Source organism: Silurus aristotelis, assembly GCF_946808225.1.
Source record: "Silurus aristotelis genome assembly, chromosome: 3".
In the NCBI taxonomy this organism is placed as follows: Eukaryota; Metazoa; Chordata; class Actinopteri; order Siluriformes; family Siluridae; genus Silurus; species Silurus aristotelis.
The window spans coordinates 5,701,202-5,773,290 of record NC_139576.1 but is presented as its reverse complement, the minus strand read 5'-3'; the positions used below and the strand labels follow the sequence as shown (position 1 = coordinate 5,773,290).

Here is a 72,089-nt window from a genome sequence, read left to right as displayed (position 1 = left end):
TAATTATAATATTAATAGAATTAAATTAGTTTTAGTATTTTTGTATATTGGTAGAATTTCTCTGTAATATCTATATTTATATAATCATTGTGGCTCATTTTTAGTCACAGCACAAATAAAATTACATTGCATTTGTCCACATATGCTTATAAAAGACACACATGAGAATTTTGCAGCATGTCAGAATTTTGGTGTATAATGAATCGTAGTCAAGCAGTGTCTGGGAGTTCATGTTAATCCAGTGAATTAACAGGACAATCAACTGATGCATTTTTTGTGCCAAATGAGCAGTCTATCACATTTCATTAGATGGAGTAAGAAAAACAGAGAGAGGGAAAGATTCCCCTGGTGCAGCAGTAAGTCACGGATGTGTTTAATACATCCAATGGATGAACGTTAGTGTGCTGAAGAGCTGGTTACGAATCCTTTAAGCACTGCTGTTATTCTTACACAATGCAATATAAAACTGTTCAAATATAAGAAAGAAATGCATGATTTAAGAAGATACATACTAAAAACCAATCAAATTATCTAAGATACGATAATTACACTTCTTAAAATTTCTTAAAATTTGAAAACATATCTAGGCTTTAGAAAAGAACATAAAGTCTTATAATAAGCATTAAAACACTTATTCCAAGCAGTCAGTTTAGTCTAATTATGTCAGGGATCCACCCGCCACACCCCCCTCGGAGGTTCTCACACGGTCTCTCGCTCTGCCACTCTCGGCATTAACCACCGGCACCTGTTCCTCGTTCCTGTTCCCCTTCATAAGCTTCCATTCTGACCCTACTCGCTGTCGGATCTACTCTATGGCTACAGTGATCTTCCTGACTCCTGATCACCAGCATGGATTATACTCACTTTACAGATTGCACCCACATCACGGTTTATACCTGCAGCCTGGATTCTACCCGCCTTACGTGCTGATGATACCCAGCTATTTATCTTATTAAAACCAGGCGATGCAGCTCAATTGGCTTGGATAACTGAGTGTATTAATGAATTAAAAGACTGGAACTTTCTACTATTAAATTCTGATAAAATGGAGATTTTGCTCATTGGCCTAAAAACCAGTACACAGAAGCTCCAGCATATCAACCTGCATTTAGACATATGTTCTGTAACTACTAGTTCAATGGTAAAAGACCTAGGAGTTATTTTAGACAGCAACTTGTCTTTAAAAAATCATATCAACCAAGTTACAAAAACTAAGCTAATAAACATGTTATCTATATCTGATGCAGAGAAGCTTGTCCATACATTCATGACCTCCAGACTATTGTAATGCATTACTAGGTGGGTGTCCTGCATCATTAATAAACAAACTTCAGTTAGTTCAGAATGCGGCCAGAGTTCTTACAAGTTCGAGGAAATATGATCATAAAACCCCAATCTTATCATTCCTACACTGGCTACCTGTTACGTTTCGAATCAACTACAAACTACTGCTTCTTACTTATAAAAAACTAAATGGTTTAGCTCCTATGTATCTATCCAGTCTTCTAACACGCTACAATACGTCACGCTCCCTGAGATCTCGAAACTCTGGATTTTTAGTAGTTCCTAGAATAGCAAAGTCCACTAAAGGCGGAAGAGCGTGCTCATATTTAGCCCCTAAACTTTGCAATAGTCCTCCTGACAGTGTTTGGGGCTCAGACACACTCTCCCAGTTTAAGTGCAGATAAAAAACTAATCTTTTTAGCAAAGCCTACTCATAACATACAGCATATATCATAAACTTGTGCTCCAGTATATCTGATCAAATGCACATTATCAACTTGTGCTGTTAATATCATGAACAGCAGCTATGCTAATTCCTCTCCACTGCCTCTATTTATCTCCCCATCCCGAGGCATCCTGAGTTTGGCCAGCTCCAGTCACGTCCCACTTCATGAAGATTATAGACCTTTAAAGAAATAGATGCCGAAATCACAAACTTCCTGTACCACCTAGAGACGTATCAGTCTTAATTGCACACCATTTACCTTGACTGTTGATTTCTGTAAAGCTGCTTTGAGACAATGTCTTTTGTGAAAAGCACTACAGAAATAAACTTGACTTTACTTGACTTACGGATTATCCCCACGTCACAGTTCGTAACTCTTCTGTTTGTGCTCTGAACTATAATTAAACATGATAGAGTTACTCCCGTTTCCTACATGTGGTTACTGTCCTAACAAATTAACTTTAAAATTTATTAACATTTATTATTATTGTGTGAAAAGATCTTCAAACCAGAGAAAATAAACAAGAGGATTCCTCTTAATTCAAGAATTTTCATCATTATATATTCTGTCTTAAAATGAAAGTATTTAAAATAAAAACAATATTACTATTAAAATCAAGTTCATGGAAGTGAATTGTGAACAATTGTTTAATCAAATAAAGACTTGTAACACACATTAGTTAACAGTGGTGGATGAAATACACAAACTATATAATTGAGTTAAAAATACAGTAGGTTTTTTGCTCCAGCAATAAAAGTGCTCCCTTTTTAATGTTTACTTGAGTAAAGGTACACAAGTATTTGCCTTCAAATGTGCTTCAGTATCCAAATTACTGTGATTTATTATGACTGTAATGTTCCTATTATAATTTTGTCACAAGACTTAATCGGCTTAATCAACTCAGTCTATGTAAAAAGACTCTAATGTTATTCTTAGCTCTTACCAATCTATTATAGATATGATAGAATGATATTAATGAGTGAAACACTAAATAATATCTTTTCAAATTATCATGAGCCAAAACCTTCTTTTAACTACTTCAAAGGAATTGTTTAAATAAGAACATGGGCTTCAGGAGGGACAGGGACATGGAGACAGCCTGTAGGTCCCTGACCCTCTTCAGGGAGGAGATAGCCAGAAAAAAGGCAGTCTTGACTGACAGAGACCTAAGGGCTACCTCAGCCAAAAGCTCAAAAGGAGGCTTTAAATGAGCCTCCAAAACAATGGCCAAGTCCTACACAGGCACTCTGGGTTGGCATCCTGGGCCTCAGCCTCCAGTTGGCATGCAGAAAACATGTCACCAAGGAGTGCTTGCCCAGCAACTGCTTAGCAAGCGGAGAACAGTAAGCTGCGATAGCGGACAAGTTACCCTACAGGTACAAGGAGACAACCCTGAGGCAAACAGTTCCTGAAGAAACTCCAGTATGGAACCAACCGGGCAGTTAACTAGGTCCAACTGGTGATGCTCATACAACACAGAAAACAGGCACCTGTTAGCGGCATAGAACCTCCTCATGGAGGGAGCTCTGTATTGGAGAATCGTCTCCACTACCTCGGTAGAGTGCCCATCAAGGGCCATAGCCTCCATAACTCTGGGTGGGGGTGAACCAGGGTGCCCCTGCCTGGGAGAGACAATTTCTCCTGGGAGGAATTTCCCAAAGAGGTTGTTCGAGAAGGGCCACTAGGTCCTCTAACCATGGTATAACCGGCCATCAAGGGGCCACCATAAGAAGATCGGACTCTCTTCAGAACTCCCAGAAGCAGCACAATTAAGGGGATAGGCATACAGGCACAGCTTCAGTCATGTCTGTACCTTGGCATCCAGTCCAAGAGGGGCTGGATGAGTAAGGGAAAACCAGAGGGGACAGCATGATGTCCCTTTAGTCGCAAACAGATCCACTTGGGCTCTGTAAAACTTCTTTCATATCTGCTTCACCTTCTCTGGGTAGACCCTTCACTCACAAGGCCTTGGCCAATGCCTTAAGAGGGCATCTGCTCCCTGGTTTAGGTACCCTGGGTTGTAAGCTGTCCCCACATCTGGCAGGCATTTTCAGGCTGTTGGATAGCCTCTTAAGGGAACCAGTCTCTTGAGACTGGTCACTGTTCTGTTCAGAGCGACTAGGGCAATGCCCTGCAGTCGTTGGGGCCTCCTGAGAGGTGGCGAGCCTCCCCCATCTGCTACGAAACTGGGCACAGGTTGTGAAAGACACTCACTGGAGATGCCCTTAAGCACGCATTGTGGCAGGGGTAACAGGCTGACCTCCTGAGGGCGCTGAGTAGAGACTGGCAGCGTATAGTGAGATGTACACTGCCCCCTCCTACCCCAGCCAAGACCCCACAACTGTCAGGGTCTCTGAGCCGAAGCCCTCATATTGGAGATGATGGCACCCAGGTCTGGGCTTTGTTTTTTTTTTTTCTTCAGCGACATTCTAGCATTTGAATGTCGCTGACTGCTTCTTAGCCTTTTGACACCTTAAGACGACCGCACTCACAGCGTCGCCGAACAGGCCAGTGGGGGCCATCAGGGCGTTCAGCAGGAGAAGCATTTCTGTGGGTATAGGGCTGACATGGACCGGCCAACAGCTAAAAGCTAGGTCAGCAGAGCAATGTAGCTCCTGAATATCGTCAGCCCCAGAGCCCACCCCCTCATCCAACTCCTGCAGCAGGTCAGCCTGGTACATCTGCAACACAGCCATTTGGTTTGCAGGCAGCCAGCAACCTGACCCGCTGCTGTGTAAGCCTTTCCCACCAACGCCAAATTGGTTCGCTAGCACTTGGTGGGCAAAACTGGGGCCTTAAGGGACGATGCAGCACCCGAGGAGAGATAGAATGCTAGCGTCTCTTTAACCTAAGGGTGCTGAGTAGCTGCTCTTTTTCTAGCCCATTATGTTTGCGTATTAGAAATAAAGAGGTGGGCCGAGTATGGGCTGCCCCAGGATCTGGACACCTCAATGTGCAGATCTGAAGTAGGGCAGACCCCAGCATGGATGTAGTGCGGTGGGGGGAAGAAATCATTCTTTCTGTTTACTAGCCGCCTAGTAAGCTGCTTCTGCTTCTTGCCAAGCCAAGCTAATTCCAGCTTTGACACAGCATCTCCAGGTGCTCCTTGTACAGGACTGGCTGGGGCATATCAGTGGGCTCACCAGTCTCCATGCCCTCCCCCTCCTCAGAGAAAGAGAGGTGGAGCACAGTGCTCCTTCTACTAGATGAAGAAAAAGCAGAACGGTGTGCTTCCAAAACCAGGGAGAAAGAGCGCTGGATCCGGCAGGAGAAAGGGACAAGCTTGTCGCCAAGCCCTCCACCAGATCCACCTACAAGCCCCATGATGTCCGATGGCGCTTTGCCTCAGCAACTTTGCCTTTTTAATTGCTGGTTTCTTTTTTTTTTTTTTTTTCACACAGAGCACTTTCTGAACAAACAGAAGCTAGATTCTGCTCCACCACAGCCACGTTTTATTGCTTCCTGGTCGTGAAGTCACCCTCCAGGTGACATCGTGTCCCTTCATTGGACAGATTACACACATGATTCAGAGCATGGACAAGACGGAAGGATTCCCAAAGTGTTGTTGATGCAGCTCAAGAAAAAGTTTAAATCACCTAACCAAGTCAAGTCAAGTCAAGTTTATTTATATAGCGCTTTTCACAACAGACATTGTCTTAAAGCAGCTTTACAGAAATCAACAGTCAAGGTGAATGGTGTGCATTTATCCCTGATGAGCAAGCCATGGTGACTGTGGCAAGGAAAAACTCCCTTAGATGCCATAGCAGTTACAGTATATGTGCTGCTTTCATAATGTGCTGTTGAAACATCTTCCACTCCTCTGGGAAGATGTTTAACTAGATTTTAGAGTGAGTTTGTGGAGATTTGTGCTCATTCATCCACAAGGGTGTTACTATAGTCAGGTACTGATGTACGTGAGGTGAGGAGGGCCCTCGTCTCTGGTTCCAATTAATTCCAAACGTGTTGAGGTCAAAGGTCTATAAAGGACCACTCAAGATCTTCCACTCCAACCTCTATAAACCATATTTTCATGGAGCTCGGTTTGTGCAGGTTTGGGTCTCCTAGTTGTTGTGAAAAGAAAATGTATTGCTACAATATCTGAAGACCTCCTATACTATTATATGCCTCCAAGTTTGTCAAAGAAACACATGACTGGAAAAGTCAGGCATATAGAATATTTTTGTCCATATAGTGTATTTGTCAGGAATCCCCCTGCCACGCCCCCTTTGGAGGCTGTCATACCCCGGGATTCCCCGACGCACCTCGCTCTTGCTTTCGGGCGTGCCCCGCCCGCACGAGGCTCATTGCAATCGGGCTCATCCCGATCACCTGGGACTAATTTCATGCACCCATCACACCACCTATAAAAGCCTCACACTCACATACACTTGCTGTCCGTTATTGTATGTTCGTGCGTGCATGTTCGTGTGTGTCTGTGCAGGTTCACGGTGATGCTTCTCTCCGCGTATGCTTCTCCCGCTACGCTCCGTCTCTTCCCGGACTCCGCGCTCTCTCCACGGTAGCGTGCATCATCCCCAGTGCACCTCGGACTACCGACGCTTCCCCGTCGCTGCCTCCGCGCCGCGCTTCCTTCCTCCTGCACCGTGGATATTATTTACGGACTGCCGTTTGCCGGTTTATCCCGCGCTGCGGGTGCTTTATGTTGGCTCTGCCTTTTTTGGTTTAATAAAACGCAATTTGCCTTCACTTTGGCTTCCGCCTTCGTTCACGCCTGACAGTATTCATATTCCGGGGGATATCCTGAGAGATATAGTTATTAATTATAGTTCATTTATAGTATAATTTATGTGGCGACCCCTAATGGGAGAAGACAAAAGAAAAATAAGTTTTATCATTTATGAGGTTATCAACTGTTTACTGATAGACATGAGTGCATAAGTGGTAGATGTAATCCAAGATATTGTACAAAAAACAATTTTAATAATCCAGAGTGATTCCACTCTTTTAACAAACTTTTTTAGGGATATATGACATGACCAGATTTCGGTGGAGCTAATGTCTTCATCACTGTTCATCACTTCAGAGTTTCAGAAAATACACACCGAACCAACGAAATAAACAATTACTTTTCTATTCTTAAAAAATATATATATTGTCACAAGGACTGTCACAAATGCAATTTATTCAGTAAAAGTGTCATTCAGTGTTTTACTATAATTCTAAGTATTTTATATAAAATGCAACAATTGTTGGCTTTTAAGTATTGTTTTATTATAGAAAAAAATTCAGATTAAACAGAAGCCATTTTCCCCCATATTATTGCTTTAACGTGACACTAACAAAAACTAAAGCGCTTTTGGTGCCTTATCACATGTTAGGGTCCTCCACACATAGAGTTATCACTATCTTACAGATGTTTGTGTTAGACTGTTTCCTGTCTTTATGTCCTAATTTGTGTACCTACTTTATCTAACCCAAACTGATTTTAAACATAGGCCAAGGAAAAATAAGATAACCCTTTGTTGAGGTTCTTCCTGATTTAGAATGTTTGGTTGAACCTTTAAGGTTATCAAGCTCCTCAGTATATTATTATGCAGTCCTTTAAGATAGTTACTGAATATAATGTTTGTTGATTAATAATTAGCAACAATTCCTATTTGGTATTATTATAAATCTGGGATATGTACAGCTAGTTTCTCTGGTGAAACAGAAACATGCTACAGGTGTGGCAAATTTGTTGGTGACCATTTATAGAAGTAAAAAAATTTATTACAGTGATTTTTAATAAAATATAGACAGGTGCAAAAGTCTTGTGAAACATAGATGCTCTAGAGTTCAGCTTGGATTATGTTATCTCAAACAAAATCATGCCATGCCATCCTCCAATGAATGTCTTCTGGAGAAATGCTGTCGTAAACTATCATCCTATATGATCAGATAAATTTAAAAAAGATCTCATAATCTATCACACTTAAAAAAAATTATTATGATGTGAGATGTTTGTCTGTGGAAGCAAAAACATTGTGGAAATATTCCAGTAAATAGAAAATTAGTTCCCAGGAACTAGACCCTCCTGGCATGAAGCCAGAAACTTGTTTAAAATGCAAGAAATAACCCTCAGGAAGTTCAATGTAAACATCGACCCTATATTACTAAAATAAGCTATGACTTTAAAGGGTGTTAAAATTGCCCAAATGAACGAATTGTCTGGAAGGTGGTTGAATTTTCAGTCTTGTAGAGAAACAGTTTGCTAACAGGTGTAGCAGTCGCAAATATAATGATACTAAAGATACCTTCATGAACACACACTGCAGATCATAAACACATTCTGCAGCCTTGGACTTGCAGCGTAGGCTCCCCTGACCCTGACCTATAGAACACTGTAAACTGATCCACCACTGAACTGTGTGCCAAGGGAGAACCGTTGGCATGGAAAAATAGGAAGTGTGCTGACACCTGAGACCTTGTATCCTGGTGCCCTCATTTACTGGAATAAAAAAAAAAAACTATGCGAGCCCTCACAATCCTGGTGTTGCTATTTAGAGGGGCTTTAAAGTCTGGAGTGTATTGTGGGAATGGTGTAGCTGAAAGGAGAAGTAGCCACACATAGCATAGATCTCAAATTCTCTCTCTCTCTCTCTCTCTCTCTCTCTCTCTCTTAGGAAATATCACTAATTTGTTGAATTGCAGCAGGTTTAAGACCAATACATTAAGATGAATTTAAACAAATGCAAAGTATGTAATGAAATGTTTTTGCAAGAAGGACCCAACAGTAGCAGCTCAGTGTTAGTGGGATTTGAACCTCTGATTTTCCGATACAAAGTCCATTGCCTTAACCACTAAGCTACCACCGCATTACCAAGCTTCCACTTTTGGGCCCCTAAACAAGGCCCTTAACCCTCAGCTACTTAGGGTATACTGTAAATAGGATTATTGTAAGTTGCTCCAAATAATGTCCTTCAAATGCTAATAAAATAAGGAACAAAATAAATACAATATTTACTTAATCAATGTCTTGTAATAAATGCAGTGAAATCCATACAATATATCCATATACTTAAAGGATTTTATATTGTTCATTCTCAGACTGTAATAGGCTGTAAATAGGTGATTTATTAACGGTGAATGCTCTTGTCTGCTAAGCTGAGCTTTGTCTCATAGTTAATATTCAAAGTGTTAGTGGTTGCTCAGTGGTTAAAATGTTGGTCTTCCGGATTGGAATTTTGTGAGTTCAAATCCATGTACTAACAAGCTGCCACTGCTGGGCCCTTGAACAAGGCCCTTAACCCTGAAATGTTCAGTTGTATAAATGAATTAATTGTAGGTAACTCTGGATTTAGGCATCTCTCAAATGCTGTAAATGTTAATCAATCGTCTTGGATTTTTATAATTACGTCTACTGTTTCTTAAGTAAAAAGTGTTTCATTTTAACTACACTATATAGCTAAATGTCATGTGTGGTTCTTCAACAAACCGTTACCACAAAGTTGAAGGCACACAATTGTATAAGATTATTATTGTATTATATTAGATTCAAGTATGGCAATACCTGTGTGCACAAAGCAAGCCTCATGAAGAAATGCTTTACTTGGGTTGGAGTGGAGGATCTTAAAAGGCTTGCTTTAGGGCTCTGACCTCAACTTTATTGTGTTCATTTAGGATGAACTGGGATGCTGACTACACCCCAGACCTACTCACTCTGCGTCAGTGTTTTACTTTACTAACACCCTGGTGGCTGAATGAGCACAAATTTCCACAAGCACATTCCAACCTCTAGTGGAACATGTTGCCAGAAGAGTGGAAGTCCAAAATTAGTCCTAAATGGAGACTAAACGTGGAATGAGATGTTCAAAAAGCACATATAAATGCAAATCTTGGTATCTTCAGCTCTGCTACCTCCAGCTCCACCTCCTGTTCCCATGTCAACGCCACTGTCTCTAAACCATACATCATCACAGGTCTCACCACAGTCCTATAAACTTTCCCTTTCACTCTTGCAGATACTCTTTTATCACAAATCACTCCTGCTATCACTCTTCTCCACCCACTTCACCCTGCCTGCACTTTTTTCTTCACTTCTCTAACACACTCTCCATTACTTTGCACTGTTGACCCCAGGGATTTAAACTGAAGAGTTCAGTCAAGAATGTTGTTGTTTAATGGAAAATTATTGTGTATTGACAAGTGTAACAGTGTAGGAGTCTGAATAAAGATTGCTATTGGGAAATATTGATGTTTGATCAAGAATTTTCTTTCCGGGATGGTTGCAAAATGTATGCGCGTAGATCCTTTTCGCGTTAAACAAAATCAACATTAGAGAATGTTGGTGTTTCTGAATTTTCAGTGTTGTACAGTAACAAAGTAAATGTAATTCGACACTGTACTTACAGTAAGGAGCTGTTTTTGCATATCTGTACTTTACTGAAGTTTTTCCATTTGCGGAGACTTTAACTTCAACTCCATTTGTCGAAATCAGTTGTTCCATTTTATTTATGAGGAGATAAAATGTTAACTGGTCAATCACGCAGCAATCCACCAATCAGTGTAGAGTGCGCGTTCTGTTGTAAAATTGTTTTTACTGCTGCTTGGTGTAGCTACTTATCACAAACATACAGTTCAGCATCAGTTCAACAGCAAGCAGAGCATTTTAAGAGAAATAAATGATGAAGAAACTTCAGACTTGAACTCACCACAACAACCGTGGCCTTTTTTACACGATTCTTTTAAAGTAGTTAAAAAATTGGTTTTTGGCTCATAAAAATTTGAATAGATATCAAACAGTGTTTAACTCATTAATATTATTTTATTAATTGATCAGTGTGCTGAGAGTCTTTTCACATAAACTAAATTGATTAAGTAAAGATTCTGGTGATAAAAATGATAATAGGAACATTAAAGCCATAATATATCATAGTACTTTGGATACTTAAGTACAGTTGAAGGCAAATACTTTTGTACTTTTACTCAAGTAAACTTCAAAGGGACACTTTTACTTTTACTGGAGTCATATTTTACCTTACTGTATCTCTACTTTAACTGAAGTACATGGTTGTGAATTTTAATATTAATTGGAGAATGTTGGCGTAAAATTAACAACATTATTGTGGAATGTTGAGGTCGGTAGAGAATAGAAGTATTTAATTTCAAATTCTGGTGAATAATGGAATATTTATTTTAATGGATTTAGTTGGTACTCAATGGAAAATGTTGGCATTCGTTAAAGAATGTTGGTGTGTGATGAAGAACATTGGTACCTTGATGTTCGGCCATTCGAGCAGGTAATAAACGAATGCCTCAAACATCAAAACAAAACCTGTCCTTCACCTGTCACTTCATTTTCTCACTTTTTCTCTCACACGAATACCACAAAAAACTGTGAGAAAGAACAGAGAAGAACCAGAGCTTTGTTCACATTTGGTCTTAAAAGTGTCTTAACCCTTGCCAACAGTCAGTAGATTTTCCTCTTAACGACCCCAATTTCTCTCCATGTTCTCTGACTTCTTGTGCTCCATTATCTCAGCAGGGAGCATTGAATTGTACATCTACTTGCATGTTTTCTTCATCTCTGCTTCAAATTGTATAAAACATTCCAAGCTACCAGAGGCAAAAGGAACTCAGACAGGGCTGTTACTCATCAGTCACTTGAGCGAGACAAAATGGTTTTTGCTCTGTTTACCAGCAACACTGTCTGCTGAGAGAGAGAGAGAGAGAGAGAGAGAGAGAGAGAGAGAGAGAGAGAGAGAGAGAGAGAGAGAGAGAGAGAAGTGCCTGTTAGCGTGTCGCTTTGTGTTCACACATCAGAAAAATAACCTGCAGAGAGGCCACTTCAATCAGGTAAAGATAGAACAAGGAAATGAGCTATAGCCAGGAGTCCAACACACACACACACGCGCACACACACACACACACACACACACACACACAAACACATCTATAATGGAATGGCACAAAGCCCTACAACAAATCAACACACCTCGATTTTGTCTTTCCATAACAGCTTATCATCTGTTCATCTGAAAATATAATAAAAAAAAATCCTATTATTGGTTTCTTCACCTCTTTCTACCTTTAACATTCAGTGATTGTCACTTCAATTCTCTACTGCACGGATTTCTGAAATGAACGTTTTAACTAGCCTTGACCATAAAACATGATCCACAGAAATATACAGTACTTTAAATGGAACATCTTGAGTGGCTTTTTGTAGAGATCTGAAACACCTTTAGGAAGAAGTGGAATGCCTCCTCTCCCCACCTACATCAGTACCTGACTTTACTAACACCTTTGTGGCTGAAGATGCAAAAACCTCTACAAGCACACTCGAAAATCTAGTGAAACATCTTCCTATATGTTTCTTATATATATATATATATATAAAACACTCACACACACTTACATACCCAAATAGGTAATTTGTGCCAATTTAATTGCTAACTTAATTTAATCAATATAATAAAAAGTGTATTTCATTGATTTGATTGATTCTATATTATTTTTTATCAAATATTATTCAATATTATTTTATATATTATTTAACCAACCAGGCATTTTATTTGAGATTTGTTTTAAAAATGTGAACTGTTGATAATCACAAATGCTAATAAAAATAAACTGCGTTAATAAAAAAATGCAGAAAAAAGTAATTTTATGTTTTTCCCCAACCCACCATATAAATACTGTATATACTGTTTAGAAATCCAGATTGCTCAGTCAGACATGTAGCTACAAGCTGTTTTCAGATTTGAAGTGCTGTGAGAACAGATGTCCATTACGGCTGAATAAACATGTGTCTGATTAAAGCAGGCTGTTATGTTTTTTTTATTAATTTACCCTGAGTATTAACTGTTACTTGAAATCCCTCTTGCCTTGACTACTAGTGCATTTCTTGCATGTGTCAGTAATTGTGAACTCCCATTTGTGTTTTATTTATAGTACACAACACCACTGTGCCATGTATTTATAGGAACTTTGTATATATATATATATATATATATATATATATATATATATATATATATATATATATATATATATATATATATATACGTATATATACAGTAAAGTACATTTTTGGTGCAACAAATCAGGACAACCATTAACTCAAGCTGCAGTGATGCTGTATTTTTTACTGTGAAAGGCACAAACCATAACTAATACGTAACAGTAAAGAAAAATAAATAAATAAAAAATAAATATATATATATTATTGTATGTCTATACATGCTTCTGTGGTACCTATGTTCCTGTCCTTTTCAAATTTCCAGACCTGCCTGATTCAACCTCTGGATGGATTTGCCTTCAATTGGAGACCAATCACAATATATATATTTATATATATATATATGTGTGTGTGTGTGTGTCTCTGATCGGGGACTCAGCCTGTGACTGCTTCCTGAGCAGGCCTAGGTCCCCTCCACCCCCAGTGGGGTTGTAAGGAGCCACCCGGTGGAGGGAGACTGCACTCTAAAGTACGTCTTGTGGTGCTGTAATTAAAGCAGTAATTAAAGCAACCTACAAAGTATTGAGTGCATGTACAGTAAATGAACATACTTTCCGGAAGACCAACAATTCACTAAAAATGTTTTTTTTTATTGTTCTTATGAAGTATTGTAATTTTTTGAGGTCGTGAATTGGTGGGTTTTTGTTAAATGTGAACCAAAATCATTAACATTAAATAAAATTAAATGAAACACTTGAAATATATTATTCTGTTTGTGATGAATCGATATAATATACGAGTAATATTATAATACACTTTTTGTTTTGAATTACTTTATAAATTAACTTTTTAATGATATTCTATTTCATTGAAATGCATCTCTATATATATTTGATCACAAGCCTTCATACATTTTACATATAAAGACTTTGTTTTCTGTTTGTTTCCTTATTAAATTAGTGCCAGCCGCTCTTTTAGTTTTTATGTTATTAGAAGTGAAAAAGAAAGTTGGTATTTTGTGACAAGTGCATGATCACATTTCTGATTGCACCTTCTTTGCACTTCTAAAGCATTACTAGTGGCTCATGTGTGTAATTCAATACAATCCCAAAAAACTGAAATTGTCTGTGTACATTTACTTCCGAATGATGAATACACATACCTATGATTTCTAAGATGCCATCGCCACCTAGTGAGGAACCTAGTGAGTTCAACACATTCACTAACCGTGGAGTTCTTCAGTACCAGGGTTGGGAACCTGTTGGTCAGGTCGAAATGACTAAAAATGTTGGTCAGGTTGAAATGACTAAAAATGAATTGATTACAGAAAATGTTTATTAATTAATTAAACAAAATGTCAATCATAAAAAGTATTAAAAAAAAAACGGTTTTCTTTTAAGTAACAATATTAAAAAGCATGGTGAATTGATTGAATTTATACATCATATAAATCTTTTTAAAAAAAAAAATTCAGTTTTAAATCACTTTTGGTGTTAAAATAAAAAATGCGTATTTTAATTTTTTGCTAATTGACACTTTTTTTTTTTTGTTTTTTATATATTTGCACAATCACTGCCCCATGTTATCCTCAAAAACCTCCTCAATATCATCCCCTGCATAATTTCATGCCTCACCCTCAACCTCATCCTCAACATCATCCTCAACCTCATCATCGCCTGCATCATTCCATGCTTCATTCACAACCTCATCTTCATCATCAGCTTCAGTGTAGTCTTCAAGATCCTCCATGACATCACCCGCTTGCTTCCACAAAACCTGAAGCAGACGCTTTGCAGCATGTGTACTGGTTGTAAAGTCCAGAAGTTTCCTCATCCTGGCCTGGTCCGTTGTCTCTGCTCGGACGATCGCTTCTTTTTCCCTGGACAGCTCGAGGTGATCTAATATCCCGACTACATTTTTTATCTTATCGATTAACTCTGGTCGCTGAGTCTTCAGAAACAGAAGGTTTTCATCTGTGATTTCTAAATGGGTTGAAAAACATAAGAACGCTTGAAAACAAGTTCATTTCTGTGCTATGTTCAATGTATAAGGTGAATATTTACTACACCCACCTGCAATGTTCTCATGATGAACTCCAGAAGAGTCTGTTCTGTGGCACTGAGCTATAAATAAGAAAAATAAAGAGGAAAATGAAAGATTATGAAGAATACACATACAGAAAGCCAATTTAATGAAATAAACAGCAATAATATTGTCCTGAACAATACATGGACCAATTTGGGGGGGGAATTTGATCTTATTTTTAGTTATGTTCTCTTTGACTAGCTATAGTTGTATACATTGGTTTTTGCTGCTGAAGTGGACAGAGAAATTTAACACTTGTATAAAAGCAAATGGTTATAAATGATCTTCTCTGGGTAGGTTTCCACTCAAGGTTTTTCACTCCAACCTTATCATATTGGAGCTGGATTTGAGCACAGGAGCATCGTCATGATGCAAACGTGATAGAACAAAAGTATTTAATACACTTTCAGCTCTCGATCCAACAGTTTGGGGAAGAATCACATATAGATGCGATGATTCGTTGTCCACCTACTTTTGGTCCTCCAGTGTTAATGAAATGTATATATGTCATAAAACTTTGTCTGTCTCTTTCTTTCTTTCTTTCTTTCTTTCTTTCTTTCTTTCTTTTTTACTTTCTTATATTTTTACTTAATCATATATTTTTTTCTTATTTTCTTTCTTTCTTTCTTTCTTTCTTTCTTTCTTTCTTTCTTTCTTTCTTTCTTTCTTTCTTTCTTTCTGTCGGTCTGTCTGTCTGTCTTTCTTACTTTCTTTTATTTTCACTTAATTATATCGTTGTATTTATGTACGTTCTGTTTTTTCTTTCTTTTTTACTTTCTTATATTTTTACTTAATTATATATTTTTTTATAATTTTCTTTCTTTCTTTCTTTCTTTTTTTCTTTCTTTCTTTCCTTGTTTTTCTTTTTTTTTTAAATCAATTTGTACTTATTGTATTTACCTGTTCGTTCTTTCTTTCTTTCTTTCTTTCTTTCTTTCTTTCTTTCTTTCTTTCTTTCTTTCTTTTCTTTCTTTCTTTCTTTCTTTCTTTCTTTCTTTCTTTCTTTCTTTCTTTCCATTTGTACTTCTTTCTTTCTTTCTTTCTTTCTTTCTTTCTTTCTTTCTTTCTTTCTTTCTTTCCTTTCTTTCTTTCTTTCTTACTTTTTTTCTTTCCATTTTTACATCTTTCTTTCTTTCTTTCTTTCTTTCTTTCTTTCTTTCTTTCTTTCTTTCTTTCTTTCTTTCTTTCTTTCTTCTCCTTTTCTTTTAAAACCGTTTGTATGTACTGTATTTACCTCTTCTTTCTTTCTTTCTTTCTTTCTTTCTTTCTTTCTTTCTTTCTTTCTTTCTTTCTTTCTTTCTTTCTTTCTTTCTTAATTATATCAGAATACATAGTAATGGTCATGGGAAAGATTCAGCTATTAATGAATATAATTATATTATTCGGAAACATTCCTGAATATTGTAGAATATTTACCAGAGACTGCAGAGATTCTGGAAACTTGTTGGCTGTAATGTGGTTTCATGTTTCCTTGGTCATGATGGGCTCGATATTGTGGCTGGTAGGAATATGCTCTTGTATATGTAGGAGTATGAACCGTAGTTCCTGAAACTAAAAGCAACTGAATCAATAATGGTTGTTATTACTACTCTGGATGATTCTTTTACAAGCTGTCATGTATAAGTAATGCAGAGTTTGTAAGAAGCACGTGCCATGTATGGATTTAAATTGTATACTGTTTAATTGTATATCACACTATAGTCTAGTAGACTTAATTTTTAATAATGCCTGGTGTAACAGGGAGACCACAGGTGTAGATATAACACTCCTTTAGATATTATTGGTCTCCATTACTCCTCTGACTTGCAAAATGGCTCCATCTATTGGATCTTCGTGTTTTAACACTATTAGAGATTTGCAAAGCATCGTATTCTCTTTTTATTTACATTACCTTTTTTCGAACTGGGGTTGTATACTGTGTATAAATAATAATAAACCTACCTGAAACAGGTTGTACAGTCACAGTGGGTAAAATTATGCTTTGAGCTTTGGGACGAACTGTCAGAGTTCGGTTAGATTTCAGCTTTTGTTTCAGCAACTCCAACACTGAGTAAAGAAAATAAACAGTTAAATCCCCTCCCAAAAACCTTGACTTATAACTCTCTAAACATCTCAAGATCTTTCACTCCAAACCATGTAAAGCATATGTTCATGGAGCTGGCTTTGTGCATAGGGGCATTGTCATGCTGGAACAGGTTTGGGTCTCCTATGTCAAATCCGAGAAAATTAAATGCTACCACATCCAAATACATCTATTACAATTACGTGCCTTTAATTTTGTGCTTACAGTATTGCTGAAACTGTCAGGTGTCCCAATACTTTTACCCATAGCCATTCCACCATCATTTATTTATTATTATTATTTATACTTGACCACATTACAGTGTTTACCTTCTGTTTTTTCCACCTCTTGACTATATTACACTGTTTACATCTCTTGACTGCTTCTGCTGCTGTTTTTTGCACTGCATTGTGTTTGTCTATATTTAATCCCAGGTATAGTTTTTACAGTTCTCTTTGCACAGTACTGTATAATCAGAGTATACAGTAGGTTTACTGGTCGGCGCTATCTTGGGTTATGTGTTTTGTCTTGTCTTGTGTTGTGTTGTGTTGTGTTGTGTTGTGTTGTGTTGTGTTGTCTGTCTGCACTGTCTGTCTGCACTGTTTTTCGTCTGCACTGTTCGCACTAGGTTGCACTCGATGCACTTTATGTAGCTTTGTGTTGTAGCTCTACAGTATGTTGTTGTTTAGTGTAGCACCAGGGTTCTGGAGGAAAGTTGTCTAATTTTGTAACATTGTGTATAGTGGAAATGACAATAAAAGCCTCTTGACTTGACATATACTGTATACTATATATATATACTATATATATATATATATATATATATATATATATATATATATATATATATATATATATATATATATATACAGTGAGGAAAATAAGTATTTGAACACCCTGCTATTTTGCAAGTTCTCAAACTTAGAAATCATGGAGGAGTCTGAAATTGTCATCGTAGGTGCATGTCCACTGTGAGAGACATAATAAAAAATAAAATAAAAAATCACAATATATTTATTTATTTGTATGATACAGCTGCAAATAAGTATTTGAACACCTGTCTATCAACTAGAATTCTGACCCTCAAAGACCTGTTAGTCTGCCTTTAAAATGTCCACCTCCACTACATTTATTATCCTAAATTAGATGCACCTGTTTCAGGTCTTTAGCTGCATAAAGACACCTGTCCACCCCATACAATCAGTAAAAATCCAACTACTAACATGGCCAAGACTAAAAAACTGTCCAAAGACACTAGAGACAAAATTGTACACCTCCACAAGGCTGGAAAGGGCTACAGGGAAATTGCCAAGCAGCTTGGTGCATAAAGGTCCACTGTTGGAGCAATCATTAGAAAATGGAAGAAGCTAAACATGACTGTCAATCTCCCTCGTACTGGGGCTCCATGCAAGATCTCACCTCGTGGGGTCTCAATGATCCTAAGGAAGGTGAGAAATCAGCCCAGAACTACACGGGAGGGGCTGGTCAATGACCTGAAAAGAGCTGGGACCACCGTTTCCAAGGTTACTGTTGGTAATACACTAAGACGTCATGGTTTGAAATCATGCATGGCATGGAAGGTTCCCCTGCTTAAACCAGCACATGTCCAGGCACGTCTTAAGTTTGCCAATGACCATTTGAATGATCCAGAGGAGTCATGGGAGAAAGTCATGTGGGCAGATGAGACCAAAATAGAACTTTTGGGTCATAATTCCACTAAACGTGTTTGGAGGAAGAAGAATGATGAGTACCATCCCAAGAACACTATCCCTACTGTGAAGCATGGGGGTGGTAGCATCATGCTTTGGGGGTGTTTTTCTGCACATGGGACAGGGGGACTGCACTGTACTGAGGAGAGGATGACCGGGGCCATGTATTGCGAGATTTTGGGGAACAACCTCCTTCCCTCAGTTTGAGCATTGAAGATGGGTCGAGGCTGGGTCTTCCAACATGACAATGACCCGAAGCACACAGCCAGGAGAATCAAGGAGTGGCTCTGTAAAAAGCATATCAAGGTTCTGGCGTGGCATAGCCAGTCTCCAGACATAAACCCAATATAGAATCTTTGGAGGGAGCTCAAACTCCGTGTTTCTCAGCGACAGGCCAGAAACCTGACTGATCTAGAGAAGATCTGTGTGGAGGAGTGGGCCAAAATCCCTCCTGCAGTGTGTGCAAACCTGGTGAAAAACTACAGGAAACGTTTGACCTCTGTAATTGCAAACAAAGGCTACTGTACCAAATATTAACATTGACTTTCTCAGGTGTTCAAATACTTATTTGCAGCTGTATCATACAAATAAATAGTTTAAAAATCATATATTGTGATTTCTGGATTTTTTTTTTAGATTATGTCTCTCACAGTGGACATGCACCTACGATGACAATTTCAGACTCCTCCATGATTTCTAAGTGGGAGAACTTGCAAAATAGCAGGGTGTTCAAATACTTATTTTCCTCACTGTGTATATAATATATATATATATATATATATATATATATATATATATATATATATATATATATATATATATATATATATATATATATATACATACACATACACACACACACACACACACACACACACAATAGTACCTATTATATATATAGATCATTTTAGTAAACTTAGAAGCATCACATGATTAGATGGAAACTGACCCTTTTTTTGGACTATGGGACGAACAGTCAGCTCTCGATTAGCTTTCAGTTTCTGTTTCAGCTTCTCCAGCACTGCATAACAAACAGTATCACAAAAATACAGATGTTAGCCTTATTGTTAGATTTAACAGCACAGAACAGGTAACATGTTGATCAGCTCTGGAAATGATGGATGTTACAATATGTCACATCTTGCAGACCTTATATAACATATTGTTACAAGGTCTGCAAGATGTGACATATTGTAACAATGGAGGTTGGTATAGATGATGAATGACCTGAAAATAAATAATGTGACATAATAGTGGAAACAGTTTAGCAACAGAAGCAAGTGGGTGGGTGAACTTTTTGAAATGGTCATTTAATTAGGCAGAAGGTGTTGATTATTTTCTATAACAGAAGTCCAGAGAGTACAGTAGTATCAGCTTTATGGCAATTTATAAATACATGGCATTTAAGGGATGCCCTTATCCAGAGCAACTTACAACAGAGCAGTTTAGGGTTAAGGGCCTTGCTCAAGGGCCCAGCAGTGGCAGCTTGGTAGAGCTGTGATTTGAACGTGTGACCTTCCTAGGTAGGTTTTAATGAGGCCAAACAAATAGGGTTTTACTTTTATAATAAACACTTACACAGTAACTTCTAAATCTGACATTACACCAGATATGCGAGATCTTTTTTTTATATGATGAGGTGAGGAGATTTAAATAACTTTTTAATTACTTATTAATTGAAATATATAAGTATATACGTATATATAAGTATAAATAGCAATTTTCTGTGTGTAGATAAAACACCACATTATCTATTGGACTGTATTTTTAATATCAAAAGGAAATAATCTGACCTGACATGTCTCGTGGTTTCAGACTTTTTCCTGTTTGAATAATAATTTTCTTTTTGTTCGCCATCTGCCTGTGATCTGCATGAATAAAGAATATAAACATGAAAGGCACACCAATATTAACTTCTTGGTATTAACATAAGTCATTATTGTTTTCCAACGTTCAATACATGTGTGTGTGTGTGTGTGTGTGTGTGTGTGTGTGTGTGTGTGTGTGTGTGTGTGTGTGTGTGTGTGTTTAGTTAATAGAAAAGGCCTCCTCAGATATTCCTCCATGACAGTATGAAGGTTACAGATTATTATGTTCTTTAAAAGCTTCACCTAGAACCATTGGAAATCCTCAGTTTTAACTTAATATGAATATTGCTATATCAGATCTTCCTTTTATGTATGTGAGATTGTTGCCTACAGGAATTTATAGATCTATAATTTATCTATACACTTGTGTTCTGTTCTATACTATATCAGATCTACAAATCTGTCAGTTTTGTACACTTTTATTGTAAAATACCTGCATCAGGATTTCTTCTTCGGCCTGCTTGTGTCTTTGTCTGTTGTCTTTTCCCCACATTCCCTGAGAAATTCAAGTGTTTTATTTGCCAAAGTTCAAAGTTATAAATTAATTCATTAAAGAAAATTAATTTGATTTAGTTTTTATGAAAAACTGTTCTATTAATTATTTGTTTATTTATCTGCCTGTGACCTGCATTCATAAAGAACACAAACATGAAAGGCACACCGATATTAACTACTAGGTATTAACATGAATAATTATAAAAAGTTGTTCATTTTAAAGTAACATTCTGAAATCATGATTTTACACCAAGTTCAACAATCAGCTTTTTCTCTTTTTAAAATGTTTTGTGTAAGAAACATGTTCACAGTGGTGCACACACATTTCTATTTTGGATTTATCTGTGGTGTGCATTTTTCCCATCACCATATCCACTCTTTTGTCAATATATCTTGCAAAAGGCATTATTTTATTAATCATGGATACACTTTGTCTTTCTTCTTCATAGACTGTTTTTGTTTTCAGAAATTAAATTAAATTCTAATTTCAATCACATCTGTAAATAATTTTTTACTAAAATTAAGTAAATTTTTAAGTAAGAATGTATAAATAAAGGAATAAAACAAAATGAAACAAAATGCCTCTCATAACCTTGGTTCAAAACGAAAGTAAACAGCTATAAAATGATGACCTTCACAACCTTGACTGCATTTGCCAAGAATGTTCAGAGAGACTGTAAAATATAATCATCATGTAAAATTTAAATTGTTCTCAGACTGATGAAAAAAACAGAATGAAAATCTGACCTGAATTAGAATTTGTCTTCTTTTTGTGATGGGCGGTTCCTCTGGCACCTTTAGCAACAGTGATGATAATATAAATAAATAAATAATTTGATGTGCTCAGATTTATAAGAAAAACAATTTGAACAATTTTGAACAATTTAAACATCTGGATTAGTATGAGCTCAGGTTGTGTGATGTGAGCTTGTTCTAAGTCCTTAGACAAAAAAATTGACACAATTACATATAATCAAGTTTTATAAAAAAATTTAGCCATCCTTTTCCCAGTATAGCTAACCATAGAAATTATAATAATAATGATTAATAATCATATTTTATAATAGGATGCTCTACATTCTGAACTGTTTGACTGTTAAAATTTGACTAAGATGGTTGTTAGTTAAAAAAAATTTTACACAACACAAAATGCCTCCCACAACCTTGTTTCAGTGAAAAAGCCTTAAAAAAAACCTGCCATAAACTGATGGCTCTGATGTTTAGCAAGAATGTTAAGAGAGACTGTATTATACTAAATAATCACAGTTTAAAATATGTTTTTTTTATAGGGGAAAAAGTAATAAAAATCTCACCTTTATTAGAGTTTGTCTTCTTTTTATGACATATGTTTCCTTTAACAGCTTAAACAAAAATGTTAAAGAGCATGCATACTGTACATTTATGAAAAATAAATGTATTGTACTAATTAAAAAAAGAAAAGTTATTAAAAGTTCTCTGACCTGATGTAGGATGGGTTCTTGTTGGGTGATTCGAGATTTCTATAAATGAATAATAATGACAATGTTAGATATTGTGTGTATCAAAAAGTATTACACTTCATTCAGAGTATGTGTTTTAAAGCTAAAACTAAAATTACTTTTAAAATTCTTTTAACTAAAATTACCTCCCATAAATTATTTCCATTATAAACCTAAACTAGGATTAAATTATGAGATTTATTATATAGTCAGCAATTTAAATACTGTATATATTTTTCTCAGATTCATGGAGACGAGGTATGAAAATCGAAGTGAGCGATGCACGGAGGTGCTGGGATTCGAACTCATTACATTCTGATCAGAAATCCAACATCTTCACCACTCAGCTAACACAACACGGTTACTACAGTTGGTACACGCCCTTATCCAGAGCAATTTACGACCTTGCTCAACAGACTTATATTAAAGGCAGAGACAACAGCAAGTATTAAAACTTCTGACATCAAATACATCTGGATATGTTTTACAATAATCTGTACTTACCTGGTGTTTACCAAAAAGGTTTAGAGACAGTATTATACAGTAAAATCAGCTTAAAATATACATTTTACATTAAAAAAGGAATGAAACTCTGACCTGGATTAGGATTTGTCCTCTTTTTATGAATGATGTTTCCTCTAACACCTTGAGCAAAAGTGTTAAAGACTATAAATGAGAAATAAATGTAATGTACTCAGATTTATAAAAAAAGGAAAATTATTCAAAAGTCCTCTGACCTGATTTCGGATGGGTTCTTGTTGCGTGATTCAAGCTTCCTATAAATAAAAAGGACACAATGACACACAATGTTAGATATTGTCATAGTGTGAATTTGATTACACTTAATTCTGAGTAAATAAAACTAGTTGGTCTGTTTTATATATTAAGCAAAAATGCCACTAATAAGCTTTTTTAATAATAAATCTAAACTTGCATTAAATCATACATTTAATTCTTCATACATTTTCTTAGATTTATGAAAATCTATGAAAATGAATGAAAATCTGACCTGGATTAGGATTTGTCTTCTTTTTATGAAAGATGTTTCCTCTAAGACCTTGAGTAAAAGTGGTTAAAAACCCCAAAAATGTAAATGAGAAATAAATGTAATGTACTCAGATTTATTAAAAAAGAAAAGTCCTCTGACTTGATTTCGGATGGGTTCTTGTTGCGTGATTCAAGTTTCCTTTAAATAAAAAAAGACACACAATGTTAGATATTGTCATAGTGTGTATTTGATTACACTTAATTCTAAGTAAATAAAATTAGTTGGTACTGTATGTTTTTCATATTAAGCAAAAATGCCACCTATAAGCTTTTTAAAAAATAAATCTAAATCTAAATCTAAACTTGCATTAAATCATACATTCAGCATTTAAAATACTGTATACATTTTCTTAGATTTATGAAAATCTATGAAAATCTATGAAAATCTCACCCGGATTGGGATTTGTCCTTTTGATGTGATGGACGTTTAAAGTGTTAAAACATGCTAATATTAATACAAATTAACTATGCTCCTTAAATCTATAAAAAAAAAAGTTTCCTGACCTGAACTATGATGTGATCTTGTTGTGTGATGAAGGCTTCTTCTATTTACTTTGGGAAACATCAAAAATATTGGCAATGAAAATAAATTCTACACTCCAAACTTAACCTAAAAATTGTGTTGCCGTCCAAACACTTTTGCACCTAAATCGATGTGCTATTCGAAAAGAAGAAGAAAGAAAAGAAAAAGACTCTTTTGACCTGGATTATGCTGCGTTCTCATGTGATGCATGTTCCCTCTAAATCCTTGGACGAAAAGATTGAGAAAATCTTAAATTCGGATGATAAAAAGGAAAAAAAAAGAAGAATATCTCTGAAAAAAATAGGATCATGATGGCATGAAAGGATTTACTTATTTTATCCTTGCTTACAATGTCACAAATGTGTTCATTCATGTAAAATCTCTAACCCCTGTCCTTTCACTGGTCCTCCTTTGGTGTATTGTCTCATTCACAGCTGTATCCACTACATATACTGTATATATAAAATAAATATATATAAATTTATTTTTTGTTATTATTATTAATATTTGTGCTTTTTACACAAATACTGACCTTTGTTAATCCTCATATTGTTTCTGGAAGACATACAGGCTGGGACTACATAAATAAAAAAATAAATAAAAAAAATTAATTAATTAAAAAAAGCACTAAAAATATACATCAGTATTCTGTACCAGTCTTATGTTTTATGAGACACATGCATGTCCCTTATGTTTACAGTATATGCAGCAAACATACAGCAAAGGGTGAAAACACACAAAATATTTGTCCAAATGTGACATTTATGGCTGTAACAGAAGAAATTATATAAGACAGAGAACAAAAGACTGAAAGGGTAAAAAGAATACTGAACCCAAATTGGCCACCGTTGCACACTTCAACATCATGCAACTCTGTCTGGACTGTAGCTAATCAGAACCAAATTCACCATACAACAAGTCAATGATCTGAAGCGCATGTGAAATGCACCCTATAAGTGTTATTCAGGGAGCAAACAGTTGACTGGAGTGTTATTTATTATGGAACAGCCTGCCCAGTCACTGTACATTAATCCTATTGAACTATTTTGGGATGAACTGGATCACAAGGTCAGAAAGAAATCTCCAGCTAGAACACCTTAAGCAAGTTTTTCCAAAGTATTTCAGCTGAATGTTTGTATAAACGGACTAACCCAGCCATTAGGGGGGCACAAGCCAATGTACTCTTAGTGCCGGTCCCAAGCCCGGGTAAATAGGGAGGGTTGCGTTAGGAAGGGCATCCAGCGTAAAACATGTGCCAAATCAAATATGCGGATCACAAATGAGAATTTCATACCGGATCGGTCGAGGCCCGGGTTAACAACGACCGCCACAGGTATCGTTAGCCGACAGGGTACCGGTGGAAATTGGGCTACTGTTGGCCGAAGGAGGAGAAGGAGAGGAGGAAGGCGTCTACAGAGACGGCAGGAAAAGGAGCAGTGTAGGAGAGTAGAGGTTAGGGTAGGTACTTTAAATGTTGGGTATGGGAGAGGGTAAAGGGAGAGAGATACTATGACGGGTAAAGGGAGAGAGATAGCTGATATGATGGAGAGGAGAAAGGTAGATGTGTTGTGTGTTCAGGAGACCAAGTGGAAAGGGAGTAAGGCCAGGAACATTGGAGGTGGGTTTAAACTGTTTTATCATGGTGTGGATGGGAAGAGAAATGGTGTAGGGGTGATTCTGAAGGAAGCGTACAGTAAGAGTGTAGTGGAGGTGAAGAGAGTTTCTGATAGGGTGATGATCGTGAAGGTGGAAGTTGAAGGGATGATGATAAATGTCATCAGTGCCTATGCTCCACAAGTTGGCTGTGAGATGGAGGAGAAAGAAAGATTCTGGAGTGAATTAGAAGAAGTGGTAGATGGTGTACCTAGGAAAGAACGATTGGTGATTGGGGCAGACTTTAATGGGCATGTAGGTGAAGGGAACAGAGGTGATGAGGAGGTGATGGGTAGGTATGGTTTTAAGGAGAGGAATGTGAAAGGGCAGATGGTGGTAGATTTTGCTAAAAGGATGGAAATGGCAGTGGTGAACACGTATTTTAAGAAGAAGGAGGATCATAGGGTGACGTATAAGAGTGGAGGAAGGTGCACACAGGTGGATTATCTTCTGTGTAGGAGATGCAACCTGAAGGAGATTGGAGACTGTAAGGTGTTGGCGGGGGACAGTGTAGCTAGACAGCATCGGATGGTGGTCTGTAGGATGGTTTTGGAGGCGAAGAAGAAGAGGAGGAAAGTAAGGTTTGAAAGAAGAATAAGATGGTGGAAACTGAAGGAGGAAGAGTGTAGTGTGAGGTTCAGGGAAGAGGTCAGACAGGGGCTTGGTGGTGGTGAAGAGGTGCCGGATGATTGGGCAACTACTGCAGGAGTGATGAGGGAGGCAGCTAGAAAAGAACTTGGTGTGACATCTGGAAATAGAAAGCAAGACAAGGAGACGTGGTGGTGGAATGAGGAAGTGCAGGAGAGCATTAGGGGAAAGAGATTGGCAAAACAAAAGTGGGATCGACAGAGTGATGAGAAGAGTAGGCAGGAGTACAAGGAGATGCGGCAGCAGGTTAAAAGGGATGTGGCAAAAGCCAAGGAAAAGGCATATGAGGAACTGTATAAGAGGTTGGACACTAAGGAAGGAGAAAAGGATTTATACCGATTGGCCAAGCAGAGGGACCGAGCTGGGAAGGATGTACTGCAAGTTAGAGCAATAAAGGATGGAGAGGGAAATGTGTTGACTAGTGAGGAGAGTGTGTTGAGAAGATGGAGGGAGTATTTTGAGCAGCTGATGAATGAGGAAAATCAGAGAGAGAGAAGGTTGGAGGATGTGGAGTTGGTGAAGCAGGATGTAGATAGGATTAGTAAGGAGGAAGTGAGAGCAGCGATTAAGAGGATGAAGAATGGAAAGTCGGTTGGACCAGATGACATACCGGTAGAAGCGTGGAGATGTTTAGGAGAGATGGCAGTGGAGTTTTTAACCAGATTGTTTAACAGGATTCTGGAAGGGGAGAGGATGCCTGAGGAATGGAGAAGGAGTGTGCTGGTACCGATCTTTAAGCATAAGGGAGATGTGCAGACCTGCAGTAACTACAGGGGAATTAAGTTGATCAGTCACACCATGAAGTTATGGGAAAGAGTAGTGGAAGCCAGGCTGAGAGAAGAGGTGACCATCTGTGAGCAACAGTATGGTTTCATGCCGAGGAAGAGCACCACAGATGCCTTATTTGCTTTGAGGATGTTGATGGAGAAGTATAGAGAAGGACAGAAGGAGCTGCATTGTGTATTTGTGGATTTAGAGAAAGTGTACGACAGGGTGCCGAGAGAGGAGTTGTGGTATTGTATGAGGAAGTCAGGTGTGTCAGAGAAGTATGTGAGGGTGGTGCAGGACATGTATGAGGACAGTGTGACGGCAGTAAAGTGTGCAGTAGGTACGACAGACTGGTTCAGGGTGAAGGTTGGACTGCATCAAGGATCGGCCCTGAGCCCTTTCCTGTTTGCAGTGGTAATGGACAGGTTGACAGGCGAGGTCAGACAGGAGTCTCCCTGGACTATGATGTTTGCAGATGATATTGTGATTTGTGGTGAGAGTAGAGAGCAGGTTGAGAAGAGCCTGGAGAGGTGGAGATATGCGCTGGAGAGAAGGGGAGTGAAAGTCAGTAGGAGTAAGACAGAGTACATGTGTGTGAATGAGAGGGAGGGCAGTGGAGTGATGCGGTTGCAGGGAGAAGAGGTGGAGAAGGTGGAGGAGTTCAGGTACCTGGGGTCAACAGTGCAAAGTAATGGAGAGTGTGTTAGGGAAGTAAAGAAAAGAGTGCAGGCAGGGTGGAGTGGGTGGAGAAGAGTGACAGGAGTGATTTGTGATAGAAGAGTATCTGCAAGAATGAAAGGGAAAGTTTATAGGACTGTGGTGAGACCTGCGATGTTGTATGGATTAGAGACAGTGGCATTGAGTAAAAAACAGGAGGTGGAGCTGGAGGTAGCAGAGCTGAAGATGTTGAGGTTTTCGTTGGGAGTGACGAGGATGGACAAGATTAGAAATGAGTTTATTAGAGGGACAGCACATGTAGGATGTTTTGGTGACAAGGTGAGGGAGGCGAGATTGAGATGGTTTGGACATGTGCAGAGAAGGGACATGAATTATATTGGTAGAAAAATGCTGAAGATGGAGCCACCAGGTAGGAGGAAAAGAGGAAGGCCAAGGAGGAGGTTCATGGATGTGGTGAGGAAAGACATGCAGGTAGTTGGTGTAAAAGAGGCAGATATAGAGGACAGGGTGGTATGGAGACGGATGATCCGCTGTGGCGACCCCTAATGGGAGCGGCCGAAAGAAGAAGAAGAAGTTTGTATAAACGGACTGTCCGGATGCTGAGAGTGTGTAAAGCTGGCGATAATCGTAAGGTTTGGGTTTTTTTTTTACAAAAAATATAATGTACATGTATATATTTGTTTGCTTAAAGTAGATCTTCATGCCGTTACTGTACATTAACTAGTTACATAAAAAAATTAAAAAAACATGCAAGTGATCTCGACTACATAAAATATTGGATACGGGTAAAGAAAAAATATTCAAACCTTTTTTATTGTGCCTTGGCATCTTGTCCTTTTCTGCACCTGCAAAATAAAGTGCATGAGTGAGCTTATAACCATACTTGTATATTTAGCATCTGAAACAGTTATACTAAGTTTAATTCAGAAACAGCAACATGCCCTGCCTGCATAAAGACAAAGATACACAGGCCTTAGCATAAAACGTATATAAAACTGATTTTCGCACTCGAACTCAATGCAGTCTGCAGAGCTTCTGCTGTTTTGCATAGATGTGGAGAAGCGTGGGTGGAAACTGAGGTACAGAATCATACGTCTGAGGCTCTTAGCTATAGGAAATGAATCAACTGCTTCTTACTAATATGAATTAGACATTGCGGTTTGAGAGTCTCTGCCGGTTTGCACAGATGTGGAAAAGCTTGGGTGGGGCCTGAGGTACAGAATCACACTTCTGAGGCTTTTAGTTATAGAAAATGAATAAACAGCTTCTGACTAAGCATAATTTAAGCAGGGCTTAGAAATGAAGAATTTTTAATGTTTTAGATCTGACCAGCTAACAGACCAGATTGGGAGAAAGTGCATGTTGCTGACAGATTCATAGTAATATTCTTAGAGTTGGCAAAATATTTACATGAGAAAAACCAAGATACATTTTGAATCCATGTTTGATCAGTTCTGCTTCAACATTTCCACAGGTCTTTTCTATTGCTTTAAATAAACTTACTTGGTTGTAAGGGTTGTGATCAGGTTTTATTTTTTTCTCCGAAAAGATAACTCCTTAATTTGATTAAAGAAAAAGGGGGTATGGTGGAATATATTGCTGAAATGAGGATGACACTCAAGCTAGTCTTGACCCCTGCACAATTTTTTCCCTTTTTCTCTTTTATTGAAAATTGATAAAAATTGATTTCCTGTGTTGTGTGTAATATTATTATGTAATTGGAGAACATACCGTATAAGTACAAAATAATGAAGACGCTTTTTGACTTTACCAGCAATATGTGGTTCTTCCCCCTTTTGTTACCACAAAGTTGCAAAGTCGGAGGTACACATCGTACAGCTGTTATCACTTAGGGTGTACTCACTTTTGTCGCCAGTTATTTAGACAATAATGTGTGTATGTTGAGTTATTTTTCAGAGGACAGTAAATCTGAATACAATTACAAATACAAGCTGCTTATTGATACTCCGAAATATATGCGATACTCTAAAATATATCACGTCTTATTTCTATGGTATTGTTCCTAAAAAACATATAATAAAACAGTTGCTGAAATGTGTGGGATGTACTCTTGTGAGATACTGTATAAACTGTGTGTGTGTGTGTGTGTGTGTGTGTGTGTGTGTGTGTGTGTGTGTGTGTGTGTGTGTGTATATAAATATATATATATATATATATATATATATATATATATATATATATATATATATATATATATATATATATATATATATATATATATATATAATGTTATGTTACAACCTGATACTTCAAAAAGATTTATGTCCCTTATTATTCAAAGTGAAAATAAAATTCTAAAAATGTCTGTAAATTGTTGTAAATAAAAAATATATCACATGTACATAAGTATTCAGACCCTTATAAGCTCAGGTGCTTCCCAATTGTCTTGATTTCCAACAAGTGTGGAGGATCTGAATACTGGTGTGTGTGTGTGTGTGTGTGTGTGTGTGTGTGTGTATGTATGTATGTATTTATATATATATATATATATATATATATATATATATATATATATATATATATATATATATGAATGTCCTGCAAACCCAAGAAGAGCATATATATATATATATATATATTAAATAGATCATACAAAAATATAAACTGCATCATTAAGTCATTTCCTAGATTATATCACATCTTAAAACACATCTGGATTAAAGATGCAGTTGTGCATAATTGAGACCTCTCTCCACCTCAATGTGTAACAGGATGTTAAAACACACCAGATCAAAGAAAGAAAAAGGAAAAAAAGAAAAATGTTACTACTTACCGGTATAATTATGCGCTGTGTGTAGTAAGAATGAAACGCTTTGCTCCTCGACTCCGAAAACGAAACCTGAGCGTCCTACTGCGCATGCGTTTAGCTGATTCTTACCTTGTGGTTTCACATGGTATAAATTATTTGATACATGTTAAAGTGTATTATCGCTTATTACCAGTAGGTGGTAGTAAATCACCTATAAATGAGCACATTTGCGCCTGGGCATCCCTGGGAGTTAATATATAAGCATTTTTATGATATAAAGACATTATAGTTATTTCTTTATTGAAACATTTGTCAGCAACCAACAACAGAGTAAAATAGAAATTAAAACTACTACTATGGGTTGTTTCTTTGTTTGTTTTGCAACAAGGTTATGTCCTAATTATTTGTTTATTTGTTTGATTTGATCCATTTTTTTTTATTAATTTATGACTGTGCCATTCAAAAGATTTCATGAATTATTAGTTTTGGAAAGACACATGCATGTTATTTTTGTTCTATTTAATAGTATGACAATTTACATTGACCAAACAAATATTACTATGTACAGATGTTCCACTTTATTTTCATTAAAAAAAAAAATCCTCGCTTAGCATGAGAACAGCTTTAAACATCCATACTTCAACGCTATGCAATTCCGACTGACTGCGGTTCATTGGAGCTACTATCTGACCGTATCATCTGACATATCCATACAGCAATAAAAATATTACAGGAGTAGTGGGTTTTGAAGATTGGAGTTTCTTGGAACCCAGATGTTTGTGTCACACTCCATTCACAACATGGAGGCCAAAGAAGCACTTCAGTAACACAGAGACACCTGGTCTTATTTTAAATTGGCGAACAAGATGATATCAGCATAGAAAATCACAGACATAATTAATGAGATAACAGATGATTTGACAAATAATAAATGTATGGCTCCCTTATTTAGAGTGACTGGTTTTGCTCAACAGTTTGCTCAACAGGCTTTGAACTTGTGGCCTTCCGAGTCAGAGTCCAATGCCTTAACCACTGAGCTCTCACCTCCACATCTAAAATAGTAAGATAGGCTCTAACAGAAGAACTTATGTAAACCAAAGAACAGGAAAGAAGATGTTAGTAAAATGCCTCACCCACACAGTAATACATGGAAGTGAAAGTTTAATGGTTTGGGGGTTTATTTGGATCAGGGAGGGTTAGAGACTTATTCCAGGTGAAAGGAATCATTATGGCAATTATTTCATACTTCAAAACCATGCAATTCTGTCTGGACTGTGGCTCATTGAAACCAACAACAGGACGCCATACAAGCATTATTTAGAGAGCAAACAATCATCTGGAGTGTTATCTATCATGGAACGGCCTGCCCAGTCATTGAATTGCTCTGGGATAATCTGGATTGCAAGGTCAGGCAGAAATCTTCCACTAATAAAGAATACCTTCGGAAAGTTTTACAAGAGGCATGGCAAAGCATTTCAGGCATTTCAGCTCAGTGTCCTCAGTGTCAAGCTGTATCCTATCTGGATCAGTACAATATTTCATTATTATCTGGTATAAAGCGCATTTAATAAAATCTGAATCTGCGAGGAATTGACTAGATCGCAATATGTAAAATCTCAATCACAAAGGTGGTCATTGTGAATATCTGCATTCTGGTAAAATGTATTAATCAGTGTATTATGGTATGTTTAATGATTTTGTTTCTGCCTCGGTCAGGTAATGCGCTCTTATAACCAGCAGATGGAGACATAACACAACATGGTCATACTATAGTCTCGCGATTAGGTACAAAATCATATGCAGTCTGTCGTGACAGTAAAAGGAGTGATGTCAAAAGCAAACGTTATATTGAGCAGATAAACATTTATCTTGGTCAGAAATATTGCCACTGAGAAAAAGTTAAGTTTGTAAAAAAACAGTGGCATGCAGCTGGAGGAAAGTAATTAATAACAGGGTGGGGTAGTCCAAAGTAAAAGTTACTATGCTGGTGTTCAAAAGTATTGCTTATAAGCAGTGCTGAGCAGATAACAGACCTGATTGGTAGAAAAAATGATGTTGCTGACAGATTCATAGCATCATTCTTGAAGTTGATAAACCTACGACAAATAAACCTTCAAAAATTCTTTCTTACTCCATATCTCAATCTCTCTCTCTCTCTCTCTTTTTTTCTTTCTCTCACTCTGCACTCCACCATATGCCAGTAAACCCATCCCTCAGGGGTTCATTTTTCCAGCTGTGTCTGTGTGAGTATCATTTAAGTCTTGCAGATGTTATGACCATAATTGAGAGTTTGGATGAGGACTTGTCGCTGCATGACAGAACCCATTCCACACATGATACGAAGCATGCGAAATCAACACAACGTTCTACACACATTTCAACAGGAAGGAACAGCTCAGGCTTACAGTTTTTCCCAGCTGCTTTGGAGCATTTCTCAAATCATACTTGATAAAAGTGCAAAACAATTCGTACAAACAGCACCACACATTGGATTACTTGCAAAGGGCTGTACTTTTCTCAAAATGCTTAGTTCATCTCTCAAAAGTAAGTAAGTATCATTGTTTACAAACAAGATCATCAAAATGTTTAGTCGTGTTGTCACTATGACGGCACACGTTTTCGGTGTTTCCTGATGTAAACTGTTGTTTGGGTTACAATGATTGAAATGCACGAGGATGAATTTCTTCTGTATGGTGATTATGCACAAACGTACACTTTACTGCATTTACTGTATATTGATTGCAAGAGATCGGACAGGATTCACACTTTTACAGTAATGTACTAAAGTTCATTCATTTCCTGGTTGTTCATCCATTTACAGTAATTCTGTGTTTTGCTCTGTCTGTATTTGCTCACCAACTTAAGGATCATGAGAGAACAATTAGATGTTTGGTTGATCTGATGCTGTACACTCGCCTTCAATATTGACATTCAAGATTCATCTGCACAATTCTTCGATTCGAGAGACATTAACAAAAAAAATTATAGAAATTTAAGCTTGACACATTATGACATAAACATATCATTCAATAACTTATGCAATGAACTGATGCCGAGATGTTTTGGGGATTAAGACTATTCATGTGTGAACTAGTATACAAGGAAGTACAATACAGCGCTCCCAGTGTTCCTGCCACTTCTGGAAGTTTTCTTGGAACGTTTCAAGCATCTTCTGCGATTCGCACTGGATCTCCTGCAATGGTGTCAAAACCCTAGCCGGATCTTGATCTTTGGGAAGAGGAGCCAAATCTGGCGGGTGCAGAAGTAAGATCATGTGGACTGCTCTCCGTTGATCATCATGCGCAAGTTGCTAAACAGTCGAGCTCGTTGGAGGTCTTACTGATCTCTCGTCCCTTTTCCATTGATTTTCTTCCGATCTTGAAGAGTGCATGCTGCTCGAAACACCTAAAAAAACTAAAACTCCGCATCCCTGTATGTCAAAACGTCTCTGTGGAAGATTTACCCATGTTTCACACAGAACATCATGTTCGCTCGTTGTTCTTACTTGCTGTCCATGATGAAATTGCAGACGGAGTAACACACGTGGTCAGATTAGCACCAGTAGTCTCGAAACCTTTTGATACCACCTCATAAAATATTTTGATTGTACAGTCGAATAGCAGCATGGAGAAAAGACATTCTGTATCACTTCTTCAGACATTCAGGATGTAACACTCACTGAAGGAGCTGCGCAGAGATGAAGCTGTTTTATACAAGGGGTGAGAGACGTTCTCCAGCAATGATGATTGTTTAGTTACAGTACCCTCCTCCTTTCTACCACCTCCTGAACAGTGTCCAGAGGAATCCCCAGGACTGAACTGGACTTCCTGATCAGCTTTTTCAGTCTCTCCCTACCTGCAGTAGAGATGCTGCTGCACCAGCAGACCACACCATAGAAGATGGAATTGATATTGTAGGAAACAGCAAACAACTGAACACCAATAATTCAATGAATGTACCAAAGCATTTGCTCAAAGCAAAGAGAAATTACATTACTAATGATGTACAAAATGATGACATGATGTAAAGAAGTTTTGAGAAATGTATTTCTGATCTGAGAAACGCTCCACAGCTTCTGAGAAAAAAACTGTATTATCACAAATGACTGATAAACATTGAGAATAATATGACATGTTGATGACGATGATGATTATCGATTCCTTTTTACTGGTGTGATGGACGTGAGAGCGAGATGTTGTCTCCAAACATGAGCTCCACATACAGTACGTCCATCTCTATCATCCATCTGAAGCTCCACGTTCACACCTTTATTGATGCTTAAACCAGAGCAGTGTTCTTCAGTATTCTTTATTCTGATTGGTCAGAATGAAGTTAATATTCTACCTCCAATCAAATCTAACATTTTCGAATTTGTGTAAAAGTGTGTGATAAAGTGTACACATTGTGAGACAGTGTTTGTGAAGAAGTGTGTGATAAACTGTACACGTTGTGAGACAGTGTTTGTGTAGAAGTGTGTGATAAACTGTACACATTGTGAGACAGTGTTTGTGTAGAAGTGTGTGACAAACACTACACATTGTGAGACAGTGTTTGTGTAGAAGTGTGTGATAAACTGTACACATTGTGAGACAGTGTTTGTGTAGAAGACTGATAAACTGTACACATTGTGAGTCAGTGTTTGTGTAGAAGTGTGTAATAAACTGTACACATTGTGAGACAGTGTTTGTGTAGAAGTGTGTTATAAACTGTACACGTTGTAAAACAGTGTTTGTGTAGAAGTGTGTGATAAACTGTACACATTGTGAGACAGTGTTTGTGTAGAAGTGTGTGATAAACACTACACATTGTGAGACAGTGTTTGTGTGGAAGTGTGTGATAAACTGTACACATTGTGAGACAGTGTTTGTGTAGAAGTGTGTGATAAACTGTACACATTGTGAGACAGTGTTTGTGTAGAAGTGTGTAATATTAAACACATTGTGAGAGTTTTTGTGTAGAAGTGTGTGATAAACTGTACACATTGTGAGACAGTGTGTAGAAGTGTGTAATAAACTGTACACATTGTGAGACAGTGTTTGTGTAGAAGTGTGTGATATACTGTACACATTGTGAGACAGTGTTTGTGTAGAAGTGTGTGATTAACTGTACACATTGTGAGAAAGTGTTTGTGTAGAAGTGTGTAATATTGAAAACGTTGTGAGACAGTGTTTGTGTAGAAGTGGTTGTTATACTGTACACATTGTGAGACAGTGTTTGTGTAGAAGTGTGTAATATTGAACACGTTGTGAGACAGTGTTTGTGTAGAAGTGATTGTTATACTGTACACATTGTGAGACAGTGTTTGTGTAGAAGTGTGTAATATTGAAAACGTTGTGAGACAGTGTTTGTGTGGAAGTGGTTGTTATACTGTACACATTGTGAGACAGTGTTTGTGTAGAAGTGTGTAATATTGAACACGTTGTGAGACAGTGTTTGTGTAGAAGTGATTGTTATACTGTACACATTGTGAGACAGTGTTTGTGCAGAAGTGGGTGATAAACTGTACACATTGTGAGACAGTGTTTGTGTAGAAGTGTGTGATAAACTGTACACATTGTGAGTCCGTGTTTATGTAGAAGTGTGTGATTGTGGCCCTTGGCTCGTCTCCATGGTGAAAGCGCGAGACACGCTCAGAGCAGCGCGAGCGCAGTGGTTCTTCCCTCTTTCTCCCGACGCGCGCGCGCTCGCTGCTTTTAACGGTTTTTTTACAAGGCACCTATTGAACACCATTTAAGAAGTAAGTTTTTTTTTATTATTTTAATTACAATTATAATATTCACAATTATATATACACATATGTTTTTGCTAGAAATCATTAGGTTTTCGGTCGATTAAAACAATTCGCCTAATTTATTTTAACTGCAATTTACTGTATCGAGGTGATCTAAACGACCGAAACGCATCGTATCAAGAAAAAAAAGTAAAAATCAAAGTGATATTATCTAATTAACTTGATTAATATCAAATCTAGACACGTTACACCCTTGAAATGAAACCGGTTTATCATTTATACGAGTCTGAACGCTGAGTTTTGAAGTCTAGTCTTTCGGAAATAGAGCTGTCTTTTTGGGTTCCGTCCTAAACCGCGTGCTCGTGCACTAATAAGTAGGACTCGAACTTGCGCAAGTATCTGTTATCTTGGTCGCTGCAGGTGGCCTATCGAGTCATTGACACTCGGTTTGGGACAAAGCCACATCCCTATTTATTTACTTATACATACATACTGTACATATATTGCATTGTAGTGTAATAGATGCTGTAAACATACAACTAAAGATAAAATCAAACGATTTTTCCCTCTTTGCAGTTTTTTATGCAAATAAAGTGTATTTTGTTTCTTTTGACTAAGTGTAAACATGTAACTAAAGCAAAATAAAGTCATTCACTTTTCTTTTAAGGTCGATATTTACTATATTCTTCTAAAATGCGTTAACATGTGTCTTTCTCATTTTTATTGGAAATTGAATAATGATTTTTTTTCCCCAACCAGTTTATTACAATGGGTTATCTGGTATACTGTAGATTTATATTTATTTGTTTTAGCATTTTGTGTGTGTGTGTGTGTGTGTGTGTGTGTGTGTGTGTGTGTGTGTGTGTGTGTGTGTGTGTATGTGTATGTGTGTGTGTATATATAGTGACCAAATTAGTCCTTGTGGAAATCCTTCCACAAGTTTTAGTCCTATTTATTAGTGCACTGGTGTGAGGTTGAGGACGTATATAACTCAATGTATTCAAATAGAGAGATGCTGTAAACATTTAACAAAAGTAAAAAAAAAAATTTTTCAATCCACCATATAAATATTTTCGATTCCTTTACAGCAGTAAAAGTTGACCATATCTTTCTAAAATGCTAATGCTAATACATGTGGCTTGCATAAGAACAAGACTGAGACAAATTTCTGGTATCAGTGAAGGTTTGGTTATTAAACCTTGTGTTTATTATGTAAAAATTAAAGGATCTGGTCCAACCTTGAGTCCATGCCTAGTGGACAATCTATGCTATAATAGTCCATCCAAAGTCAGTGATTGATTTAGTCCGAGAAACATATTTTGTTTTCTTTTAATTTGAAAACAATTTGCAAGATGTATTCTTTCTAAACACTTTATCAGAATGGGTTATTCAGTATAGATTCATGACTTACTGTATAACCCCAATTTCATCATGTCATTGGCTCAGATCATTGTCTGACATGACCTTGCTTGACTTGAGTTATTATTGTGCATTGTAGTTATAATGGCTATAATGGTCATTTGTCCAGCATCTTGAGTGGCTTGCTGTAGATCCTTCATTAATCTATTACACATTTCTCAGATAAAGTTTAACTCATATAATGACTTAAATACTTCAGTCAAATGAAAATCAAGGATTCCAGGTCATAGCTAAGATTATTTTGAGATATTTGGCTCAGCACATGAGGTTAATGATTTGTGTTTGGAAAAGATCAGATTTGGGGGTCGTCCTCAACTGTGCACTAGTACACTGTAATAAATAGGACGCCAGAACGTACGCATATAACCTTTACTTTGGTCACTGCAGGTGGCCTCTAAAGTCAGTGAAACATGGTGTGGGATGAAGCCACATACCTTCTATATACATGTATCCAGCAATCTATTTGCTTTGCATGTTTCACTATGTAAATAAGGTGAATTTTGGTTTTTAAGCAGTAAAAATTTACTATTTTTTCAAAAATGTTTTTAAACAAATATATTTGGCTTGCTTAAGTACAACACAGAGTCGAAGCCACGTTAAAAACGTACTTTAAAAATGTATTTATTCAAAATAAATAATGTATAATAAATAATGTAAAGAAAAATCCATGCCTAGACAATGTCTAATAAAAGTTGGTGACTTAGTTTTAAAAAAACAATTTTTTTTATTTAGTTTTAATTGGTAATAATTTTGGAAGCTATACTCTTTCCTACTACTTTATTACAATGGGTTATTTGCTATAGGTTCCTGACATATATCCTCAATTTCACATTAGTGCAAAGATGCAAGATATTTGGTGATCTATTATGTTCCAGTCTGCAGCACATGAGGTTAATCATTTGTGTTCTTATTTCTAGCTCAAGACACTGAATAACCCATATCCACTGGACTTATTTTGGAGGTTTCTAAAAGAATTTGGTTCACGATGCCACCAGCCCTAGACAAGACTTTAGAAAAAGATTGCAGGATTCACATTTCACCTCCGGTTTTAACCCAAGATGTGGATTCCAGCCGAGACATGGATTCTCAGATAAAACTAGTGAACGACAGCTATGCTAGGTTTTGGTTGAATCGTTCCTCTTTTTCCATTTTAGACTCCTGTAGCATCAAAGAGCTACCAGCGATTCCCCAACAGTCAATGGATCACAGCTCAACATTTTATAAACCAGATCTCCAGCGCAACTTGGGACCTTTGCTCGGGTTTGTGTCCATGGATGAATTTGGTGTAGATTGTCCAATGATTCATGAGGACTCTGGGTTCCAAGAACAGTCCAGGAAAGTTTCGGAAGATCTTCAGAACTTAACACAAACCTTGTCATTTCTGCCATACTACCAAAGAGACAGTGAACCCTGTTCCTCAGCAAGATCAAGAGACCAGAGCGTTGCTTTAGAACCAGTATGGCGCTTAGGATCCCGCAATTCAGTGCAGGAGGACTTCGAAGCTCGAAGAAGGCGACTCTCTTCTCAACACTGTGTATTAACGTCTCGCATGGAGCGAGCAAAAGTCCGACTCCATGCACTGCTCGGTGAAAACGCCCTTCAGACCTTCAACAAGCAACTAGAAGCAATGTCGAAGAAACTCTCATCCCTTTCACCCACATCTTCCAAAACCCACCCTGATACGCTACATCCTGCAGAAAACACGTGTGTTAATGTTTTAGGGGCTCATGAGGAAGCCGACTGTCTTTCCGATAAATCTTCAGGGCAGACGTTTAATAGCCCGGCAGTGCAGCAGGGAAACGCTGGATCTGGTTATTCCTCTGAAGCCTCCTCGATGGAGAAAAGCTCTGATAGTATTCAGCTTATCAGAGGTATTAAGAGTTTAGCACAACGTGGACAGGCAGTACTTCGTAATGCCCAGCAGGCTTTGGACTCGGATGGTACAGACATTAGCTCAGATGATGAGTGGGATGAAAAGACCATAAGAAAGAGACTAAGTTCAGAGTGAGTGTGCAACATTTATGGTTTTATAGATTAGATGTTCTTATATGTGCCTTCTTTGTACACTAGGCCATTTTCCAGACATCCAACCATCACATTTATATATTTTTGTTAAGCATCCCAATCCAGCTCCATGAATATATGGTTTTACATGGGTTTGAAGTGGGAGATCTCCTGCTATACAGCTCTGACCTTAACCCTAGGCTGACTGCACCCCAGGTCTCCTCACCTCACCTACATCAGTACCTGACTTTACCAACACCCTTGTGGCTGAATGAGCACAAATGTCTATAAGTACTTCAAACAGTAAAACTTTCTTTCGGCTTCTCCCATTAGGGGTCGCCACAGCGGATCATCCGCATGTTTGATTTGGCACATGTTTTTACGCTGGTTGCCCTTCCTAACGCAACCCTCCCCATTTATCCGGGCTTGGGACCGGCACTAAGAGTGGCTGGGGTTGGTTCCCTGACCGGGGATCGAACCCGGGCCGCAGCGGTGAGAGTAAACAGTTATAATATGGGTGGTGTTATAGATGTAGAGGTTTCTAAAGGGTATTAAGTATTTAAGTGTGTGTTTCAGTTCAAGCTGTACAACTGTGATGGCCAGGGGCAAATGTGGGCAAAAAGCTCAGTCAGTTTTCAAAATATCAATAGACCCTTTTCTGGAGTTTTGTGTATATAATTGTCCACAGAACAGCTTCTTCCAACTCAGCTGGCAATCTCTCCAGCTCTTTCAAGTCCTCTTGAACTCTTGGTTGCTTCACTGACCAACGCATTGCTTACTGTACCTGATCACTGAATTGTGCATTGTGCTTTAGTGATACTTCATGGGATATTGAAAGTTTGAGGCTTATTTAGAAAGCGAGACTTGGTTGATCCTCGAATTTCTGGATTTGTCTCGATATCTTTTTGAGCTTCATGCTGTTTTTCTGCAGGATCCCATAGTTTTAACAAACTATGGGATTTTCCAGGATTATGTATAATTACATATTTAGATATTCTCTATTGCTTAATCATGTACAAAATGTCTTATAATTAGGGACGGCCATTTGTGTTGAAACTGGAACTTGTCCAGGAGCACAAAAACATCAGGCCCTTGCAGATCAGAGAAAGAGAAAAAAGCTTTTAAGTCTCTCTGCAGTCTGGATCCAAATATAACTTTCTGGACAGTTTTGGGTGAAAAGCATTTCTTTAGCTTTGAGCTGGGCTTCTACTGTCTAGAAATGTCAGTTTAACTACTTTAAGATCTCAGCAAAACAGACATTTCTAGTGTGTAGTAGATTTTATTGCGGACATAGTCAGGTTTAACATGATTGTCTACTTGGATTAAGAGGTAATATTAAAAAGTTTTACGGTTTTTCTCAGCTGCTTTGGAGCAAAATTGAAGTTTTACAAGATTCACCTTTGACGTGTTTTAAAAAACGAGTTGATTATTGGTTGATCTGATGCCGTTCTCTCGCAGTTTAATATACATTTTAGATGATGACAACTGGTTTACCCATTTTGTATTCAATGACTTATACAGTGAACTGATGCTGAGATGTTTTAGGGTTTAAAACTATTCAGGTGAAACCAGTATAATATATTTCAATCAACATGAACATAAACAACTAATAATGTAGGAAACAGCAGACACTTGTACACAATTGATTAAATGATGTACAAAAGCATTCGCAACTGGATCAAAGAAACAAGAAATGTTTTTATGATGAGCACGAGTGACTAAATGATATGGAGGTTGAACAAATAGTTTTGAGAATTTCATTTCTGATCTGAGAAACGCTCCAAAGCGACTGAGAAAAACAGTAAATCTAATGGTGCTAACTGGTGCTCTTCTGGCCACATTGCAATACCACATCTGCGATTTCATCATGGACAGCAAGTTAGAACAAAAAGCAAACGTGAAATTTCACGCAAAGCTAGGCGAACCTGAGACGTCTGCAACGAGTCGTTCAAGGTGTTTTGAGTAGCACGTGAGCTTCCAGGAGATCAGGAAGACCTTCAACTCTCTCCAGTAACCATGCATCATTTATATGAGGGGTGTTCAAGTCAAACTGGAACTTTTCATTTTACAGGTATTAAAAAAAAATGATAGCATAGCGGAATAACACGCAGTAGTAAGTGACTTGAGTGAACTTTGAAAACAGTATGGTGATAAAACTTTAAGCTGCAGTTGAATGGTGTAAACATGTACATTTATCAGTGATGATCCTGGTCCTGGTGGTTCCCACCCCACAGCAGTTATTCTGTGACCATTCAGCGTGTCAAACGCCTGATCCTGGATAATTGACGAGTTCCTTGGAGGTCAGGCTTTTAGCATTGATAACAAAGGATGGTTCAGGCATACTGGAAAATCTTTCTATGGCGAATCTTTTTCGTGTTAGTTACACTGGGACGCTGGGATAAGTGTATAAAGGTAGCAGGGGCGTATGTTGAAAAATAAATGCAGTTTCCACTCCTTGCAACTTGTGCTTTTATTTTATTAACGCCCTTTCTTGTACACTATTGTAGATATACACCAATCAGGCATAACATTATGACCACCTGCCTAATATTGTGTTGGTCCTTCTTTAGCTGCCAAAAGAGTTCTGACCCAACAAGCATTAACAGCAATAACTTCTCCACCAATTTGACCTACAGAAGCTCGTCTGCTGGAATGTAACCACACGGGCCAGTCTTCGCTCCCCACATGCATCAATGGACCACTTTTGATAGATTTTTGACTGACCACTGCAGATTCAGGAACAGCACACAAGAGCTGCAGTTTTGGAGATGCGCCGACCCAGTCGTCTAAACATCACAATTTTTCAAACTTGTTTAAATCCTTGCACTTGCCCATTGATTCCTGCTTTAACACATCAACTTTGAGGACAAAATGTTCACTTGCTGCTTAATGCTTTATATCCCACCCACTACCAGGTACCATGATGAAGAGATAAGTGTAAGTGTTATTCGCTTCACTGGTCTGGTTATAATGTCATAATGTTATGCCTGGTCAGTTTAGATACTATTAGAATATATTATCTAGTGAATCAGTTAACATGTAATTCACCCTCCCACAGCCTTAAAAAATTGCGCCTGCAATGCAGCTTCAAGATGGAGCTCCTGCTGCGTCATCTTTGTCCTGTCCTTTTGTTCCTTTTTAATGAGTTAAAGGGTCATACGGAGACACGTTGAGGAGGTCTGAGAGAAATGCACAACGATTCGGAGGTGATGTTTCAGGCTTACTTGTTTGCAGAAAACATGCCTCGACAAATCAGATGATGTGGGTTGTGGATCAACTACCTCATCGTTTTGTTTGCTGTTTTTTTTTTTGTGATGTAAATGTGGGTCAGATAAGTTTGAAGTTTTAAAAACATAAATCAGCAAAAAAAGATAAATAATATCTTTTATAAAAAAAAAGATTGTTAATCTTTTTGAACATGTTTTCTCTCATTGAGATGGAATGCAGGAAGGTGTGTGTGTGTGTGTGTGTGTGTGTGTGTGTGTGTGTGTGTGTGTGTGTGTGTGTGTGTGTGTGTGTATGTGTGTGTGTGTGTGTGTGTGTGTGTGTGTGTGTGTAGGCACCCGGAAGTAGCCAGGATTTCTTTTGTAATACCCCCAGACTGAGCTATCCAATAAAGGATGCTGAAAGCCCACCACTTTATGAGTTCCAGGAACAAAAAGAAAGTGTTTAGGGGGCATCCATTCTTTTCTCTTGTGCATAAATGACAGGCTTTGTGAGAGCTCTAACCCCAAGCTGTGGCTAACTGGTCTCACAAAGTCCTCCAATGTCTCAATGGTGCATTTGTACATTGTCTTTGTGACACTTTGTCTTTCTGGGTTATCCTTGTGGATTAAGCTTCCTTTGTAGCGTGAAATGGATATGAAAGACATTTGAATGAAGGTTGCATTTATAAAGTAACAAATATAGCAGATGCTTGCACTGTAGTACCCAAGACTGGTTTTAGTCTTGAGACCTGGTTTTGAAGGTTTTGGTTTTGTCTTGGTCTCAAGCGCATTTGGACTCAGTCTCAGACTAGTCAATACCACAACTGCAGGGATATCACCCATTTGCAGGTGCATTTTCTGATTCATTTGCTGTTTGTGGTCATAAACAAATGGGGATGATGTCAAAAATGTCACCAAAATGTTTAAAAATAGGCACAAAATTCTAAATTCGAGATCTTGTTTTTTTTATAACATCTGACAGAATAAGACAATATCATAAGAGCAAAAGGGCAGCTTTCATGAATATGAGCGTTATTGCAAATGTGATTTTGGTTTTATACAGTCAATAAAAATAAGTTATTTAGCCAAATTACTTACTGGTTCAAAGGACACAGACGAAGAGTAACATCAGTCTTAAACCTCTGTTGGTAGAGAATATATTATCACAAGTGTATCACAAGTGGTAATTTGAGTACTTTTGGAGAAGGCAGGTCTTTAGACATCATTTGAAGAGTACAATTGACTAAGGTCTTCCTTGTATCCTGAGATTGTAGCTCTGTTTGTTTTTGTATTGTATTGATTTTAGACCAGTTATTAAACCCAAGCTACAGAGATCTGCCCTGAGGTTCATATTCATGGAATAATCCAATCTGTTTCTCGTCCTCAGTACAGCTTCTGTTTTACACATGTTCACAATTTAACATGGTTTAGTTGTGGCCTGCGAACCTTTTGGAAAAGAAAATGAGTTTAAAGGCACACCCAGGTGCAGTGCGCATTCACATGGAAGAAATGAATGGACAGAAATAGATGAAAAAACAGGACATATGAAGAATAGGTAGGAACAAATATCCCACCGTGGGGAAATGTTTCATGTGTGTGTGTGTTTAGGCAATGACCAAAAAGGTTTCATCTCAGAAGGAGATATCAGAGTTCTGTCTTCCCTGTGTGTGTGTGTGTGTGTGTGTGTGTGTGTGTGTGTGTGTGTGTGTGTGTGTGTGTGTGTGTGTGTGTGTGTGTGTGTGTGTGTGTGTGTGTGTATGTGTGTGTGTGTGTGTTTTGCTGCTTCACTGCACTCTAACTATTCGTGGAATTTTCCTATTAGCTAGTCTGTCAGGGAAGAGGCTTCACTGAATATATACTGAAAAAGAAAGAAGGAGTTCATAGAGTTCAAACAGAGTAATAATAATATTTAGCCTCTTTTGCCTTTAAGCAAAAAATTCATGGCTTAATATTTCCAAAGCTGTTCATTAAAATAGTCCAAGTTTAATGTTAAACAAGCATACACACATCCCACGGACAGTCTTGCCATTTAAACCAGCTGATACTCTCCTTGCTGTTTCGTTTATGCCACATGTCTTTGTTTTGGTCCCTGTCTTGTCTCCAGTAGACAGTAATGAAGTAAAGGTAACTCGTTAGTGTACCTAAGTGCCTTTTTTTTCGCTTATCTGTACTTTACTGAAGTATTTCCGTTTTGGGAGACTTTTACTTTAACTTCACTACATTTTAAATATCCTACTTTTTACTCAACTACATTTTGGGAAATTATTTGTTTCTTTTTATTTATGAGCAGATAAAAACTTATTTTATACTCAATCACACAGTAGGCCACTAATCAGGGCAGAGCGCATGCTCTGTATTAAACTTACTTACCACGAACATACAGTTCAACATCTGTTCAACAGCAAGTAATAAATGTAATAAACTCCTGACTCGAACTCGCCACAACGACCTTTTTTGCGGGAATTTTTTTGTCAAAAAGAAGGTTTTGGGCTCATGATAATTTTAATAATATATCAGTGTTTGACTTATTAATATTATTCTATTAATAGATTGGTGTGTTAAAAGCAACATTAGAGTCTTTCCACATAAATCAAGGAGTTTAAACAAGAGTCTTGAGAACAAAATAATAATAGGAACATTATAGCAATAATAAATTTTTAAAAAAGTTTAAGATTTTGTACTTTGTCCAACACTGTTTATCATTGGCTTGTTACCCAAATGTGTTCACCTGTTCTGTTCTGTTTAAGCATAGTGATCTTTCTTCTCGTTTGCAAAGTCTTGTTGTTTCATATATCTGAGCACCATTTCTCTGCGAATATATTGTTTCTCTGACTCACGATATGCTTCTGATATCATTCCCGAATTCCAAATATTTTTATGTATTGGTTTTGGTTTTTAACTTTGCATTAGAAAAATGGCTGTTCGTTTGAGAAATGATTGTTTTCCTCGGGTTGGAAAGAAAATCGACATATATGTAATAAGGGTGTGGGCTTCATTATTCTACTATTATTCTACAGTCTACTTTAACACTAAACCTTACTCCAGCATATTGGTGAGAATTAGGTCCTTCAGATTTGTAGTAGCAGTTTCAAAAAGACATTATAATCATACACTATATGGAAAAAGGTTGTGGCCAACTGGCCATAACAACATCCTATTTCACATTTAGTCCCCTTTTACATGTATGGCATTTGGCAGACTCCATTATCCAGGGGAGGGTTAAGGGCCTTGCTCAAGGGCCCAGCAGTGGCAGATTTGTGGTGGAGGAATTTAAACTTGTGACCTTCTGATCCAAAGTCCAATGCCTTAACCACTGAGCTACCACCCACCATTTACTGGTATAATAACCTCCACTCTTCTGGGAAGATGTTCCATTAGATTTTGAAAAGCCACAAGGGTGCCAGGTACTGATGTAGGCTGAGGAGGCCTGGGGTGTAGTCAGCATTCATCACAAAGGTCTTCAGCAGGGTTGAGTTTGGAGCACTATAGCAGGAGATCTTCCACTCCATATTTTCATGGAGCTGGTTTTGTGCACAGGGGCATTACCATGGTGGAAAAGGTTTGGGTCTCATAGGTCAAGTAAAGGAAAAATCGAATTCTACCACATACAAAGACATCCTATACAATTGTGTGCCTCACAGTTTGTAGCAATTTGGGGAAGAACCACATATGGCTGGAAACAACTTCTGTGATGTTGTATACATACTCTTGGGAAGACACTTGGATATCTTTGATAGCTTTTATGGTTATTATATCATTTGACTTCACTGCTATTTCATTAATATGATCCTTTCACTATTTGTAAGTAGTATCAGGCATAATATCGTTGACTATAGAACTGATTTAATTCAAACTGATTAAAATGGAAATATAAACTGTATATATGTATTAGTTTTAATTATATTAAGTCCTACATTTTATTAATAAAATGGTTTAATTAATTAAGCAAGGAATAAGCCCAATTTTGTTTTTTCACTTTATGAAGTACACCCCCAGGTAGATGGAAAATGTTGTTAAGAGTGAATCGGGCTGCTGAAAAGAGCTGATCAATATTTCAGTGTCTCTCTCTATCTCTTTCTCTCAGTTGTCTGGGATGCGAGTGGAGGTTTCAACATGACAGATCGAAGTTAGCGAGTCAGTGGACATGGATAAAGCTAAGATTGTCTGAGTTGGACTTGCAAATTAAGAAGGTTTCACAGCTTCATCAGCACCTCCTTGCAAACAAGGTAAAGAGCTAACACATCTCCACTCCCAGTTCTCTATATCAATATAGGGTTACAGTCTTACTGTGATGGAATTAAACTGACTCATGTCCAATTACTTACTGCAATTATTGGTAGTAGTAATTGTATCTATGTAATGACTAGTTAACTTTACAGAACGAATAATGATTTAATAATGATCTTGGACTAGATAGAAGTTTATTGAAACATACAGTAAGCCAAATTCCAAGTCATTAGACAAGCAAGAGACATTCGAAGTAATGAAACAAGAAGGGAAACAAAGTATGGTACACCACATCAAACAAAATGGTAGCCAGATATACAGTAGCTTCCATCCATGCACAAATACACATTTCGTTGTTTTAATAGAATGAAAAGCTAATACGCGAATGCTTACTTAGTAGAAACAATGTGTCTCCACCTCTTCTGTTTTCTGCTGTCCATGTTAAAAAATTATCTATAGAACTTTATAATATTTTATATTCATGAAAATCTGTGTGGAAAAATAACAAAATGGAGCCTCATTGTTGACGTTTGCACTTTTTGTTAATTAATTAAATGTTTTTTTTTTTTTGTTTTTTTTTAATTAACCAAATATACATTGCTATTGTTTGCATTTTTTTCCCTTATTCCTGAAAATTGAACAAAATAGAGGTTCGTCAGAAATGTTGCCTTCTCTGTTTTTAACATCACTTGTACCCTTTTACCCAAACTTACTAGCTATCTAACCTTAACAAATCACTTCAAAATTGTACCATACCAGTGTAGTTGTGATTTCTGCTGCACCAAAGTCTTTAGAAAGTGTAAATCTGTACCTTTTGCTTTAGGGAGTTGTTGTCTTGGCTGAGGCCCAGCCATTAACAGACCTGCAAATCCAGCAGACTCTGCTGACCGAGACGGCTGGTTTGACATTAACAGCAGGACATAAAAACGATCTCAGCACTGAGCTTGACACAGAGCCCAGCAGTCCAACACGCCTCCTCCGAAACATCGAGAGACAGGTGAGACTTAGGCAATTATTCTGGTTTTATTATATGCAATGAATAAATAGTCAACTTTGCATTATAAATGTATGTATAGTGCACAATACTTTTGATTTGTACAGGAAGTAATTAATTAATCAGCTAGTTACAAGGCAGTGGATGCTCCAGTGAAAACCTAAATGGTAAGCATAACGTGCTAGTATATAGTTAGCTAGTTAACAGTGTTAATGCAAACTAGGTAATGATCATGGAGCACATTGTGTTTCTGCAATCCGATATAAAATGATATCAAGTCATTAGCTGTTATCTGTGCATTATTTGTATCTGGCTAGAGTCCCCTCGCTGTCTTTTTTTGAGCTAGAGTTCAGTGGTTAAGACATTGGACTTCTAATTGAAAGGTTGTGAGTTCAAATACCAGCATTACCAAGCTGCCACTACTGGGTCCTTGAGTAAGGCCCTCAACTGCTCAGTTGGCCTTCTGCCAAATGACATGAATGTAAATAGATTTGAGCTGAAGTGTTATACTGTATGTATGTCAGATCTCAGCTAGTAGGAACTCCAATTCCCAGCAGTTGTCACAGGCTTTAAAGATCGCCACTGTGAACTCCCAGAATACAATACAGAATACAATACTCGTAGTGTCTCTATGTAGCAAAATGATTGTCAAGTAACTTTCTTTGTGACTTGTTCCATGGACTTTCCAAGCCTTTAATTCATAACTGATATCTCTTTGCTAACTATTTTTTTCACCCATTTTGCTCCTGGAATTATGTTATTATGTATTTCACCATTTCTGCCGGTTTTTGCCTATACATTTGAATATTCCTGAATATTGGATAAATTCTGGGTTTTACTGCACGTACATCCACACGAACATGAAATCAATGTTCTACACAGTGGAAACAAGTTTAGCTATGAAAATGTACTTGGAACTGAAGCAGGATCCAGGTGCTGTGTAGAAGAGGCAGGTGGGAACATTAATGAATGAAAATCTAAAGATGAACTGGTTTTGGGCAGACAGATGTCCTGGTTCATGAATGCATGCTTATGTAAAATGATATATCCCCTAGCATTAAGGCTAACAGAGAAAGTTTTGGTTCATAAATGCTAAATAAAGTAAGTGTACATTCAATTTGACTAAGATACAATACTAAGAGACAATTCTAACATCAGTTTACTTCTGTATACTTCCTGGGGCACCAGTGATCATTGTCCTTTTCTTCTTTCTGGACCTGCCTGATTCATCTTGATGCTTTACCTCTGGATGGACTTGTCTTCAAAAAGCCTCTTGACTTGACTTGACTTCAGTTGGAGGTCCCTCAGTGTAGCTGAGGATGGTTACACATTACCAACTTGATGTTCAACTTAAGATTTTTCTTTCTTACAATGACGAAAGCGATACGACAAAATAAAAAAATATTTAAAGTTTTGCGAGGTAGCAGCGTATACTCCGTTCTCCACTCGCTCCTCCATGTGCCCGCTGCCATATACATGTATAGTTTATACATTATGGATGTGTACATTTTTATGTTTGCTGAATTATATACTGTAATTTGTTAATTTATTAACAAATTATAGTACACTACCCCATAATGATGTCTCGGAACACATCTCCATTAAAAATCCAGGACTACCTGTATATCGAAATATTTGTGTTTACTGCATTTCTACTTTATTTCTAGCCAGGATTGATCATTACTTCTCTTCGAGGTCTGCACCTATTAATATGAACTTATTTGTAATGTAATTATCGGTAAAAAAAATGTATTCATACTGATTTCTGTTCGGTGTGTGTTTGTGTGCAGAGTGCCCAGCTGAGTCAGATAGTGAATAGCCTGATGTCTCCTCTGAATGACTCGCCCTCACGCTGTCCTCTAGCTAAAGAAGACAGCAGGTGCTGGAGAGGCTCAAGAAAGAGATCCTTTAACAGGTCAGGACTCTCTTCTGCTCTTCCCGTGTCTCAGCAGGTTTTAGCTTCACCCACAAGTTTTAAATGATATTCGAGTCAAAGGGACCGTGATGGTAATTCCAACTGCTTTTTGAGGTTTCTGATCATCTTTATGCTGTGGAGGCCAGCCTCTTTACAGCTTCCGTTTGTTGGCGCATCATATTTGCTTACAGAATTTGTTAATTTATACTGGAAACCAATCTTCTGACAATCTGTGTAAGGTTTTCAACAACCTCAAAGCATAACAGATATAGCAATCAGCAAGGTGTTTTTTTTTTTTATCAAATTATGCCTTTGGGGCAGAGGTGGCAATAGTACACACATCCTTCACTCAAGTAGAAGTACAGATACTTGTGTTTTAAAAGACTGGTAAAAGTTGAAGTTCTGACAACACTTTTTCACCAAGTTAAAATAAAGAGGTTTGGGCTCTGACATGTACTTAAGTAAAAAGTAGTCATTATTACAACCTGGACCTCACATCATACCAGCGTGACACTAAAACAGGTTGTAATAATGACTACTTTTTACTTAAGTACATGTCAGAGCCCAAGACTCTGTTCTCAGTTACATCACAGCCTCCCTCCGTCTCATCCATGTTAAACACAGACCTTATGTTGCGCTCTGTCTTTCTCATTGTCAGCTTTGTAGGCTTTGTGGTGAGTGATAGCAAGGAAATGTATTAGGTTGTAAAAGCCGTGCAATAACAAGAAATAGGTTGATGGGTTATAAGAAGAAAAATTATCGGTTATGTCAACAAATAGAAGAAAACTAAAGAGACTGGTTTGAAAATGTAAGAAATAAAAAGTACCAGAAAAATCCACTTAAATACAGTAATTAAGTATTTGTTCTGCTTTGGTGGTCAATTGTGGTCAGTCAGTTTGTACTTCCTCAGTGCACAGCATTTCTTTTTAAAATACCTGTGATTCATCACAATGTTTTAAATATGTCTGACGAGATAAGGTCACAGGTTTTCCTTCTGATGCCTCTTCCATGCAGATCATATTTGTCCATTTAATTCTATGCAGTAGTTACAAAGCAGTGCGCTACTTCTCCTGTTTCTGCTAAACCTTCAGTCAGGTCCTTAATGTAATATGGTGCCCAGCATACACACAGTTCACACTCTATGAGTTCTTTATAATTACAATCCTGTTTACTATACAGTTATGTAACACAGTCCTCTAAACACAGTTCCAAGAGTTAGTTTCCTAATAGTGTCTTGACTTTCACATTTCTAAATCATTCATGTGAAATAAAGTCAACTTAGTTAACATACATGGCTCATTCCTTAAGGCTTTCCTCAGAGAGAGAAAATTGTGAATGTTTGATAGCATTCCTTCGTTTTTGTAGGTATTAATTAACTTAATTTTTTTAATTAGCTGCTCAAAGCTCTAACACTACGTTCTTCATTTTATAAAAAAATTTTTACGATAATAATAATTATATTTATTGTTAGGGATCATGACGTCTTTCAGTTTCTTTCTGTTCTTTAACAGAAGAGTTATTCACGTCTTGGATGCTTGTGTTTACTCCAATCAGAGATGTCCTGAAGGTGTTATATTCAGATAAGAAATTCCTCAGGCTCAGTGAACTTGAACGTTCTCCTGTAACGTCTAAGCTGAATGTAAACATTCTGGGCTAAACACAGGAAGTCTGGCAGGCGTAGCTCAGCTGAACTACATAAACACTATAACGTAGACAGTGCATAATGATTTTGTTAAATTCTGTTAAAAATGATTGGAATTGTGGCCTGATGCCATGCAGTATACTTTTACTACCTCAAAATAGATTATTTTTATTACAGCATGTCCTGTAGTGTTGTATTCTTCTTACAGTACATCAGTGTGCCAATATTATAAATTATCTTGTATACTATAGAATGACATGGCACATTTTCTATCAATTTCTTGTTGCATTTTAATGCTGTAGCTGTCAGCTGGCATGTCATAACAAGCCTTTCTTTTTTTTTTATTTATTTAAGTTTAGAAGAAAAAGCCGGATTGTCATGTTATACTCAAAAAATGATTCTTGTCACTATTTCAATTCAAGCAATTCAGCAAACAATTCAAATAAGATATATTAAATGCTATAAAATAACTATTATTGTTCCAAATGACTTTTTAATAACAAGAATGTAATAAAGATCAAATTCACTATACCTGATTTGCTGGCGTACGGCGCAAATGTAGATGTTGCACATGAGCCTTACAGTCGTAAAAAAAATATATATAAAAATAGTGGCAAATACTTTCTGCAATAATGACTCAGCGACAAGGAAGATTTGAATGAAAAGACGTAGAGATTTAACAAGGTAAGATATTATCTATACTTATAAATGATTGACACTTAAAAAATCAACTATTTCTATGATTTAATCGGTCTTGATTAAATAAACATCTTGTGTGTGTACGATTTGTCATCTCGACGTTCATTTCAATTTGTTAGAAATATCCTTTCCAAATATGCCAAAACATTCCACAAACACACTTAGTTGACTGTATGTGAAAGTAATCTACATTTTAAGCTTTGATTTCATGTCAAAACAAATTTCGTACATGACGTTAATGCCGTTCTAACATTCTAACTTCTTCTTCTTTCGGCTTTCATTAGGGGGCGCCACAGCGGATCATCCGTCTCTATACTCCCCCTGTCCTCTACATCTACATCTTTCAAACCGACTACCTGCATGTGTTCCTTCACCACAACCATTAACCTCCTCCTTGGCCTTCCTCTATTCCTCCTTCCTGGTGGCTCCATCCTCAGCATTCTCCTACGGATATATGCCATGCCCCTCCTCTGCACATTTCCAAACAAACATAATCACACCTCCCTCACTTTGTCCCCAAAACATCCTTCATGTGCAATCCCTTTCATAAACTTATTTCAAATGCTGTCCATCGTCGTCACTCCCAACGAAAATCTCAACATCTTCAGCTCTGCTACCTCCAGCTCCACCTCCTGTCTTTTACTCAATGCCACTGTCTCTAAACCATACAACATTTCAGGTCTCACAAACACACAATGCAACTCCTTCTGACCTTCTCTATACTTCTCCATCGACATTTTCAAAGCAAATAATGCAACTGTGGTGCTCTTTGTCGGCATGAAACCACACTGTTGCTCACAGATGGTCACTTCTTCTCTCAGCCTGGCTTCCACTACTCTTTCCAATAACTTAATGGTGTGACTGATCGACTTTATTTCCCTGTAGATACTGCAGGTCTGCACATCTCCCTTATTCTTAAAGATCGGTACCAGCACACTGCACATAGCTACACTTCAACCTATGCTCCTCCTTCTTCTCAAAATAAGTATTCACCACTGCCATTTCCATCCTTTTAGCAAAATCTTCCACCATCTTCCTCTGAAAATGTCTCCCTTCTACATTCCTCTCCTTAAGGCCATACAGACCCATATAACATTCTTACTATAACCTATTTTTACTATTTTAGATAGTAACATCATTTCAAATTTTTAATCTGGTTTGGGACAATCACAATAACAGCATTTGATTTGATTTATTTATATATTTTTATTAAACTGAAATTTACATATGTAATTGCTTTGTAAAAGGGTTGATGTCTCTTGTTTTCTTTCTCTCTTTTTACTTTTAGATATGTGAGTTTTGGGAGTGACATTATTCCAAAATTTCTGACTCCAGTTTGGAAAAATCACTCAAATGCAGTGTTTCAAGTTCCAGTTAAGGAGAAAGTGGATTATTGTGCAATCAAATCAAATGAAAATTTGAAAATGTGAAAATAATGTTAAATGTTGCAATGTTACAGTTTTGTTACATTATGTGTAATGTTATAGTTGGTTCCTTGTTGATCCATGCTACTTGCTGGCACACAGGTTTTAAACAATTGCTTTAAATTAAGTACTGCATTATGTCCTGCCTTCCCGTGGGCTCACCACCTGCAGGAGGGACCGTAAGGGACGGTGCTGTGAGGATTGGGCAGCAGTCGAAGGCGGGGGCCAGCTTAGACTGCTGCCCCCGCGACCCGAATTACGGATAAGCGGGAGAAAATGAATGAATGAATTATGTCCTGCTTCTTGCTATTTTTTTTTTTTACTCCGGAAGCAATTGTAAACCAACAAAAAATGTTTCAAAATCTAAAATTTGTTTGACCATTTATTTATTAAAATTAGGGAAATTTAAGGGATTTATATAAAGTAAGTATTAGTTTACATAACATTTATTTAATTCATTCACATTAACTGAACGTGATGGTGAAGCTTTAATAAATGCTATGTTTTAGGTTGGATTTGTCTGATTAAATTGGATGGAAAATTGACAATTTGAAAATTGGAAAATACATTTTTTGTGTACTATGACTTAATAATAAATTGTTACCAATTGTAACAAAGTGCTGAACTACTGTACTTCCATAATCATTGTTCAGAATAACTGGCTAGTTTCCAAATAATATATATATTCATCTTAAACTTTCATTTTTACTATACATTTTTATTTTACTTTCATTCAATTTGTACTATTTGTACTACTTTATCTACTAAAAATGTACTGTAACTACTAAATCCCTACTTATTTTTATCTAACATATTCCATCTTACATTTATAGTGCCTTTTATTTAAAGCACAATTTTCTGAGCAGCCGATCAGGTTTACATTTCATTGCAAATTGTATTCTGTATATAACTATGTTTGTGACAAAAAGAAAAAAATCTTGAATTTTTATAAAAATGAATGGATATGCTATCTCTCTCTCTCTCATGTAGTCTGGTGACTGATGTGTTCCTGCCGTCCGGCTCCATGTGTATAGGCAAGACAAGCCAGAAGAAGAGGCGCGTGAGTCGCCGAGGTCAGCTCCAGTCTCAGGTGGACGTCAGTCGCGTGTGTGCACGGACACGCCCTTTACTGACTTATTACAAGCCCCGTCTCTTCATCATGGACCAATCACCAGTCACACAGCAGGTCACACAGAGTTTCTCCCTCTATGTATCTGTGTGTGAGTGTGTGTGAGTTTATAATAGTGATCGGAAAATTGTTTCTTTTATCTTGTTCGATGATTTTTTGAGTCATTTGGTTCATTTAATTCCTTTGATCATAAATATTATAAAATGTTCAATTTTTTATAAACGGATCCCCCAATATGTCGACATACACGACCTTTAACTGTAGATCCAATAATGAAAATATATCAATGCAGCTTAGGACAAATTTTGATAAACAGATTGAGTAGCTCACCTCTCATATCTTCGTTCTTTTTTCTAATGACTCCCATAATTATTGTGTAATATTGTGTAACGTCTTGTAACAATAATGTCAAGATTCGGACCAAAAGAACGAACGACTCTATAAGGACTGAGCTACTCTATTCTGTTACCTACGGAGATTTTGCGATGCTTGGCACATGCACGTCCAGTAGAAAATAAATGAAAAACTCTTTGAGACGACTCAAATCGTTCACGAACGACCAATCACTTGCGTATACACCAGCACCTAGACAGCCTAGAAAAGCACTTTTTAGCACTTAAATTCTCAAATGGCGTATATAGACGATACGGAGCCTTTGCATCTTCTTACTTTAAGGAAATGATAGACAGCATGAAAAGAAACACACACAGATGGTGTGTAAAGATTGCTTCATAATTCTTTTCCACTGCCCTTAAAAGATTATGGTACCTAACACTAAATATTTGTCATTTTAAAAATCTTTGACATTTTTATAGTCTAAAGCGAAATTTTATTGTTCTCTTATGGTTCCCCCCCCCCCCCCCCCATTTGTCTCTTTCTAGGGAACGGAAACCTCGGCGTACCGGTGCCCAAGCTCTGTTTCCTGTGATCCCATGAGTGTGTGTTCAAGACCAGTTCCGGCTAACACAATTAACAGCAGGTTCTGGCCAAACAGTGAGTGTGTGTTTAAGGGGTGGGGTGGTTTGGAAGGGTTGAATTATGCTCATATTACATTGTCATGATAAAACCTTGGAATTGTTGAAGATTTACACCTGAATTATCTCCTGCTGGCTGTTTTACTTACATCCATTTAGCTTTAGAATTAGAAATCCTGAAAAGATTAAATGAAACGTGCGGATATGCGGTGATAAATGCACATGTTGAAGTGGACTTCTATGAGCTGCTAAGTAGATGAATATTCACAGGCACTTGCCGCTCCGTGTGTTCACATGACAATCATGCATCTAGAACCATGAGGAATCAGCGTACTAACAATGTAAGGGGCAGCACTTTAAGTAGATCAGGAGTGGCGTTACAGATCCCAAACTGATGAAGCCACACAGCTGAGTGGAAAACTGCCATCAAGCTGATTGCATTTACATTCATCTATTAGTCTGATGCTGCATTTCAGAGCGAAATGTGCAAATAGTTGAGAACACAACAATACACTCTGTGGAAAGTATTGGAACACCTGCCTTTTCCAGACATATGTGTTTCTTCCCCAAACTATGACATCAAAGTTTGAGGTGCACAGTTGTATTTGTAGCATAACATTTTCCCCTGTGCAGAAAGCCATCTCCATGAAGATTTACTTTACATGAGTTGGAAAGGAAGATCTCCTGCTTTGAAGCTCTGACCTAAAACCTATTGAAGACCTTTGGCATGAATTGAAGCTCTGACAGCAGGACTCCTACATCAGTATTAGACTTGAACACCACAAGTACACTCCAAAATCTAATGGAACATTTTCCCTTAAGAGTGGAGGGTGTCATAATAAAAAAATGGGAATTAAATGTGGAATGTAGTGGATTTAGGATTTAAGGATTCAGTAGGCGATTGAAGGAACATTTACACTGAAAATTGAGTTTGAATCTTGTGATTTAAAAACTGCCAAAAGAACAAACCTTGGTACAAAGAAAATTATCCTGGGTAACTAAGAGAGACTGTGATGCTGGTGGAATCATGAACAGTATAATGATTGTGTTTTGCTGTGTGTTGTTTTAAAAAGTATAGATAATAATACAATAATAAATGTTATCTTAAAATAATGATAAATAGATATCAGATAGATGATGTTACGCTAATGAACGGTGTGGGAGAGCGTATAAATGCGGGAAGAAGGAACGCCACAACAGGTCAGGTGTAAAGGCTTTACAGCCACTTTTATTTTTCGTGTCTCAGGCAGTACATCTTCTGGCTCACGCACCCTGAAAATCTGGATCACTGGAAAATAGAGAACACTTATTAGGTCACATTAGCTTCAGGTGAGGCAATCCCCTGCCTACCTGCTCCCGGCCCCGCCCTCCATTCGCAAACCGACGCTCGGCCACGCCCCCGCTGCCACAAACGGATATTCAGTGCTGGATTCCATTTGAAATCTTTTTTAAATTTGTCTCAAGGTTTCTTCTTAATGCCATCTCAGGGAGTTTTTCCTTGCCACATTCACCACTTTACTACTTATACATTCCAACTTTATAACCTTCATATCCGTGAAGCTGTTTGGGACAGTGTTCATTGTTAAAAGTGTGATACAAGTAAAAAATAATTTAATTGAATAAATTTTCTATAAAATCACTAATATATTTTTTCAATTTAAGAACCAAACTCAAAAACGGAACTCATCCTCATCTGGGTAGCATCGAATGTCCATTTATTACAGTTCCATCAATGTTGAGGTTCTTAACTGCTTACTAATGGACACCTTGAATGCAAAACAGTTTAAAACCATCTGCATGGTTCTTGAGTTTAACTCTCCACAGTAATCCCATGGATCTTTATGCTGTTCATAAAACCATCCTCAGCAGCAGCAATGGGTTCCAGTCAAAGAGAACTCCATTTAGAATTAAGACATCAAGATGAATCAGGCTGGAGGGAAAAAAAAAAAATTATCACTGTTAGTTTAGGAGCACGAATAGAGGGAGAAAGAGCTAGATAGAGAGAGTATGTGAAATATTATGTAGTATAAAGTACATTATATAGGCAAAAGTATTGGGACACCTGACCTTTCCTGTCATATGTAGTTTTTCTGACTTCACATCAGGCCTCCTCACCTACATCAGTACCTGCCTTTTGGAAATACCCTTGTAGCTGATGAACACAAATGTCCAGAAGAGTAGAGGCAATTATAAGAACAAATTGGAAATAAATGTGACGCTCAAAAAGCACATACAATACTCCTGATCAGGTATCCACAAACTTTGGCAATATATTATATGTGAAATGAGTTGTGACTAAAACCCAAAGCCTGAAGGGGCCTGGTTAATACTTGATAAATGAAAATGTGTGTGTTTGTGTGCAGAAGCAGCCCACATAGCAAAATTGGTTGGGCCCAGTCATGAGCTACACAACCCGCGGTTACTCCTCACAGCCGCTGCAACATACATGTAACATTTGACTTTCCGACGATGTTAACTCATACTAACTCTACAATCCAAAAAGCAACATAAAGATTTTATGTAAAAAGTTTCCTAATTAGGACTTACCAAACTTCGCTCACTTTGCTCCAGAGTTGAGAAGTTCACAACAGTTATTTCAGTGCAGCCTCAAGAGTACATTAGTGCCCGCCCACTTCTTGAACAGTGCTCTTATTTTGGCTAAAGCGTTCTAAAACAGCTAAATCACAAGATTACACACTTTCAACTGAGAAAAAAAAGCCTATTTCGGAAATTTAAGTTGTTCAATTCCTGTTATCTTAAAGCGTTTATATCCAGACTTACGTCCTATTGAAGTTATTCCTCATGTTCCTCATGTTCTTGACATAACAGAAGTTGGTTTCTCATTATCATGACTTCATTTTTTTGTGATCTTGACATAGCAAAAGTTGTTTTCTTGTTATTACTACTTAATTGTCCTGTGATCTCGATGTAAAAATTAGTTTTCTCTTGCACCTTGTGAATGTTTCTGGTGTATATTATGGAGTATGCGTCTAAAATCTCTATCAAATTTACTCATTTCCATCAGCATATATGGACTTAACTTTTTGCTTGGGGGAATCCCTGAACAAAGTAAAAGCAAAGTAAATTGTGATCATCCCTGATGCTGCGATGATGCTGCCTCGAGAACATGCTTTTACGCTTAATACAAATAAGTACTGATCATAAAGAAAACAATTTTTAGGTCAAAATAGCAAGAAGTTTAAATCGTGTTCACGAGAAAACAAGGAAGAAAAAAATATTATAATGCATGGCCTTTTTAGGAGTTATGTAAAATACTGTACAGTATGTTAACTTTATATTCTGTGTAGCTTTTCCGTTACAACTCCCTGTGCATGAGCTGTTACTATAGCAACCATAATGCATTTCGAATGAGCGATTTCAAATAGACCTTTATAATCATTATTTACGATAAAGTGAGAACTATTCTGTGTCAAGGTGATTTTTTTTAATATGTAATGGAATGTCCTGTTACAGAGTGCCCACTTGAGCTCCAGGCTGCGAAGGCGCATAGCAAAGCAACTCAGCACACGCCAACGCAGACCTGCAGACAGAAGGCGAAGAGACGACTCCAGCGCAGCATAGATGTCGGTAGGATTGACTTCTTGTTAGTTATTTACCCAGACATCCAAAGCTCCATTATAACTAATAGCAAGGGGTTCTAAACGAGATCGAACTGGTTCCAAACCCTAGTTCCAAAATTTCCTATTTTCCTGAGTCACCCTGTACATGTAATACTCGAAAGACAATCATTTTGAAATGAATGAGTTAAAAAGTGCCATAAAAGTTTACTGACTTACAAAAACTTAATGCTGCCCATTTTTAAATGGATGTTAACATATAAGATAATGGTGTTGAATGTTCAGTATATATATATATATATATATATATATATATATATATATATATATATATATATATATATATATATATATATATATATATATATATATGTTCCTGTCAATACACGGATGTATAAACAATATTAGAAGGAGCAAACGAACCAAATGTTATTTATAGGTCGGGAATAACAGACTCCAGACCATCCTCTTATACAAAAAATAATCTATTCCTGTGGAGGGAGTAATGCAGCATGACGCACATCCAAGAGCTGTAATATTTCTTATGATGGCACGGTCTGCAGAGTGTCATTGTCCCTAATTCACAGCGCTTTGTTTAATGTGTGCAAAAAAACGCACCTTAACAGTTTATAGTTATAGTATAGTTTACTGTGAAAGGTAAAAAAGACAAATGAACTAATGACCCAAACCTGTTTCAGCAGGCCATGCACAAGTGTGCTCCATTCGGTTAGAGTGGAAGATCTTGAGTGGCCTGCTATAGAGATCTGAACACAACTGGGATGAATCGGTTGGCTGACTAAAAAAAATTTATAAATCTAATGGCACCTCTCTTTTTAGAAGACTGGAGCTTTTTATATCAGCGAATGGGGACTAAATAGGTAAAAGGACTAAAGAATGAAAGTGTCCACAAATTTCTGTCTGTATAGAGGAATGATCCTGCTATATTTTGTCGTTCTGCAGATACGTTTTCTCCCAGAGCTGAGGACAGTCTAGAGGACATGAACACACCCCACTCTATAAACCTACACCAGAGGAAGTCCCAAGTGCATAACCTTTTACCATTACATTTGCTAAACTTTAATTTATAGTAATAAAAAATTACTGGGTTGTGACTGGTCACTCATAAAAGTTTCACCTTGTGAAATGACCACTTGTGGTTTGTTTCCTCACAGTTTGCACAACGCAGAAGAAGCGATGAAAGCATCTACAACATAAACAATTTAGTCATCCCAGTGTCTCTGGTTGCTTCAAACACAGTCAAGAAGCTGCAGTATAAGGACATTCCCACACCAAGGTATTCTGGTATAAAAGAACTATTCACAATAGGTTAAAAGGAAAACTAATAATCTGGGTTAGAAACTGGTCAGTACAGTCTTTGGAATTGCTCTCGAACAATGAACTCTATTTTTCTTTTTTTTTTTCAAAAAACTGGATTTTTTTTTGCGTATCTGTACTTTACTTTCAGAGCCAAAGCTTAGCAATAACGGGTCCTTCTATTCGGCCTTGCACTCTCACCCCTCTCACTCTCAAGCTCACCTAATCTTAACCCCAATTCCTTCATATGGGCGAGTCCCTGGCTCTGCTGAGACTCAGGGGCATCTTCATATTGAACTATATAAACTATACGACTGTTGATATTAGGTCGATCAGAGCACCTCGTGACCCGGCATCGAGAGGTTGTTTTCGCCCATATAAAGGAATTGGGGTTAAGATTAAGTACTTTCTCCGGTACAGAAAACCACTTATCTAGGCGTAGTATGGGATTAAACCGTTATGCGGGTGCAGCTGTCTCCTGCATGAGTCAAGTCTATCCTCACGGCTGTCACAAGAGTGAGAGTAGGCCAGCTACTTACTGTGAAGCAGTTTCAAAGGCTGCTGGGTCTGATGGCAGTTGCATTCATTGTGGTGCCACTTGGCCTTCTATACATGTAACTGCTACTGTGGTGGCTCAGGGACAGAGGGTTCTCCCAAAGGGCAACTCACTCTTTACAATCCCGCAGCCTTAGACATATGGAGAGAACCCGGGTGATGCCACGCTTTCTATTGGACTGATTATTCAGAGTGTGGACAAAGCAGAAGCATTCCCAAAGTGTTGTTGACGCAGCATCTCGTTTTCTCGGGAAAACATGGTTACATATGTAACCTGGAGACATTCCTTTTTATTTATGAGTGGATAAAAACTTAACTGGTCAATCACACAGCAAGCCACCAATCAGGGTCGTTTTCATTGGTGGTATCTACTTATCGCCAACATACAGTTCAACTTCATTTCAACAGCAAGCAAAACATTTTGAAATAAAAAAATTTATGAAAGAATCTCCTGACTCGAACTTGCCACAACACATGTGGCCTTATTTACACGATTTTTTTTAAAGTAGTACAAAAGAAGATTTGGGCTCATGATCATTTTAATAGATATCAGTCAGAGTTTGACTCATTAATATAATTCTATTAATAGATTTAGAGTAACATTAGTCTTTACACATAAACTTGTGACAAACATGATAATAGGAACATTATAGCCATAATAAATCATAGTACTTTGGATCCTTAAGTATATTTGAAGGCAAATACTTTTGAACTCAAGTGACTGTTTAAAGGGACACTTTTTACTTTTACTGTAAAAATATTTTACCTGCTGTATCTTTATTTAAGTAAAGCACATGGTTTGTGTACTTGGTCCACCACTGTCAGAAGTAAAACAAAACCTACACTTCTGCTCTTCTACATTGTAATACTATGCATTCTAGGCTAACAAATGTAGCTAGCCAAACCACTATTTTATAAAGGGTATATAAACAGACGTGTGCACTTTTATTGGATATCGGCGAAATACAAACTTTCTAGCAGTGTGTAGATATTCAATGCAAGGAAAGCAATGAAAATGTACAGTATGTGCTAAAAAAAATAGCAGGCTAAGTACGTAGAATTTAAGGCTAAATTGTATAATACATGCACATGTCAAATAAGATTGTGACTGATATCTTCTGTGTTCCTTCAGCTGGAGGGTAGTGAAACTTTCCCCACTTGTAGAGACGGAAGTGGATATCAATAAGGTACGGGCGGTTACCTATTGTATACGCATGAACATGCTTCAAATGTAGACAACTCTTTTTTTGGCATCTCTAGAAAAGACAATAACTGGATTTTAGTGCTGTTTTTTTAAACTTGTGATTTTCTTTATATCTGATATAATGCATATTGACTGAGAGACAAGGCTTTGGACACATGACACAAAACTGAAGCTATTTTGGCAAGACACATCAGCTGCTCAGCGACACAAAAAAGCTTCCAAATCTTGAGTCTGTACAGAGCACAATGAAATCTTAAGACTACAAAGCCATTCTGGAGCTAAACGTATTGCCTATTGTCAGGAAGCTCCATCTCAGTCGCAGCTCAGGAACCCTCTAAAAGGATAATGACCCAGATCATACAGCTAAAAGCACCTAGGAATGGCTAAGAACAAAACAGTGCACTAATCCTAATGAGCCCTGATCTAAATCCTATTCGATATACTTTAGAAATCTATAGAATGAGTTGCAGCATGCAGTCTGGAGAAGGCAGCCTTTAAACCTGAGACAGCCGAGGCAGTTTTCTCATGTAGTGTTGTCCTAAATATCTGTAGACAGATGCAGAAGTTCACTGAGAGCTACAAAAGTCGCTTGTTTGCTTGATCATATTTGAATTGTTATTAAATTAAATAAATATATAACTAAATGTTTAATGGTACGTTCATGTTACAATTCAATTCAATGTATGATCCCAGTTTTATAGTTTGATTTCATTCAGTTCCCCAGAATATGTAATACAAAATGTACATAATTAAAGAAAAATAAAATGCAAAAAATAAATGTCTGTAGAAAAAAATTTAGAAAAATGTATGCAGAGCCCAATCATATACTGTAAACTGGATGGTTTTTTTTTTTGGTCTTCGTCCTCTTCTACTTTTCCACTTTCTCAGACAGAGTCGCTGTCGAATGAGGTGTTTATTCAACGACACCAAATCTATGAGCGCAGAGAGAAACTCTGCTGGAGCTCCTGGGAAAAGGGCAGGAGAATCACATACAAGACAAGGTAGGTGTGTGTGTGTGTGTGTGTGTGTGTGTGTGTGTGTGTGTGTGTGTGTGTGTGTGTGTGTGTGTGTGTGTGTTTATTTTGAAAATCAAAGCAGTGCGCAACTGAGATTGTTTTCTTGCACTCCATCACCTCACATGAGATTCATGGCTGCCTTCTGTCCTTTTGCAGCATAGAGTAATACAAAGCATATGTTTAACACCTCCTGACCAATCAGGTCGCAAGTTGGGGGCGGGGCAGACATGCATACAGTGTTGGTTAAAATTTTGTCTAATGACTAAGTGAATGTGAAGAAATTTACATTTTATTCTGTTGCACTAAGCAAACAAAATCCTTTATAATAAAAAATCTAAATCCAGACAAGTTAGGTTAGTTAGTTAGTTAATACTAGCTAAGACTAGTTAAAGTGTTCTAATAATTACAGCATGAGGAGTATGTTTTTGTTTTGTTGGAAAATAATAATAAAAAAAAAAAAATTCCGTCAGTGAATTTTTAGTAGGTAAGTAAATAAATAAATAAATAAATAAATAAATAAATAAATGTTTAATAATACAAAAAACAAAGTGCATTTTTGTCTGCATTACACCGCCCATATAAAAAGATTTATTTCAGTGTTTACCCAAAGGTGTTTACCCAAAGGTGTTCAATAGGTTTAGAGTTATATAGCAGAAGATCTTCCTCATTCTAACCATGTAAAGTATATTTTCATGGAGCTAGCATTATGATCAGGGACATTATCATGCTGGAACAGGTTTGGGTCTCCATCTCCAATGACATCCTGTACAGTGGTAACTTTTATTTGGCGAAGAACTGTATACGACTGGAAAAGTGAGTTATGCTTTTGTGTATATAGTGTATATTTGAAGTCTATCAGTTGTGCAGAGTGGGGCCTACGATGGGAATCACACATTCGCACAATTTCACACATTTTTCATCTAGGTACGAAAGGTCACATTGGACGAGCTAGCTTTGTTCTTGGCTGCAATAGTATATTAAAAAATATGGCACCAAAAGTTGAGTTTGTGTTTAAGAAAGGAATGTTTCGTTTAATTATGTACATTTATACAAAGTAAGTGTGTGTACGGTATACAGATGGTCCCGAATTTGCAATGGTTCGATTTTTCGATGACGATAGCCATACGACAAAATTGTAAAAAATAAATTCAAGTTTCACGCGACAGGCAAACGTAGCAGAGGATGTTGCTAGTTTCTACATTACGGTACTGTAAATTGCTCCGTTTTACTAAATTATGTACTGTATATAGTTAAATAAACAAATTACAGTCTACTACTCCATACTGTAGTTATTCTTTTAAACTCCTGGGTCGGCTAGACCACATTTCAGCTTACAATATTTGAAAGTTATGATGAGATCATCAGAACGCATCTTTATCTCCACTCCTGTCTCGGTTTTCCAGCAGTGCCGGTGCATCGTTTATTTGTGCGTCAGCACCATGCCTGTGCAACACACCTACAGACACACAACAGGACACAATGGAGGAAGTGAAGGAGGTGAGAATAATTACAACATGAATACATTACGAGTGCTAACTGATACTAGTTGTTGGAATATCATGATCGTGTGTGTTTGTGGTCACTGTTGTGTGTGTAGTATCAAAATGTGTGTATGATCATGAGCTGTTGCTCCGAGGGATTCTTCAGTTGCACTGTGGATGGTTGTGTTTCATCGGTCTGATGGGCTCATTTTTCGAGCCTGGTGCACACACACACACACACACACACACACACACACACACACACACACACACACACACACACACACACACACACACACACCCACACCTGCGGCGCCTCTAGTGTCAGATCTATTTTTACAGCTCCTTTATCTCTGCCGTGCAGGAGTAAATGTCAAAAAGCGATGGCTTCTCTCAACATCATCTCTCTTCTGTTCTCTTCTGTTCTCTTCTCTCTCTCTCTCTCTCTCTCTCTCTCTCTCTCTCTCTCTCTCTCTCTCTCTCTCTCTCTCTCTCACACACACACACACACACCCTCTGCCCAGCATGAAAGTCAGCTGCTTGTGCTAGATGCCCTGACCTACACAGACGCACAGCTTGTGCCACACACACCTTGATATACTGCTCTGTCTGAAAGGCTTCAGGCTCACAGTGTAAGCTTGTAGAGAAATGTGTAAGAAATACAAGATAAGGGAGAAGGTCCAGGAATAACAGTAATCATGGATGAGTGTAGAGTGTGGGTAGTAGTAGTAGTAGTAGTAGTGGTGGTGAGCTCAAGTCTATGCATCAAAAGGTTGCCACTGATGGACCAATTAACAAGATGTTAAACTTCTGTCCAGATGGTTGCTAGCTCAAATCCCAGCACCTGAGCCCTTGTGCAGGATGTTGGACTTCTGTCCAGATGGTTGGGAGTTCAAATCCCAGAGTACGCAGAGACGTACTCAAACAGATTGGAAATGAAAATGCTAATTTAGAGAAGGTCAAGAAATCTAAATCCAGAAGTACAAAAGTAAATCCACAAATCAAAAGAGGAAAAAAAAAATCTTAAACCTCAGCCAAAAAAGTCTGGGTCTTTTCTGACTCTTTCTCTAGAAAAAGCAAAAACACAAAAACAAGCAGTTAGGGAAATTTGAGACAGGGATGGCAACATTGGGGAAACAAAACATAAAGGCAGACTATATAATGTCAATAATCAAGCAAAGCGCTGACAGAAATGGGGAACTTAAATACATGGTAGGACACAGGTGAAAACAATTAGTGCTAGGGAAGGGCAAAGAAACACAGTGGCGACATCTGGTGGAAAGAAATGGGAAAACATGGAGACAGGAACAAAAGTTTTGAACAGGATCCAGCAGTTCCTGAGCGTTTGTAGCACTACACATTTATAACTTCTGATCACCCAGTATGAACTACCACAGATTGTGAACCAAAACAGGAAGTGTTAAATAAATAAAATAAAAAAAACACTTTACAAATAGTCTTAATGATGATTACAATTAGATTTTTTTTTTAAACTGGTTCTAATTATTTATCAGTGTCCTGTTCATTGTAGTGATGGGTCATTCCTTATCAATTCATTCACTTTAAATAAGTTTGACTCAGAAGAATAAATAGTTAATTTTGGTAATTTTCTACTGGAAGCGCATCAGCAAAGCATCTCCATAGGTTACATATAGGAAACAGAACTAAGTGGTTTACCTCTCGACTCTTCTAGTCCTAGTAGTTAGTTCTTTTATCACTTTCATAGACTCTGTGCAGTGCATTAAATATGAGATGAACTCGTCAATTCTTGAGTTCTCTGGTCTGAGTCATTTGTCCTTTACTTTTGTCCTTTTCATTTTTAGTAGCCAATCAGCTACCTTGATAACCCCATACCATCTCTGCACTGCTGATTTATTCACATATATTTGTTTCCCATGTAAACGTAGACTCAGCCCTGGGAGAGACGCGTGTTCCCGCTGAAAAAGTCTCAAGAGGAGACTCTAAGGTGTGACGAAGGCGCACTTAAGGTTGAGAATGTTCTCTGGTCCGAGGGCGAAGAGATGGAACCAAGTTTGTCAGATAGCCTTTGTAAGAACTCACACACCTCCCTCTGCTGGACACACACGGAACAACAAGTGCAGAGTGACTCCAGCACTGACTCACGGTATACATCAGCTATTTACCTTTATATATTTATTTGTCTTTTATTTGTGAAATTAATTGAGATTTTTTTTTCTCACACAGACATGTCAGCCATGCACCACAGGGACTGAGGTCTACAGAGCAGGAAGTGACATCACAGTGAAAAATCTTCTTAAGAGATGCTTTTTTAAATTACTTAACCTTTCTGTCTTAAGAGTGGATGGATTTAATATATATTTGCTATATATGTTTTTTTTGTAAGATATTTTAATGTAATGTGATTTAATATATATATATATATATATATATATATATATATATATATATACACAATAACATTAGTATTTTTACATTTATTGTAGGATATTTTCAAGCCATGTCTTAGCAATAGAGAAATGGCCGACTGTTTTTCTTGAGTTGGAAAGTAAATCGACATATATCTAAGAAAATGTTGTGGACTTGATTATTGGGGAAAACCAAACACTGAGGCCATAACAGTCTACTTTAACATCTAAACGTACTCCAGCATACATATACATTTATGAGAATTTTGTCCTTGCAGATTTGTAGTAGCCGTTTCAGAAAGATGATCATACACTGGACAACTGACCGTAAGAACACCCTATTTCACATTTAGTCCCTATTTACTGATATATTATCCTCCACTCTTCAGGGAAGATGTTCCAAGTTTTTGTAGAGGCACAAGGGGTGTTAGTAAAGTCAGGTAGTGATGTAGGTGAGGTGAGGAGGCTTGGGGTGCAGTCAGCAATCATATTCATCCCTAAAGGTATTTAATAGGATGTATAGTTCTATAGCAGGAGATCTTCCACTTCATATCGTCATAAAGATTTATTTGTACACAGATCTCCTAATTAGGTCTCCTAAATCAAATAAAAAGACATCTAATGCTACCAAAAACCGTATACAATTGTGTGCCTACAAGTATGTGCTAACATTTTGGTAAAAAATCAAATATGGATGGAAAATTCAGGCAGTACTTTTGGCAATATTTTGTCAGTGCTGTCAACTATGAGCTGAAACAAGAAAATATACTGGCAGATACTTTTTATATCTCTTCATTCTGACTTTTTTATCCTTGCAATTGAATATATATGAATATATTGAATATTTAGAATTTATTCCGAACAAATTGAATGAAAACTGAATATAATGTGTTCATATCTCGCAATTCTGACTTTTTTCCTCGCAATTCTGACTTTACACGCACTCACCAATGTGTTATTCATCTCATTGAGGTTCTCGCTGATTTACTCATTCTGCCTCAAGTATAGATTTTTGCACCTTGATGATGTCAGGTTTCATTCAATATATTCAGAATCTATTCAATATATTCAGAATTTACTTAAAATATTCATATTTTTCATTCAATTCTCTCGTGTATAATAAATAATGAACTAGGTGGTGCAAAAAGAACAAATGTTTTTGAAATGGGTAGTAGTCGGGAAGGAGGAGGTCGGCAACCACCCCACACTACCTGTGAGTAGTTCAGAGGGTGCAGTTTTAGTTGTCATGGAGCAGTGGAATGTGGAGCATTACATTTTTGCCATCTAACAGGTTTTTAGAAATAATTCTGCTGTTACTGTCCAACGTCTTTTCAGTCGACAGATCAATGTTGCGCGTGATGGGACGATCCCTGATTGTAACACAATACTCTAATGGGTTGAATCGTTTCACACATCTGGATCAGTTACAGAGAGAAAATCAACTGGCCGTCCCCATACATCTCAGTCTCCAGAAAATGTTGAGAGTGTGAGAAGGTATTATTATTATTATTATTATTATTATTATTATTATTATTATTATTATTATTATTATTATTATTACAAGGTAATATTCCGTAATTAAATTATCAATGTATACCAATCTGCATTTATTACAGATTGTTTTGGTGTTTATAAAAAAATATATACAATATAAACAATTATATTGAAATTCAACGGAGTTACACCTAATTAAAAAACGTCAACTTATTAATATATTTAATCGCAATTAATCGCACAATAGTCATGATTTAACTCGTGATTAATTGCAACTCAATCGCTCAGTTGTTATCTGTTCTAAATGTACCTTAAATTAATACCTTTGGAGTTTTTAATACTCTAATCAACATGGCAATGAAGGAATATAGATGCTTTATGCAAATGTATGTTTATTATTAGGGAAACCAAACTCAACATAGAGCATGAAGACAAAATATTCTTGTAAATGTTTTTAAGTAATTACGGTGTTTTAAAGTTTCTCTCAGCTGCTTTGGAGCGTTTCTCAGATCAGAAATGAAATTCTTAAAACTACTTGGTCAACCTCCACATCATTTTCCTACATTATCAGTTGTTTATGTTCATGCTGATTAAAATATATTATACTGGTTTAATCTCAATAGTTTTAACCCCCCAAAATATCTCAGCATCAATTCATTGTATAAGTCATTGAATGCAAATTGGTTAAACCAGTTGTCAGAATCTGTCATATTAAACATCTATTCAACTGCAAAAGAACGGCATCAGATCAACCAATAATCAATTCATTCTCTAAAACAGGTCAAAGGTAAAAATACAGAATTACAATTTCTAAAAATGGATTAACAACCAAGAGACAAATGAACACTTGTACAATACAGCTTTCTTCTTCTTCCCCTTCTTCTTCTTCTTTTGGCTTTTCCCATTAGGGAACACCACAGTGGATCATGCGTCTCCTAACCCCCTTGTCCTCTTCATCTGCCTCTTTCAAACCAACTACCTGCATGTCTTTCCTCAGCACATCCATAAACCTTATCAAACATCATAGACCAGTGAGACTCCTGTCTGACCTCGTCCTCCAACCTGTCCATCACCACTGCAAACTGGAAAGGGCTCAGAGCAGATCCTTGATGCAGTCCAAACCTCAAGTCTGTCGTTCGTACTGCACACTTCACTGCTGTCGCACTGTCCTCATACATGTCCTGCACCACCCTCACATACTTCTCTGACACACCTGACCTCTCGGGACCATTTCATATGCTTTCTCTAAATCTACAAACCTCCACTACTCTTTCCCATAACTTCATGGTGTGACTGATCAACTTTATTCCCCTGTAGTTACTGCAGGTCTGCACATCTCCCTTAAAAATCCGTACCTATGTTGTTAAGTGTAGCACCAGGGTTCCGGAGGAACATTGTGTTGTTTTTACTGTGTACTGTGTACCACTGTGTATAGTAGAAATGACAAAAAAAAGCCTCTTGACTCTTGACTTGACCAGCAAACTCCTTCTCTATTCTTCAGGCATCCTCTCACCTTCCAAAATGTTGTTGAACAATCTGGTTAAAAAACTCCACTGCCATCTCTCCTAAACATCTTCATTTACATTTACGTTTACATTTGCGGCATTTGGCAACATCTTCATGCTTCTACTGGTATGTCATCTGGTCCAACCGACTTTCCACTCTTCATCTTCTTAATCGCTGCTCTCACTTCCTCCTTACTAATCCTATCCACTTCCTGCTTCATTATCTCCACATCATTCAACCTTCTCTCTCTCTCATTTTCCTCATTCATCAGAAGCTCAAAATACTCTCTCCATCTTCTCAACACACTCTCCTCACTAGCCAACACATTTCCATCTCCATCCTTTATTGCTCTAACTTGCAGCACATCCTTCCCAGCTCGGCCTCTCTGCCTGGCCAATCACTACAAATCCTTTTCTCCTTAGTTTCCATAGTATCCAATTTCTCATACAGCTCCTCATATGCCTTTTCCTTGGCTTTCGCCACATCCCTCGTTACCTGCTGCCGCATCTCCTTGTACTCTTGCCTTCTTTTCTCATCTCTCTATCGATCCCTATTCTGTTTCACCAACCTCTTTCTCCCTATGCTCTCCTGCACGTCCTCATTCCACCACCACATCTCTTTGTCTTCCTTTCTATTTCCAGATCTCACACCAAGTACCTTTCTACCTGCCTCCCTCATTACTTCTGCAGTATTTGCCCAATCATTCAGCACCTTTTCACCACCACCGAACCTCTGTCTGACCTCTTCCCTGAATCTCATACTACAGTTTTCCTCCTTTAGTTTCCACCATCTTATTCTTCTTTCAGTCCTCACTCTCCTCCTCTTCTTCTTCACCTCCAAAACCATCTTACAGACCACCATCCGATGCTGTCTAGCTGTCCAGCTGTCTTTCCACTTGTTCTCCTGAACACACAACATATCTACTTTTCTTCTCTTCATCATATCAGCTACTGCTCTTCCTTTACCAGTCATAGTACCAACATTTAAAGTACCAGCCTGAATCTCCACTCTCTTCCTCTTCTCCTTTCCCTGCTGTCTCTGTAGACGTCTTCCTCCTCTCCTTCTCCTCCATCGGCCAACAGTATTACAATTTCCAATGGTACCCTGTTGGGTAACAATACCTGTGGCAGTCGTTGGTAACCCGAATTGGCACATGTTTTACGCTGGATTTCCTTCCTAATACAACCCTCCCCATCTATCCGGACTTGGGACCGGCACTAAGAGTGCACTGGCTTGTGCAACCCTAATGGCTGGGTTTTGTACAGTACAGTAAAAGTATCCTGTCCGATCTCTTGCAATCAATATAAATCAAATATGCAATCAAATAAATGAATTTGTGCTGCTGAAATTCATAGATGCCGCATTTTCAATCATTGTAATCCAAACCGTAGTTTATATCAAGAAATCCTGAAACTGTGCACCCTTATACTGACAACATACCTAAACATATTGATGATCTTGTTTGTGAACAATGACAAAGGGACTTTTCATTCTGATGGGAATGAGATGTTTATTAACACAAATACTTACTTTTGAGAAACAAACTAAGTGTAGTACAGGCAATAAGTTCTTTTTTTCAAGAAAGTTGTTTGTAATTTATATATTTTTTACTACAATTATCTTAGTCTATTTTTTGCTTGTCATGGGGGTCCCTAATGCTTTATGGGGGGTCTCAGATCCCCCCCAGCACCCTCTCAACTCGAGCGGGTTTAAAGATTGTTTCAGTGGAGTTTATATATTTTTTTTAAACCTGAGTAAACACATAAATAAATGTGT

General features: G+C 37.5%; 2 protein-coding genes and 1 long non-coding RNA gene across 4 annotated transcripts; 2 read left to right on the top strand and 1 right to left on the bottom strand.

Moving 5' to 3' along the window:
- Positions 1–13,945: 13,945 nt before the first annotated feature.
- On the bottom strand, positions 13,946–30,660 carry LOC310723368 (uncharacterized protein). 2 transcript variants are annotated; one of them, XM_083536299.1, is made up of 19 exons: positions 30,439–30,660; positions 28,451–28,489; positions 24,430–24,474; positions 24,077–24,121; positions 23,879–23,926; positions 23,475–23,513; positions 23,337–23,384; positions 23,065–23,103; positions 22,925–22,993; positions 22,310–22,348; positions 22,163–22,210; positions 21,597–21,644; positions 20,280–20,354; positions 19,436–19,507; positions 16,657–16,761; positions 16,132–16,266; positions 14,703–14,753; positions 14,307–14,612; positions 13,946–14,243 (listed from the first exon to the last, which is right to left on the bottom strand). In XM_083536299.1, exons 2-19 carry the CDS (start codon positions 28,470–28,472, stop codon positions 14,200–14,202), a joined length of 1,278 nt encoding a protein of 425 aa, XP_083392425.1. In that variant the 5' UTR covers positions 28,473–28,489; positions 30,439–30,660; the 3' UTR covers positions 13,946–14,199. The 2 variants fall into 2 exon arrangements, with proteins under 2 accessions (XP_083392425.1, XP_083392426.1); XM_083536300.1 differs by lacking the exons at positions 22,925–22,993; positions 23,065–23,103 and having other exon boundaries at positions 30,439–30,657.
- A 5,229-nt stretch (positions 30,661–35,889) lies between these two features.
- kansl1l (KAT8 regulatory NSL complex subunit 1-like) lies at positions 35,890–63,727 on the top strand. Its single transcript, XM_083537412.1, has 12 exons — positions 35,890–36,151; positions 38,482–39,568; positions 46,859–47,000; positions 47,825–47,998; positions 49,786–49,910; positions 54,666–54,861; positions 55,686–55,797; positions 59,253–59,366; positions 60,317–60,399; positions 60,529–60,650; positions 62,358–62,412; positions 63,318–63,727. Exons 2-12 carry the CDS (start codon positions 38,550–38,552, stop codon positions 63,432–63,434), a joined length of 2,259 nt encoding a protein of 752 aa, XP_083393538.1. The 5' UTR covers positions 35,890–36,151; positions 38,482–38,549; the 3' UTR covers positions 63,435–63,727.
- A 762-nt stretch (positions 63,728–64,489) lies between these two features.
- LOC310723386 lies at positions 64,490–68,176 on the top strand. Its single transcript, XR_014532662.1, has 3 exons — positions 64,490–64,942; positions 66,834–67,051; positions 67,132–68,176. It is a non-coding gene; the product is annotated as an uncharacterized lncRNA (long non-coding RNA).
- The last annotated feature ends 3,913 nt before the right edge of the window (positions 68,177–72,089 follow it).

What these genes read in the sequence shown, in the direction of transcription:
- LOC310723368 (XM_083536299.1), bottom strand. Translation starts at nt 28,472, where the DNA reads ATGCCAAGGCACAATAAAAAAG. An exon ending in AAGATCACATCATAGTTCAG is followed by an intron (nt 23,514 to 23,878) that starts GTCAGGAAACTT and finishes TTTTATTTAAAG; the next exon opens with GAAACTTGAATCACGCAACA. An exon ending in GAAGACAAACTCTAATAAAG is followed by an intron (nt 21,645 to 22,162) that starts GTGAGATTTTTA and finishes CTGTTGCTAAAG; the next exon opens with GTGCCAGAGGAACCGCCCAT.
- kansl1l (XM_083537412.1), top strand. Translation starts at nt 38,550, where the DNA reads ATGCCACCAGCCCTAGACAAGACTTTAGAAAAAGATTGCAGGATTCAC. An exon ending in AATCACCAGTCACACAGCAG is followed by an intron (nt 54,862 to 55,685) that starts GTCACACAGAGT and finishes GTCTCTTTCTAG; the next exon opens with GGAACGGAAACCTCGGCGTA. An exon ending in CAGCAGGTTCTGGCCAAACA is followed by an intron (nt 55,798 to 59,252) that starts GTGAGTGTGTGT and finishes GTCCTGTTACAG; the next exon opens with AGTGCCCACTTGAGCTCCAG.